The sequence below is a fragment of the Alosa sapidissima genome, chromosome 17 (genome assembly GCF_018492685.1).
Source record: "Alosa sapidissima isolate fAloSap1 chromosome 17, fAloSap1.pri, whole genome shotgun sequence".
In the NCBI taxonomy this organism is placed as follows: domain Eukaryota; kingdom Metazoa; phylum Chordata; class Actinopteri; order Clupeiformes; family Clupeidae; genus Alosa; species Alosa sapidissima.
Genome location: NC_055973.1, coordinates 1,933,572 through 1,992,338, shown reverse-complemented (window position 1 = coordinate 1,992,338; position 58,767 = coordinate 1,933,572). Strand labels below are relative to the sequence as shown.

General features: G+C 44.2%; 1 protein-coding gene and 1 long non-coding RNA gene across 3 annotated transcripts; one reads left to right on the top strand and one right to left on the bottom strand.

The window, feature by feature from the left end:
* Positions 1 to 2,346: 2,346 nt before the first annotated feature.
* Positions 2,347 to 55,305, bottom strand: ly86 (lymphocyte antigen 86). 2 transcript variants are annotated; one of them, XM_042068086.1, is made up of 5 exons: positions 55,007 to 55,305; positions 54,741 to 54,830; positions 20,181 to 20,309; positions 19,696 to 19,745; positions 2,347 to 2,424 (listed from the first exon to the last, which is right to left on the bottom strand). In XM_042068086.1, the coding sequence occupies exons 1-5, from the start codon at positions 55,125 to 55,127 to the stop codon at positions 2,389 to 2,391; spliced, it is 426 nt and encodes a 141-aa protein (XP_041924020.1). In that variant the 5' UTR covers positions 55,128 to 55,305; the 3' UTR covers positions 2,347 to 2,388. The 2 variants fall into 2 exon arrangements, with proteins under 2 accessions (XP_041924020.1, XP_041924019.1); XM_042068085.1 differs by lacking the exon at positions 2,347 to 2,424 and adding an exon at positions 9,240 to 9,605 and having other exon boundaries at positions 55,007 to 55,295.
* LOC121688472 lies at positions 25,280 to 26,556 on the top strand. Its single transcript, XR_006024592.1, has 3 exons — positions 25,280 to 25,617; positions 25,699 to 25,708; positions 26,247 to 26,556. It is a non-coding gene; the product is annotated as an uncharacterized LOC121688472 (long non-coding RNA).
* Positions 55,306 to 58,767: the final 3,462 nt, after the last annotated feature.

The window sequence follows — 58,767 nt, the reverse complement described above, 5'->3', positions numbered from 1 at the left end:
AGTGGTGATTTAAGTTACATTATGCTCAAAACACACCCATGCTTAAATAAGAAACACAAGAACAGCCCATTTAAGTCATGTACCTGGAGTCACATCAGTCACTCTGCCGTCAAACTAGCAAAACTGGAGTAGACATACCAAACGATTCAGACTATGCCATTTAGATTGTAAACAAATATGTCCTTAAAGGAATTATCCGGAGTAAAATGCACTTTAGATCCATTACGGATGATTGGGAGTACATACGTTGAGTTAACATCAAAATCATGCCATTCGGATGTGTTTTGAGAAAGTTCGATTTTACCGTTTTCAGTCAAAACTCGTTAGCCTGGAACTGACCAGGGCATGTCATTTCGCCGCTACAAAACGATATTTTTATACCTCTTCTACAGTTCCAAACAACATTACACTTATGTGGTAGTGAGTAGAGGGTCCCTAAAGCCAAACCGAAGTATCCCGAGGTCTTTATGTGGTCGGATAGAGAGTCCAGAATGAATTTCATCAAGCCAGTACCTTTCCGGAAATGTTGCTGCTGCAGCTGGCATCTTTAGGGAAAGTCCGTAGGAGTCGGTTGCATCACGTCGTTGCACGACATCACGTCACGTGACATTTCAAAATTCCAACCTGTTAGTAAGCTAGGGTTTGCTGTTGCATTCAATTTCGAAAGAAATACTGGACTATGTTTAAACGGCGACGAAATTGTGAATTTCCAGAGCGTGTTACTCCACACTCGGCAATCGACTCCTACGGACTACGGAGTTTTGACTAAAAACGGTAAAATCAAACTTTCTCCAAACACATCCGAATGACATGATTTTGATGTCAACTCAACGTATGTACTCCCAATCATCCGTAAATTGATCTAAAGTGCATTTTACTCTGGATAATTCCTTTAACTGAATCAATAGCAATATGCATCATGACATAACATAACATGCTATAGGGTCAATGGCACAATAACAGGCTTAGTCTAGGCTTACTCTGTGAAGTTTCATGCATTTCGTGCAAATACATTAATAATATATAACATTAATTACACAACGCAATCGCCATTAAAGTATAACCTTCTACCATGAAGGAAACGATTAAAACGAAAAATATACTATCACCTTCTTCTGCTTGTATTATTACTATTATTATTATTTTTAACCAAGGGTGCAAGCCTCAACTAACTTACCGTTGTACTGGCAGAACACTAGTGGATCTGCAGACAGCATTCAGATCGTCGCGTCGCGTGTTGATGACGTGTATGACTCCTCAGCTGAGTTTGTTTGTAGTATCCATGGCAACCGGATCTGATGTCTGATAACTTTTAATCTGAGATCTATTCGTCTGACTCCGTTTTTTCTGAGACCTGACTCCATTCATCTGATGCCTGATACCTGACTCTGATAACTTTTCATCTGACTCCGCTTTTTCTGACAGCGGTTTTCCTGAGACTTGACTCCTTTTCATCTGATGTCTGAGAAATGACTGTGTAATTTCTTTAACTTGACAGCGGTTTTCCTGAGACCTGATGCCTTTTCATCTGATGTCTGACAGCTGAGGATGTCCTAAAATGTACACCGTACATGTGAGCAAATGGTCACAAGAGCAAGTTTGGCTGACAAAAGGTTTGGCATGATCAAACGCTGGGGTGATGATTAAAATGAATGTTAAAATGCATACACTCTAGAATGTTAAAATACATACACTCTGGAATTTCTCACTACAGTACATCTGTATGCTACTGAGACCTTACATTTCCCCTTAGGGATCTATCTATATAATATATCTATTTATCTACATATTTTCTCATTTTGTGACCTCATTTATGTTTGAACAAATTCAACAAGTTACATGTTCTCCAAGTAAAGCTACAAGGAGATTTAAAAGATCCTTGATGTTCCAATGACTGATGATATTTGAAGCCATGTAGCTTCAAAGATTTATTTATATACTGTACATCAAAGATACAGAGATGCCGAAAATGTTGTCTTAATTTTATTGAGTTAGATCCAAGTAACAGTTTTTACAGTGTAGCCTATCGATTCAGAGAGCAGGGTAATGTACAGACTGACTAATGATGTGCAATGTAATACAAAAGGGGAAATTGAAAATAAAGTGATGGTGAGACAGTAGGCCTAATGCTAGTAATATGGAAAAATACAAACAGGTAGCCTACTACTGAGATAAGGTGCAGTGTGTGTCCCACAGATAGTGGAAAATATAAGCAGACATCGAGCACATCGTCCATTTACAGTAGGCTTATGTCCACTGCCTCATTTACTTCTTGGAATCCAATATAAACACCTGATTCAGAAGGATATTTTCGTCTTATGGCCACAACAACACATGATGGTAGTGGTTTCCGATGCTCTCCCCAAAACTTCACCTTGTAGGGCCCATTCAAGCACGATCCGGTAGGACACCAACCGAGTTTGACTGAGAAGACAGGAGAAGATAGGCTAAGTATAATGCACATAAACAGTAGCATGTTACGTTAGATAGGCATATTTGAATGGTTTCAGCAGGCACTTACTCAGGGGATAGTTGCCAATCAGGTCCACTTGGTGTTGGTGTTTCTTCCAATTAACTTTGTCACGTCGGAAAAAGAAGTCAACGACGGCCGGGTGAATCATTGCGGCAAACACATCACTTTCTGTGGCACAGCCAAGGTCTTCTAGATCTATGACCCCCCGCTACCAAGGTAACACTAGACCCAGGGGCGGAGTGGGGCACTAAAATCCACCGGGAAAATTCTGACGGCAGCGCCCCCCCCCCCCCAAACACGCACACACATCAATAACACAAACTAAATATATGTCAATTTAAAATACTAATAGGCTACGTATGGCTACATTTGTAGAAAGGAACTGGATAGCGCTAGTAATGCAATACAACAAGCAAATCAACCACAAACCAGGCACTTTCAATAAATGTGTAAGGAACTAGATATTTAAAGGGAAACTTGGCAGGATTTCCCCCTCTGCTGGAGAAATTGCACATTATGCTATTTCAAACTGTGTGAAAAGGTAATGATAAAGCACATGGATTTGTTTACAAGCTAGCGAACTGTTAGCATACAGAGGGTCCCCGTTAAAAATTGACACTTCATTCACGATAATGGTGATTCACGCAGCTGGGTGACATGTAAGTACAACTGCAGCTGCTTGGGGGCAGCATAGTCCGCTGTGGCGTTCAACGGTCGAACTGGACGGCGTATTCGACAGCAAGGGCTGTGATTGGCCGAGTTTTCAGTGCGTTTCTCTGTTTTTAGCAGCCCCTGCAACATGCTAATCCACTGTAGCCTAAGCTTTGTACATAATGTTAAACATAGTTTTGGATTCAGTGGCAAGATTTCTTGATTGTATAGTGCCTGTCTCTCAGTAATGTTTTAAAATGAGAGCTTCGTCAGCTGGCAGTAGGCTACTTTGTCGGTAGTCATGAGAAGTTCGCTTGCTAACAGAACATAAAAATGCTGCCCAGAAACCTTGTGAATAGTTCTGACACTAACGAGGTTGAAATATAGCCTTTGACTACAGCATCTCCTTAACAGTAAAGTTAACAAAATGACAGCATTCATATGACAAAGGAAAACGAATCCGGTCACTCAAGACTGTGCCGCAGCCGTGGGGCAGAAGACGCTTGGTGGCCGTCCACAACGTTATAAACTTAACCTAAATAGTCGGCTGCTGTAAGCTACAATCGGATTTTATTGTATACCCCTGTTGTCTCAATGATGATAACATCTCATTTCCGACTATATTTCAAAGTGTGCCGTTCATTTGCATTATTAACATAACATCGTATTATGTCATTTTTGGCGAAGACATGCATTCCGTTAGGGATATTGAACATATTTAACATTCTCTAACCATCGTGATTTCGAATTGGTGCAGTTGTCAGCACAAAAACTCATTTTATTCTTTTGCATTGCTCTATGCTGTTCTATGGTGCTTTCTGCCTCTTGGTTGCGCACGCATGTTTTCGTGGCGTTTCATAGAAATCCATATATAATGAGCGCATAAAACGACTTGTTGACGTTTTGGGACATTAATCTACATGTAGGCTACGTTAAGCTTTAAGGATTGTATGTCCTTAATTTATTTATATAGGCCTATTTAGGCTACTTGCGCAAACCCTGGATACTTTTATTGCCACACAACAATATTGGTGGTATTTGTTACATTAGCTTCAAAAGGCACCGCTTCAGAAAGCTGCACTGCTTGTGAAAGAAGGGGGTGGGGGAGGGGAGCTTGCAGCCAAGTGTCGGAAAAATGCATAGCCTACAACACAGAACCCGCTTCTCGCATTAGTCACTGACAGTAGACACGCTTCCAGCCTAATGACTTTCACACATTTTGAATGATTTACAGCAGGGGTCTCAAACACCCGGCCCGCGGGCCAAATCCGGCCCGCGTCCTGCCCAAATCCGGCCCGCGACGTAGGCTAATGAGCTCAATAGACACGTTAGCGCTTCCATTAGGAAACTTTCGTTGCAGACTTTCACAACTGATTGTTTAGCCTACAGTAGCCTACTGTAGGCCTACTCTACAGTAGCCTAGGCTATAGGTTATGTTCCCCCTCTCAGGCTGTACAGTAGGCCTATTGAAAGTAGACTAATGAGCTTAGACACATTAGCGCTTCCAGCCTAATGACTTTCACACATGAATGATTTACAGTAGACACATTAGCGCTCCACGCAGTGGCGTAACTAGGCCTAGTAGGTGCAGCAAGTGCAGTCGCACCAGGGCCTGTGACCTCCGTCGCTACCCCCGCAATGCAATTGCTGGAAAATTCTATACCGGTCCTTTCTGACTACCTGCGTGCCTTTGACCAGGCCAAGGCTACAGCGCAGACACTCGCAAATAAATGGGGGTTCAGAGTACATTTGAAAATGTGAAGAGTGAAGCGTCACTTTGACGAACTATCGGAAGATGAACGCTTAACCGATGCAGAGAGATACTTCAAAGTGCAGGTATTTAATGCAACTCTGGACATCATAATCAGTCAGCTCTCCCAAAGATGTGCAAGCATGCGGGAAACTTGTTATGTGTTTGAGTCTTTACGTCCTATGATCCTTCAACTCACAGGTGATGATGAACTGCTTGAAAAGGCAGTACGTTTGTCAGACCATTATAGCATGGACATTGCACCGACATTCCCAACACAACTCCTCTCATTTAGGTCTTGCTTTAAAGCAGAGATTTCACAGAAGTCATCTATTTTTCAACTTGCCAAAAGGCTGGTGGTAGATTATGACAGTGTAACATCCACATTTGGGGAAGTGTGTACTGCTCTCATGTTGTTTCTACATTGCCTATGACTGTGGCAACAGCTGAGCGATCTTTTTCCAAATGTTCAACAATTGCTGGTGTACAGGCTATAATCAATTAGCTAAATCATTTGTCCAGCTGTTTAAAAAAAATTTCGTGTCACATTCAAACGCAAAAGGTGCTTTGATATATTTTGTTTAAATGTCGGCAAGCAGGCATGCTGCGGTTGCAATGAATGAGGATAATTGGTTTTATCTGCGGTGTTATTTTTTGCATTTTGAATATGACTCGCTCCAGCACATCTACTTTTTTGCCCGGTGCTTTCTTAAAGGAGCTGCACCATCTTACAACAATTGCATCTACATTTTCATATTAGAATGTTTTGTCAAGTGTAAGCTTAAACTACCGTGATCAAATTAAGTTTCCGTGCCCCCGCTGAAAGTCTCTTATGCTCTTATCGTTACACTATCAAATCTATAAGTAACCGTGACAAATAGGGTATAAGATATATAAACTCACGCTATTGTATTATCATATATGTTTGGTAATGGCTCAGCTTTCTCTGATTGTTCTACTGACTTGGAAACTGCATCATGGAAGCAGTAAGTCAAGTCGCATCAAAAATAGTAGTGGCAGAACTCCAAAGTGACACCTTGTGGTTGTTTGTGTCAACTGCCGTTTGTGCCATTTCTGCTGAGAAAATGGGGATCGTGATTCCTGAAGGAACCCGTCCAAACTTAACGGGGACCCACTGTAAGTTTGGCAGAACTATGTGGATGTTACAAGGTAAGAAACACGATTTAAAACGAGTTTCTTGTTTCTCACTTCTCACTTCTCTTTCCGGGACGGTAGTCTCAATGTTGCAAGGTTGGTTTTCCGCCTGGGGACGCTAGGCGCAGCGGGGAAAGTCACCATTTTCACCGGAACAGGTCATTTAACCATCCAAATGATTTCTAAACGGGTTTATTAAGTTGAAATAGTTGCCAAGTTCCCCTTTAAGTGCAGTATAAAAACAGCTTTGTGTGGATGGAAATTTCAAGCATCATGCAAGGACATATCTGGGTATCATAGCACTCCAATAGTTGCCTGCATAAATTTAAAAAAGGAAGTAGGCCTAGCCTACAGACAATGCTAACCTACCCACAGGTAGGCCAATTAAATAATTGGAAAATCAGGCACTTTGAGGTTTGTAGAGAACTATTAAAGTAGGCCTATATAGGCTTACATATAGACAGTTCCAACGAGTTCCACAAACCATTTATCAGCCTGAGTGGCCCACTAATTAGTCATTAGGCTAGGCCTACATATCAACATAAGACTAGCTTGTGCTAGTTTCCGCCTAGCAATAAGGTCAATTCTTTAGCTCCGCTAACCTTTCTCTCTGCCTTCCATCCATGTAACATCAAGCAACCACGCAAATCCGCCCACTGTCAAAAATCCTGTAGTTTCCTCGAACTTGATCGCTTGTAGGGTCATGCCATTAGACGAGGGGCCGCTCATTTATCCCCCTACATTTCTGTAAATAGACTTGACCTGCAATCGGTTCATTGGATAAACCAGAAACACATCCTCCACTCTAGCCTAGGCCTACGTTAATTTAAGAACAAACAAAAATTAAATTGTCATTTTTTTTTATTTGTGACCATGAAAGTTCTGTAACGCCTGAATAAGACAAAAATGAAGGCTAGCCTACACAAAATGTTGAGTGAGATGAGTGTGCAGGGTAACCATAAATGACATATAGACAGTGAGCGAGTGGTATAAATATTGGTTGGACTTCCTACAATTCTAAGTGTAGATCACGGAGATTTTTGCCGAAAATTCATATTGAATCTATGATTTCGATGGCCGCGTACGCCTCACGGCCGCGACAAAGACTCTATGGGCCGGCCCGCACCGCGCATATTCCTCGGCCGGCCACCGGGAAAATACCCGATTGCCATTCCGCCCCTGACTAGATCCCATTCTCGACAGCACAGGCTCTCCACCAGTTGCTGTTCGCCCGTGTTCTCTCACCATCTCACTCATCTTTCCTGCCTTTTAACGATCCATAAAAGCTAGTTCCTCCTCTGTGTATTCAGGTTCAAACAAATATGGTTCTGGGTCTGCTACAAGCCAGTCGTTATAGTCATCGTCTATTAAGTCAGTCATTGCAAATAATTTCTTGGTGCTTCCTAGCACAGGTTGAAGTCAACGTCAAGTTGGTTCTATTTACGGAGGTGAATGTGTTGTGTGTGTGCCTCTCTCTCTCGTTCAGAGGGGAGGGGAGAGGGAGGCTGAGGGGTCAATCCAGCATGGATTCTAAACTCTGTGGTGGATAGGATCTACAATTAGGTGTTAATTAATATTACTATGCTAGGTCGAAGTACTCCCAAGTGCTATTGCGCCACACATTGTAGTTCTCCTGTTTATTTGCTTGGAAAATCGCCATGTTTCATGTTGTGTGACCTTACACATTTTTATCAACTACTCGTGCAACTGTATTTAAGTAGGGAAAACTTGGATGTGTTTGATTACTGCTATCTTCCTCCCTCTATGGCTACGTCTGAGCACGCTAGCAAAGCAACATGCTAACACATTCGAACTGTGGCCACACTTATACATTTTCTTTAAATAGTTAAATATATAGATATATAGACTTTACTTTATTTCTGCATTGTTGCACTGTTGGACTTACTCATTTGCACCATGACCACTATCACCATTGCACTACCACCATGACATTCACACAGAGCACCTTACCATACCTTACTATGCACAGAGAATCACAGGCTCAGTCCCTGCCTGAGTCATTGCAAGTGCCTCTGATTGATTAATCACCATTATGTGGATACTGTTTTTAGAATTGATTTAGATTAAGTGTTAGTATAATTTGTATTTTAGTATATTTAGCATATTCTTTATCTTCTACTGTCCTTATTGCTCAGTTGTGTTTTTATTATATACTTTAATTACTCTTTCTGCTGTTAAAGAATGTGTTTGTGTTGTCTGTATGCTGCTGAGACCTTGAATTTCCCCTGGGGATCAATAAAGTATCTATCTATCTAAGTAAGTTGGAGGGCGGAGCCAGGCTAGGAGATTGAGGGGAAATCTAAAAAGTAAGGGGTAAATTCAGTAGGCTTTTCTATGCACATTTCTACTTAAAAACTACTTAATTAAGGGTTTTAAGGTTAAAGTAAGGCGTTTATAAGGGGTGAAATTAAAGGGATATTCCACCATTTGGGGAAATACACTTGTTTTCCACCTCCCCTTGAGTTAAACAATTGAGTTTTACCTTTCCCCAGTTCATCCTGCCGTTCTCGGAGTCTGACAGTAACACTTTTAGCTCCAGCTCATTGAATCAGATTAGACCGTTATCTTATAGGAGAGATGCTAACGGTCTAATCTGATTCAATGAGCTGGAGCTAAAAGTGCAACTGTCAGTCTCAGAGAACGGCTGGATGAACTGGGAAAAGATAAAACTCAATGTTTAACTCAAGGGGAGGTGAAAAACGAGTGTATTTCCCCAAATGGTGGAATACCCCTTTAAGGGGTTTTGTTTCGTAGTGTACTGTACCTAAACTTGTTGACTAGGGTGTTTTTCAAAGGTTTATTAACTATTCCTGAGTCTTTTTCTGTGTTAGTCCCAATGCACTTCCTGAGCAGACAAGGTTAGCTGATTCTGTGACATCTTTTAATCTCTCCTTAAAACTCACTTGTACCGCAAAGCCTTTAAAGAGTTTATTAATATTTGTTTTGTTCAATGTGTTTGGTTTCGCCTTGTATACTTTCTAATACCTGTAGTTTGTGTTAATTAAAAAAGATTTTTCCATTATTCCATTTCCATTATTTTTGCCAATTTTTCTTTTAGACATTTTTTGTAAAGCACTTTGTAACTTAGTTTAGAAAAGCGTTCTATAAATAAAGATTAGTATTATGAATTATTATTATTATGTTAAGGTAGTTAACGTTTGCAAAAGGAGAGTGCCGCACACTCCCGAGTTACACATATAAGTCTTTAATGTGACGTTTCGGCCTGTCGGCCTTCCTCAGGTCACGTGTAAAATAACAGGTAGTACCTTGCCTTTTAAAGGGGAAGCTTAATTGCTCCCACCTGACACATAATTAGGTTACAAACAGGTGTCAATTAGTTCCTACTTAAGGTAGTTAACGTTACCACGATAGACAATAATGATTTATAACAATAGTTATAAAGTAGAATATTTTAACTAAATGTTTCACACATTATCCATGTGCTCTCCAAATTGATTACAGTCATAATCATTAATCATGAATAAGGGTTACATTTGCACATGCTATCTGGTAGCCATCTTGGTTCAAAAGCTGAATCCATATATTGAAGAGACCCTAGAAAAAGAGAAGAGATTTGGTTATTTGTTATTTTGGTCTGCATTAGACCAAACATAGCTGCATAGCAGGCAGCAATTGACGGGGTCCAGGTAGTTGAAACCTCGATACTTGTGATTTGCAGTATTTATTTAAACTGATTATTTTTGTCATTAAATGTTCAATGTGGCTCGCTTGAGTGCAAGACAAATTCAATTCGGGGCAATAAAGGTTTCATAATTTCTGTCTGTGTGAGAAGTTCATTTAATTTCTTTGGTTCATCTAGTTGCAAAGCAGGCTTTGAAGTAAAATTGAATGCAGAGTGCAGAGACTTGTGGCCATATTTGAGATCTTGCACTGAGTTTGTGTAGTATATGTGTTCTCGTGTGTGTGTGTGGTATTTGAGTCTCTGTGAGGGGTTCATTTCATTTCATTAGTTGATCTTGGCTGTAATTGGGGCTTTGAAAGTAAACTGGGTTTAAATTAACTTTGAAATTAGTTCCCTCACTAACATGCGATTTTGGATTGTAGACACTTGCATAACAACACATACTATGTCTCATGTGAACAATAATGAGTACATCAGTGAAGACCTCTCCTGGACCACCAACACTGCATCACTGGCGAGGAAAGCTCAGCGCCGCCTCTACTTACTGCGGAAACTCAGGCGAGCAAGTGCTTTCGGATTGCACAGTCACCTACTAATGACTTAGGCCCAGGCCCCTACATCGAGACCGAGTCTCCTGTTCCCAGCACAGAGTGAGCTAGGGATGGACCCGACACATCTAGCCTGTAGAACCACACAAAAGTGTTCCCTGAGGCCCAACTGGCCGCTGCACAGAGGTCCTGTACCGAAACACCTCTAAACAGGGCCCAGGATGTAGCCATGCCTCTAGTAGAGTGAGCTCTCAAGCCCTCTGGTGGCTGCGAGCCCTTGCTCCTGTAAGCCACTGTAATAGCTTCTATAATCCAGTGAGAAAGCCTCTGTCGAGACAAAGATTTCCCTCTGTGAGAGGTAGCCCATGACACAAAAAGTTGGTCATGTCTCCTAAACTCTGCTGTCCTCTATGGTGACGAAGTGCCCTGACAGGGCACAAACAGTTCAACCTTTGGTCTTCCACTGAGAAAAAAGGTGGGGGATGGAAGGCCGTCAGTTCTACAGTTTGACACCTACTGTATAGGCCGCGTCCACCACCTTAGGTACAACTGCCGGGTTGGGGCGTAGGCGCACCCTGGTGTAGTCTTGATCGAACTGTAAACACGCAGGGTGGATGGAGAGCCTGCAAATCACTCACTCTCTTTGCTGTGGTCAGCTAAGAGCAAAGCTGGATGATGACAGAGAGAGTCTAAAACCAGGGCTAAGTCCCAGCGAGGGACTAGAGGCCTGGAGACATACGGGGGTGCTGACCTGCAGGTTTGTCCCCAAAACCCACATGACAAGCTGAGATGGCCGCTAAATAGACCTTGATAGTTGAAAACGCCTTGCCTCTATCCAACAGGTCTTGCAGAAAGCAGAGGAGTTCTATCACTGAGCATTGAAAAGAAATTGTGTTCTTTCCAGCACACCACTCTTCAAAAACGCGCCATTTATGACCATATAATACACCCGTAGAGCCGGCTCGGGCACTCTGAATCGTGTCAATGACTGTCTGGGGTAGGCCTGCTGCATTTAAATTCCACCGCTCACGGGCCAGGCCCAGAGAGCCATCCTGCCTGGGTGGGGATGGTAGATTTCCCCTCTCGCCTGTGACAACAGGTCCCTCCGTATTGGGAGGGGCCACGGCTGGCCCTTCAGCAGCTGCACTATTTCTGCCACCCAATGTTTGGATGGCCAAAGTGGAGCAATTAGGATCAGTGACAGGCCTTGTTCCCTCACCCTGGCTAGAGTGGGGGAGATTAAGCTCAGGGGTGGGAATGCGTATAGTAGGGCGCTTGACCACGGGTGGGCTAATGCATCCACACCCAGCGGTGCATTTACGTCTGTTAGGGAGAAGTAAAGAGGACACTGGGCGTTTTCCTGCGAGGCGAAGAGATCTACGGTAGCTCTCCCGTACCTCCGCTCTCGGACGCGAGGATCGCGTCTTTCACCCAATGTTTGAACCACTTCAAACTGCAGCGGACGGTCTCATTCAGACTGTGCCTGAGTTTGCTAGGCCTCATGGCGTCTGCAATCTCAGTAGTGAAATGGGGACTTTTAATGATGAGGGACTTTCAACGATGGGTCTCGTCTCTCCGCTTATGCTCGCGCCGGCACCTCAGACGTTTGGCATGATAGCCCTCCGCTACTAGAGAAATCCCTCAGTTTTGAGGACGGGGATTCCTCTGGGGGGCGTGTCCACGAGAATGACGTTAACGACAGACGCTTCTCTACTAGGCTGGGGTGCGACGCTGGGGGGCAGAGCTGTGAATGGCGTCTGGTCCCCCCAGCTGAAAAAGGAACACATAAATTATTTAGAACTCCTTGCAGTGTTCTTAGCTCTGAGACACTTCAACAGAATTCTAAAGGGCCAGCATGTGTTAGTGAAAACAGACGACTCCACAGTCGTAGCCTATATCAATCGGCAAGGCGGCACCCGCTCCTTGAAACTACACAGGCTGGCAAGGAGACTAATCCTGTGGTGCAGCCCCCAGTTTCTCTCAGTCCGTGCGACACACGTAACGGGGGTCTTGAACAGGGGGGCAGATCTCATGTCACGGGGAAATCCCCTATACGGAGATTGAACACTACTTTGGAATCTATGAGGGCTTGGTCTCTCAAGTGGGCGCAAAGCAGAAAATCGTCTAAATAAGAGAGAATTCTGATGCCCTTGTTCCTTAACGGGGCTAGCGCAGCTTCCATACATTTGCTGAAACAGCGGGGCGCTAATGCTAACCCAAATGGGATAGTTAGGAACTCGTAGGCTTTGCCCTCGAAGGCGAACCTCAAAAATTTCCTGTGTGCGGGGAACACATCGATATGATAGAACACGTCTGCTGCCACGAACCAATCATGGGGGCGGATTGATTGACATAACACTTTGTGTGATAGCATCCTGAACGTGTATTTTCGTAGGTGCTTGTTTAACACACAGAGGTCCAAGATGGGCCGGAGAGCCAAGGTCCCTTTCTTTGGAATGACGAAGTACCGGGAGTAAAAGCCCTGTTTGCTCTTCTCCGGTATAGCTCTGATTGCTCGTTTGTTTAAAAAGAGATACGATCTCTTCCCTTAAAACACGAGCTGAATCCCCTTTGGCCACTGAAACTAATACTCCGTGGAACCTTGGAGGTCTCATGGCAAATTGTATCCTGTAACCTAGAGTTATCATGGCTAAAACCCACGGGCTTGTTGTGTTGTTGTGCCACTGTTCCGCTCTGGCCGAGAATGAGCCTCTCGTGACGCATATTAAGCACTTTCAGACATACGTGTAAGACCGGAGGTTCTGCCGATGTTAAACGGTGGGGCCGTATATCTGAACGACATAACCGGTCATATGGAAGTCCGAATTTACCCGGTGTTTATACTACTCCCCCCCTAGTATTTCCTCCGGACATTATGTAAATGTGCTGTGTCTGAACGAGGAGTAGAACATGCGGTTAAAATTCACACCTAGTGAGAGGGCGTGTTGGTGACGTTTCTTTCGTGCGTCCATGTGGTTAGATCTGACTTAAATGCCACTGTTATGATGGAGTGGCATAGTGCTGTCCAGAAAATCTCCGACCTGGAAAGATGCAGACATCACGGAGCTACTGTCCATGAGGGCATACAACATTTTGATAGAACACCTGAAGGGAATGTTAGAGACACGTTAGCCTACAACTGCATGGCAAGGACAAACATATTCAGAAGACTGAATCATCATAAGCAGAAGGCGCTGAAAAGGCAGTAGCCTACAGCGACGTCGTTGACGACAATAACAGGAGTATTTAATAAATTGTTAGCCAACACGGTTTTCTGTTCATTGATAGCCTTCATGACCTGCTGAGTTCGCTGATATTTGCTGAGCATATATGCCTAGAGAAAATGAAAACGAAGAAAACCCAACTTTGTTCCAAGCTCCTTACGTAAATGCGACACATGGGGAGAGGATGCTTTTGGAAAAAATAAACCATGAAAAAACAAACAACTTCACTGTTATTAATGTTAGTATTTTGTTTGTTGCTTAAAAACATTGTATGATCTTGAAGTCTTGAGTTAGCCTACTGAATTGGCTGGTAGCCTACCATAAAGTTTGTGCATGCTCTCTCTCTCCAACGCAAACCAGATTTGGGGTTCTATAGCTAATTCTGGTACATAACGTTGAAAACAGATAAATGTGTTTATTTGAAGCACACATACAAATACTGTAGGCTAGGTCAATTTCAAGTGCGCACTTACGTGACTAGCCTACTTCAAGTATTAGCCTATGCACAATAGATTTCTCTTCTTTAGCCTACATAATGCATAGGCTACAAAAAGCAGCTGTGACAGGCAGCGGCCGCATATATTCTGCGTCATATCTCGCATCTTGTGAACTCTACAAGCCCCCACCCCTCACTCGACAACCACACGGAGATTCTGTAATGTGCGTGTATGTCGTTCACACATACGTTCGTATAAGGTCTGTATTAGGTCCGCAGGTTAGCATCATATCTGAATCATCCGAAGGGTAGGACCTCCGTTTGACAAACCTCCTCATGCGTTGGTTTTCGAGGCAGGCAGAGGTTGAATGCCTCGTCCTCCTGTTTCCGGAGGGAGCTTGTCTCCCTCATTCTCTTCAGCGCCGGACCAAACAGACCCTTGGTGGGGTCATAGGCCGCATCCATGATCTCCAACTTCTGGGCATCGCTGAGGCCTGAGAGGTTCAGCCACAGGGCTCTTTCACCCGTCAAGGCCCATCACCCAGCCACAGCTCTGAACGGCACCGCGAGAGGAGGAGGAGTAAGTTGTTTACGACACAGATCTCATCCCAGAGTGCTGGGTTCAGGGACTCTGAGTCAATCTGGCCCCCCATCTCCTCCAGGATCTCAGCCTGGTAGGCTGACAGGAGTGTGACAGCATTCAGTGCGCAGACTGATTGGGCTGCATGTTTGTACATGTGCTGGAAGATGGACGCTGTCAGGCGGTCCATCTTGCTGGGCAAAGGGATGTTGGAGGAGGCGGAAATAGAGCGGCGACAAAGTGATCCTGAATTAGACAGTTTCAGCAGATGGAAGAGGACTGGAATTTTGACACTGAAATGTTGCCAATTGACCGTTCGCAAAACCCCGCCCATCGAACGCAGATGAGCCAATGGCAATCCAGTAGCTCCGTGCAGGCAGACATGGCCCGTCACCTTATGGCTCTATAGAAATGTATTGGGAGCCTTGATATTTGGGTTTTATGGGATTTTATAGTGATATTGAGTTGAGTGAGTTGAAAAGGACAGTCAAATGACATATGTGGGATTAACACAACAACGATACACAGAAAAATGCCTTTCAATCTTGATTACGTTTTCTGTAATTATGTTAAATTAGATTAAATTATCTCGTCCCAGATCTCCACTATTTTAAAGCCAAGGGTTACTCCTTAGCAAACCATAACTAAACAGTGCTCCACCACATCTGTGGATTAAGCCACACAGTCAACTCAATGTAAGTAAGATAAATAAGGATGTTAATTGTTTACAGCATTGCCAGCATTGTTGATTGTCACTTGGAGGAGACTTGTTAGCATAGTTAGCTAACCGCTGCTAATAACGTGCTAGCTTCATCACGTCAGAGAAGCATGGGGCTGTGCACAGTAGTGTAACATTTATTCACCATATAATAATAAAGTTGAAGTGGCTCTGCAATGTAGGCTATGTTTCTGGCAGCACCATGTTCCTTACATGACATGGCCCAGTGTCCTTGTAACATGCATGCATGGCCCAGTGTTCTTGTAACACACATGCATCTATCTAGCACAGCTAACGTTAATATTAATATTAAGTTTAAGTTTGTCACCCAACAAAGCTAGATATGAGTTTTATATCTAGGAACGCAACCACTAGATGGCGATGAGATTACTTTAGGGAAAGTAATCTCATCGCCATCTAGTGGTTCCGTTCCTAGAGTTTAGCGGAGTGGATGGAATTTTTTTTTTTAGAAAAAATATATCTCGGTGCACATTGGGATCTTAATTTAATGCTTTCCATATGTTAGGCACTGGGGTCACCTCTATTGCTTTAAGTGGTCATACCTTATTTTTAGGATCAGTTGAATTGTTTTGAGTTTTTGTCGTAAAAAGCCAAACCGAAGTATCCCGAGGTCTTTATGTGGTCGGATAGAGAGTCCAGAATGAATTTCATCAAGCCAGTACCTTTCCGGAAATGTTGCTGCTGCAGCTGGCATCTTTAGGGTAAAGTCCGTAGGAGTCGATTGCATCACGTTGTTGCACGACATCACGTCACGTGACATTTCAAAATTCCAACCTGTTAGTAAGCTAGGGTTTGCTGTTGCATACAACTTCATTTCAATTTCGAAAGAAATACTGGACTATGTTTAAAAAAAAAACGGCGACAAAATTGTGAATTTCCAGAGCATGTTACTCCACACTTGGCAATCGACTACTCACTACCATGTAAGTGTAATGTTGTTTGGAACTGTAGAAGAGGTATAAAAATAGCGTTTTGTAGTGGCAAAATGACATGCCCTGGTAGTTCGTTTATGAAACAAAAGGAGCAATTTCGATTTTTTTAAATAATGCAAAATAGGGTCTGACATTTTCACAGTTTCACATTTCACAGATTTATTACTGTATAGACACTGAAAAATATTTTTGGTGGATAACATTGCTGATTTGGCTTCACAATATTTTTTTTAAAATAGGTCTATGGGACTTAACATTGGAGCTGCTCTTCGATAGGAACGTAACCACTTGGGGTGCTGGTTTTCACTTTCCCTCCCTATATACAGTCTATGGTGTTGGAAATAAGATTACACTATTTTAGCAGTTGATGCAATAGAGCATCACAGTCCAGCCCACAGCCGATGCCGGAAGTAAAAATTCAATGCAATTTCTCCATTGACAATTGCGGTATAAGCCATAAAAACTTAACTGCATGTGGTAGACTTAAAACCAGCTACGGCTGTACAAAGTGATTGCATATGCTCATATAGACGCCAAAAGTTCATGGGGCACTAACCTTGTTTTGAGATAAATGTCTTTTAATCGCGATCTCTTGGATAAGTACTTCATTACCCACAATCCTGAACAATCCCACATTGATGCCTCTGATTGGTGGAAAGGCCGTTACAGTCATAGATTGAAACTTTCTCAACGAAAATTATTGACAAAGATGGCGGAGTCTTTTACTGCCTATGGCGAAAATGTTAATGTGATTAAAAGCTTTCTTTTTCTTAGTCAGGGCCAATACACAAATAGACCACTGTAAATGTTAGTTTAACACTCAAACTTTTCAGGTAGCCGACAGGCTAACCTTTAGCATTTCCGACATTGTATGTCATTACATAATGCAGCTAACATTAGCCTACATGCTGCAACACAGGTATGAAATATAGTATGTTTTAGTGAATGTCCAAAGGGGTGAAAGCCACTTTAAATCGGGTCACATTATTGACTGTTGTGTGTCCGAGAGTCAGCTTGTGGGTTTTGTAAGGGCCAGCATGAGGGACAAGACCTACAGTCTCAAGTTGTGGTGAGTTAAGCAGGGAGATTGGTAACGTGCTGCTAGATAACATTAGCTTGGCTACTGTAGCCTTCATACTGTATGATTCTTATCAATCATTAACCTAGGAATACTTCTTTGTGCATTTAATGAACATTTTGTGTAATGATTCACGCAAATTAATAAACTGAATATGGTGGTCCAAGAGCATACCATGCTCCGGTCCATGCATCAGCCCGACTGAGCAGTACAGATACAAAGCACTGCACCATGTTGCTAACGTTAACGTTAACCGCTTTCACACACACACACGATATAAAATACACAATGATAAATATAAAATTCAATATCAAAACACTACACTATTATTTACACGATTACTCCTGAAATAACTTCGATTAACTGCACATTCACTATATAAAAATCACTGTTTGGAGGAAAGGGTTTGCATGCTGTCGCTGGTGTTCAAATGGCAATATTCGCGCGGTTTCATCCTTGCTTATATTATTCAGTGAGGCGTGGTGGTTTATGGGATGAGTAGTTCCTTCGTTCGGAAATGAAAATATGTACACAGTCTTGTACCTTTGACTTTTTTTTTGGATTTTCTCTTCGTTTTTTCACTCGAAATGATATGTTGTATGCTTATGAGTTATGCCGTAGCCAAAACGTCAATGGGACAAATGAAACGTATTTTTCCAAAACGTCAATGAGACAAATGAATGGGAATCTTACTTCCGGCACCTAACCGCATTTTGGCTGTGGGCGGGACTGTGCAGCTCTATTGCACACAATGTGTTATGGTGAGCAGTGTTTTAGTATAGCCAGGTGTTCCACACATGGGAATTTTTCTACATTTCAGTGATCTGTGAGTATAGCTCACACACACACACAGGGAGCAGTTAGGGGTTAGATGCCTTGCTCAAGGGTACTTAGAAGTTAAGGGAGGGTAGAGCACATCATGTGTCCACAGAGTGTGAGTTTCTTATGTGTAGTTTCTTATGTCTCATTCCATCAAACTACAGATCCGCTACCCGATCTGGCAAACTTGCATAGTGCGGTTATAGCTGATAGAGGCTCGCGAAGCGAATGCAGAAGTGCCGTTCACCCTGTTACGAGTTGATAAACCACTAAAAACGATTTTGGAAACATTATTTTAAGGTACAAAAAACTCTTTGGTGTTGCTTAAGTGGATCAAGTTTCATGATTTGTTGACTTTTAATAAGCAACTGTCTATAGCAGTGGTCCCCAAACGTTTTCTTCCGAGGGCCAGCTTACTATGCCTGGCTGTAAGAGAGGGCCAGAGACTCAGTGTATATCAGTAACCATAACTAGCTGTGAACAACAGCAGTCTACCTTAGTTGAATATTCCATTACATTTATTCTATAGGCTATTGCAATTTAATACCATTGTTAGCTGTGTTTATATTGCCATCATGTATTAAATGATACTAATAAAAAGACTTTTGCATTCCCAAAAGTATTAGCAGGTAATCCCAAAAGTATATTTCATTAAAAATGTGTGAACTCTGAACTCTGAAAATTTAAAGTTATCAAACTATGAGAATTTGCTGAAGTGGTCTGAAATGACCACCATTTTAACTTTCACTCACCTGAACTTGTGAACATTGTATGAACATTTGAACAAATAAAAATAATTATCCCAGAAAGTCCCAGAAATATGACTTGAATATAAGTTAGTTAGTTATTAACAATTCATTGATAAACTTTTAGAATACTTTGAGCACTGATGCAGTCAGCATAGGCCTCTTACATTGTTTGCAGGTAGGACTACATTTCATTCCGTTTTTGATGGCAAACGCGAAACAGCGCCAAAAGAGTATTACATGTGTACTGTTAAGACTCGCCATAGAGAATGAATGGGGGAAATTGCGGAGGTTATAGTTTGACGATGTCGTACTCCCGTGCGGGCCGGTTGCTATATACCACAGACATGTTTTAGGGGGCCACCCAAAATGAGGTGGCGGGCCGTATCTGGCCCGCGGGCCGTAGTTTGGGGACCACTGGTCTATAGAGTCACAACTGAACACAGCCCTAGATTTAAGATGGTCTTTAAGCTGTTCTTATGCCGAATGTTGATGCCATGGCCAGAATCCGACTCTCTTGCTATTATTTACTTTATTTTTTAGGACAATCCAAGGTTGTAATCAAGTTGTAATCAATTTAGTAACTGTTTACAATCTTGAAACATGTCATTGCTGCAATTATTAGCCTAAATAATTCTTCTGGTGAAATGCTGCCCCACTTTGTTTGGAGGTAGCTAAATGTACACATATGACTGGTGCTGAAACATACACACAGCACATTTAAAGCAGTACCCTAAAACATTACATTACAAATAAATTTGTCACAATTAATTACTCTAATTTTATCGATAAACCAATATGACCATTCACCCTCTTATCATCTTGGACCCCTAATAAAAGTAATCGGTAAAAATCTAACCCCAACTCTATTGATATATATCAGTATACATGCAAACCTACCTTAAAAGGTATCGACTTGATCTTCAAAGGCCAGTCATGATTAATTAGCTCTGTAGAATAAAAATAATATATATATTTTATATATATATATATATATATATATATATATATATATATATATAAAAGTTGATAAAGCTGTGCAGCTAGTTAATCTTTAACAGAATCATTTCATTTTAAACAGAGTTTTATAGAGAAGCATGACAAATAGCATTTCTCAGAGTGTTTACTTAGTGTTAGACAATATACCACATGATGTAGGACTCAAATACCACATTTACCTAGGATACATTGCTTTTCATTGTCAAGTGTAAAACAGTGGAAGATAATATGCTGCAGTAAAGTAAGGAAGTTAAAGAATGAATGTGTTTGAGGAGTCTGATCAGTATAGCCAACATTGCAAACGTAGGGCCTTAATCATATTTGAAAGGGGTTATAGTACTTGACACATGTTGTAGCTTTTCATCACATCCATTCTAGAATCTTACCTCCCTTCTTTCGCCCACAGAAGGGAAAGCGCGGGAGGTGGTGCAAACACAGGTATTCATCATAGTGCAGAAGTTTTTGGTCACCATGAAGTAGATCCAACGACAGGTACAACTCCTCAATGGAGTGCTCTAAAGAACACAGCAATACAACAGACTTATTGTGAGGACCAAATTGTGAGCAAAACCCAGATAGTCAGCAGGCTTCCAGATATTGGACCACCACTTCTGGCCCATGCACTGTCGACCATCATTATATTTTAAACTTGCCAGAATATTAAGATAATACCATTGATTGTTTTCAAAATACGTTGAAACCCGGCTGAAAAAAACAGCTTACCAGCTTAACACTTTGAATGCCGCTCTGTTTTCGGAAGCTTTGGCCCAGAGTGTACACCTTTATGCAGATGATACAATCCTTTATGCTATTGCTCCCTCAATACAAGAGCCAATGGATACCCCCCACCTCAAGCTGGTGTGTGGTGAGCGTTCTGGCGCATAATGGCTGCCGTGCATCACCCAGGTGGGTGCTACACATTGGTGGTGGTTACTAGTGAGGTCCCCCCATCCATGTGTTGTAAAGCGACCTTGGGTACCATGAAAGGCGCTATATAAGTCGAAGGTATTATTATTATTATTATTACACACTGCATTTAATTCACTACAAATATCTTTAGTCAACTTAAAACTGGTACTAACTGGCAAAAAAAATAATACATGACTTTCACACGGGCACGATCAAATTCTGACCGCACAAAGGGGTAACCTCATATAAGTACCTTGGCATCTGGCTTAATGACAAGTACTTTTTTGATGTTCATATAGATAATCTTTTTAAAAAAATTGAGGTTTAAGTTTAAGGCCTCCGTTTAAAGAATTGCTTTCCTTTTACTGCAAGAAAAAACATTGGTCCAAAGTACCTTTTTATCCGTGTTAGACTATGGTGACTTAATATATATATGCATGACCTACAGCTAAGAATTACCAAAGCACGCAGGAAACGAGTTGAGACTGATACAAAAATATATTTATTTTCCAAATTGTCAAGTTTGTCACATAAGCAGTCTCTAGAACGAGACTAATAAAAACATTCAAAATGTATTAGTTCAATATCCGAAAATGTTCTGTATACATAGTCTTTAAAAAGCAATGATGACAGTTTGGTAGGGCACTCAACATAGGCTTCAAGTTTACAAAGAGCATCCACAAAGATCAACCAGGACGGGGTCTCCTCACAATAAATAGTGGCACACAGGACACAAAAGAAAAAAAAGAAAGGGAAATGTATGATTTACAGCACAGCAAAAAATGGCCTGAGCCAAGGTAAGGTGCACTACAAGCTGACCAAACAAAGGTGATCACAGCAAACACTGAGGAGTGAGGAGCCCTGCTTAAGATTATGACCTTCTGGGGATTAATGTAGTACTTCGGTCTGAGGGTATCACAGATACTTTAAGAGTCTGCTAAAAGCTCACAGTGTAAGTGTACTAAGTACTAGCAAATCTAATTCAACCTGTACAACCCCTAAGGCTCAGGAGTAGGCTACCAGTTTCCAGTATGGATGCACTAAATCAATGGTTAAACCCGATAGTAAATCTACTGTATGAACTAATACCGCCAGGAGCATAGACCCTATGCCCCCGTAGTAACAGTCTCCCATATGGAAATACCGTGTGAATGTACTCTTTTACTGTCTATGGTGTGGATGCAGCTCGCACTGTAACAGTTGTTAAAAAGTAGCAGTTGTTACGACTGAACTGATGTTAGTTAGTGCACAAAACGGGAGGTCATACCAGAGAATGTCTAATAAGCCTCCGGTTTCTGAACTGGTTGCAGTTCCTGTTCTGGTTCCACATGAGGGCGCTCACGAAAAGTGCAAAATGAACGGAGGTCTATAGAGCTGGATATAATTTTTTGCCCAGAAATTTGAATGTTGCATGCAAAAGAAGGGGCAGAGAAAATACACACCGCTGAGTATTATATTTTTTGAGTCACTTATTTGTTCTAAAAAGCCTTTTTAATGACGTCATTCATTAGCAGAAAGCTAGTGTGTTGTGGGCAACAACGACCCAACCTGTAAGAAATCGAAAGGACGTAAGTACTCGTTCATTCAACTTTTGACCTATAATCCATATTGATCTTGCAGAAACCATAATCCAATCTTCGATTTTTCAACGACAACCAGGTGAAAGAGACACCGTCTAGCTCCATAGACCCCCATTGTTTTTGCACTTATTCGTGATCACCCCTAGCGGAACTGCAGTAGATTGCAGGTACAATGGAGTTAAAATAGGGAGTGATCCGGCTCTCCGTAAACGGGCTCTGGTCATACCTAATAATGGACACAGCAAGGGTACGGAACCTCCAGTGTTCGTTTGGCATATCCCTTGTCCATCAAAGTTACTATGTGCCCAGTCTAAAAGCATTCGTTAGGTTAAAGGGACACCAGGCAAGCCTGATGCTTTTTCTCTACGAAACTCCCCCTCGCTCGGTCTGAAGCTCTTTTCCTTTTCTTTGCGTCTTCCGTCAAGGGTTTTCGCTGCTCCTTCGCCGGCTCTGCCATTATACACACGTTTGCAACAATCTCTAGCGTTTCGTTTGCCTGCCTCTGTGCTGTAAACTGATCCTGCTTCGGTCGGCGGGTAGGATACACCGAACTTGCAAGTGGGATATTCTTCCTACAGGCAGTATGGGCGGGCGATAGAGCCTTCATTCGCCCCGTAATGAGCCATTTAACCATATACCGACTTACGAAGATGATTAATTAACACGAAAACGTTGCCTGGTGTCCCTTTAAAGACACTTGACTACCACAGCTACAATACATTTCTATGTCTGCTCAAACATAAATAGCATACCTGTGTGAAAGCTCTAAACCACCACAGTAGTCGTCCTAAACGAGATGCTTTGCTTCGTTGCTGAACTGAGGACAAGTAGCCTATTCTTAGTGATGTGCCCAATGAAGCGAGGCTTCGGAGCTTGTGTCGAGCAGAAAGGGCCGTGCCAGATGAAGCCCCGGTTCGAGGCTTGTGTCGTTTCCATAAAAATCACGTGACTGATGACAAACGAGGCCTCAGTTTGTGAATGTGATGTCTGAAGCTTCGTTTGGGACACACACACATGTGACTGCTTCGGAATGATTCAAAGGCTTTGAATTGTGCGAACCAGGGCACCCGCTCTAGTGTCGGAATGAGTTGTGTGAAATTTGTGTTTCTATAGGGTAGCCCTGTTTTATATAGGATGCCTTCTCTGTTTGGGAATTTACATTCTTTTCTTTCCGGAAAATGTCCATAATCCATAATATCATGCACATAGAAATAAAGAAAAAATAGCCTAGGCTTAGCCTAAAGCTTTGCCATTTAGAACACTGACATTAAAACGTGTCTGTGTTGCAATCTTGTCTCAACTTCAATCATGTAATTTAAAAGCAATACAGGCTAATAATTTCTATGTAGGCCTAACAATAATGGCTGACATAATATTTTCCTTTTATTGAAAGTTTGATTCATGAAACGTAACATGTCGGGCCATATAGGGTTTGGTTTAATTAGGTGCCTGGTCGTTTCCTTTTCACTCTCGTCCATAGCGTGTTGAGGTTGATAATACTTCGTCCTGGTTCAGAAGCTAACTAGTGTCTACTGCGGTTGTTAAGTGGATGGGAGACCGATTGGATCATTGACTGGGATAACACATGATTTCACGCCTCTACCGAAACACCAATCTTCACGTGATAACGAGTGACGGGATTAAGTTCCCTAATCGTATTTTATTGTATTGAATTGAGACAAACAGAATCCAAATTGCAAACACTTTTAATGTAATGAATGAGAACATTTCGAAGCTTTGGCATTGTGTTGAACGTTGTAGCCATTCTTTTCACTAGTCTGTGGCTGCGATAATTTATGCAAACCACCAGATGTCACTGTGTTTTCCTTGTTTTCCATGTTTCGAAGCTTCGGCACATTACTCAGCGCTCGAGGCTTCATTTACCCATCACTAAGTATTCTACCAGCGACGACTCGGCAAAAGCAGAGGTGTTGCCTTTTGTTAGTGAATGACAAACGATACTTTGCCACGGACACGAGACTTTATAGTGTCCCAGTGACTTCCGTTTTACTTCCGCTACAAGGGACCTTTCTTTCAAAAAAATATGAACGGGAGTTAATGGAGAGATAACAATTATTTTTTGGTCCAGTTTGAATTGTGCCACGAATTTCACATATGATGTGTGTGAATTTAAAAGATAATTTTTCATGTCAAGAAAGTACTGTTGTTCGATAGACTTCAAAAGTTATGTTGGTTTTGTGCGAATCCGCTCAGTGGACTACATCTCTCGTCTCGAACGATGTACGTCACCAACGTAATTAATGATAAGATTATAATAATAATAATAATAATAAGCTTTATTTGTATAGCACCTTTCATACACAGAATGCAGCTCAAAGTGCTTTACATTTGAAACATGTAACACAATAATAGTCAGTCAGTCATTATCAATCACTTTTCTTCATTGCTGGGGCCGTTTATGATCCACTCAGCAACATATCAAAAATATAGAGAATAACATGTCATAAGACTGGCAGCCTTAACCCTTTACCCCCCACAAGCACACCATATGGCAACTGTGGCAAGGAAAAACTCCCATATTCCAGGAAGAAACCTTGAGCAGAACCTGACTTAATAGGGGGAGCCCATCTGCTTCTGGCTGGCTGCGCCCTCCAATAGCAGCAGATGTAGAATAATCTGAAAAAGTAGTCTACAGGATAAGATGAGTTAACTAAAAGCTTTCCTGTACAGGTATGTTTTCAGATCTTTTTAAAAAATATTTACTGAACTCGCCTGCTTGATGTACAGAGGCAGGGTGTTCCATAGTTTGGGGGCATAATGGATAAAAGCAGCTTCTCCACTTTGTTTGTGGAGCACTTTGGGTATGATTAAAAGATTAGAATTGGATGATCTAAGTTTCCTTTGTGGTTGATAAGATATTAAAAGCTCAGAGATATATGAAGGTGCTAGGCCATTCAGAGCTTTGTAAGTAATTAACATAATCTTAAAATCAATTCTATAGGAAATAGGTGTAGCCAGTTCACCTTGTTTCTGTCTTTTCCCCATGTCTCCCTGTTTTCCCTACATGTCCCACACTGGCCTGCTCCCGCTAACTAAGGGGGCGTGGTGATTAGTTACACACCGGAGTTCGTTCGCACTGATTACTGGCCGGACAGTATAAAACCACCCAGGTACGAAGAAGCGTTGTAAGCTCTGCCTGTTTAACCCCCTAGCGTGTCGGATTTAGTCATCAGGTATGTTGCAATACTCCCGTTTGCTGCCAGACTAATAACATGGTTTAATCAATGTTTGTCTTCACCTGTAGCTTCGTGGTCACCGGCTAGTCTGCTCCTGCTGCCCGTGTGTTAGACACCATCCCTTATTCATTCTACAGGTATGCACCTATGTTTGTCTTAAATCTCTCGTAGTTTATTTTCTGTTTTGAGTCGTAACACTTTCTCTTGTATGCCTGTAGCTGAACGTGGGTGAGTGCTCCCCATACGGCGCTTTATGCACTAATCGTAGTTACGAACATAGGTATGTACGATGCTTGCTTTGATGGGTAACTTTTTAGGCGGCAGTAGAAGGCTTTATGTTCAATGTCTTTTCTGTCCTGTCCAGGTAGCGCGGCCTTTTCCATCTACGCGGGGTGCATAGCGTGGGTCGTGCTGCTGTCTTGTCTGTAGTTATTTTATTTTGGTGTAGCCTAATTGTGTGCGGTTTTTCCAAGTACGTTCTGTGTTTTTTCTTTTTGTGGGCATTAATTTAGTGTCTACGTCTGCCTGTGTTTGGGTTTATTTGGCGTTTATGTCAGCCTGCATGTTGCTTGCCGCATTAGTAGAGAGGAACGGGGCATAAGTGGCATATGCTTCATCCTGGTAACTGCTTAGGTTCTGTCTGTCATTTGCGTGTGTTTGTATTTCTTTTGTCCTGGTGTGCCTGCATTATCTACCATAACGTCTGTATTGGCTGACTGTATTTTTGCCCCCCCTTGTGGTGCTGTTTTATTTGTTTGTTTGGCAGATGTGGGGCCCTCTTTGAGGGAGGCTAGTCACCTGGTGGTGGGACCCTGTAGCTGCACATTTGTGGTGTCATTGTTGCTTGCGGTGGGCTGCTGTGTCACTGGTAAGTCACTTTCTTGCAGTGTGTATGCACGTGTGATGGCTGGAACTTAGAACACACCTCCAGTTAGTCTGTCTCCCTCAGGTAAGCCCCCATCTGCTGTATCTTTTTAGCTCCAGTGGAGCCTGGCCCCACTTTAGAAATCACCTGTTCATATTGTATCATAATAAAAGAACAATAATAAATATTTTTGTACTTTCATAACCTCTGACTCGTTTCAGGTCCCCCCCCCCTTTGGTTATTTAATAAACTTATGATTTGACTGGAATTCACGTTGTCTGCTTGGTGCTTTTGGACCTGTGTCAAACCTTCCTTAGCAAATTCTCTTAAAGAAGTCCCAGGGTACTAAGCCCAGGGTGGCGTAGTCGGGCTACTGGGAGTGGCTTATAGCCTCTCTCTTTCCCTCCTTACTGCTCTGGTCACAATCTGGCGCAGTCGGCAGGATGCACAATAAAGCGTAAACGTGAATTCCATGATATATTGTTTAGGTTGTGAAACCACTTTTTGTATTGGTTGTGTTTGGTTTTTGATTGTGTGGTAGGTTAGGGTAGATAAAGACAAGACAGCAGCCGACCAGAAGACGGCGGATTGGGACCCTTCTGCAGTCTGGACCTCTGGTGGTAGCCCCCCCCTCATTTTGCTCCTGTGATTATTCTCTGCAGTAGGTTACTGTAGCAGATATGGAGGAAGAAATGCAAGAACTCAGAGACATGGTCGCTCAGCTTAAGGCTGACAATGAACGACTGCGCCAGGAGAGGGCTGCTGCAGGGGCTAACACTACTGCTTCTACCTCCACAGCCACCCCTGATGCACCAGCCCGGCTAGTGCCTCCACCTGTGATTCCGGGTCCACCAATGGAAAGACTTGTGTTTATTCCTCGAGATAAGAAATGTCCTACGTTTAGGGGCGGGTCAGGTATTAGCGTTGATGAATGGGAGGAAGAAGTGTGGGCTTGCATGAGGGCTCGTCATCTCTCTACAGTGGACCAAGCTTTCTTTATATTTGATCACTTAGAGGGGGATGCGAGGGAGGAGATTAAATATCGCCCTGCCATTGAACGGGAGGACCCAGTGAAGGTACTGTCTATATTGCATGAACTGTATGGCTGTTCCCAATCTCATGTATCCCTACAGGAGGCATTCTTTTCGAGAAAGCAGCAGGATGGAGAGGGTCTGCTGGAGTTTTCCCTGGCGCTGATGAACCTTATGGGGAAGGTTAAACAGGCTGCACCACATGCTGTAACTAACGCAGAGGTAATGTTACGCGATCAATTTATTGAGCATGTTTATGATGGTTCCCTCCGCAGAGAGCTTAAACAATTGGTGCGGCGTCAGCCCACATCTACACTGTTAGAGGTGCGCACCGAGGCTTTACGATGGGAGCGGGAGGGTACGCCTGGGGGTGCACGAGGCCGCAGTCATTCGATGCCATCCGCCTACGGTCTCCAGTATAAGGTTCAGGGGGACTCACAAACAGTGACCAATACATCTCAGGGCTCTGAGCTAGCGGAGCTTAAAGACATCCTTAAGAGTCAACAGGGACAGCTTACTCAGTTAGCTCAGAGTATCGCTCTCCTACAGGAAGGTCAGAGGCGCACTAGGCCTTTTCGTGAACATAACTTAATATGTAGGAGGTGCCAGCGCCCTGGTCATTTCGCTAGAGAGTGTAATGAGGAGCAGGTTCCTTTTCGACCCCGGTCCGCTTCTTTAGCATCCGCTATGGATGGCACTGCTAGACCCACCAGCTCCAATCCGAGGTCGGAAAACTAAAGCCCACTGAGTTGCTGAGTCACAGTTCAGATGGGGCATTTATTGACTCTGGGGTTAGCTCGATGGGGACTGGCACTGTACCTAATCTGATGTCGTCATGTCCTCACCTTGATGTGGTCATGGGGGGGATTACTGTTCCTTGTTTGTTGGATACAGGGTCTATGGTGTCCACAGTTATTGAAAGTTTTTTCTTACAACATTTTAAACCATGGGGTTGTGATCGCTTAAAGTCCTGTCATTGGCTGCAGCTCCGAGCAGCCAATGGCTTAGCGATTCCTTATGTTGGGTATCTTGAACCTGATGTCACTCTGTGTGGAAAGCTCATAACAAGATGTGGGGTGCTAGTGGTGAAGGATCCCCCGGGGGGCTCTAAGGTGCCTGGGGTGTTAGGAATGAACATCATCAGCAAAGGCTATGAGGTTTTGTTTGGCCAACATGGCTCCGCCTTGTTTGATTTGCCTACAGTGGTCCAGGCCCCGAGTCCCATTTTCCAAGCACTGCAGCAGTGTCACCATTCTGTTTCCGTTTCCATGTCCTCTATGTCTGGGGGTAAAGTAAAGCTGCGTGGGGGGCGGGCTGCTCGCATCCCAGGGGGTGTAACTAAGTTTGTCGCTTCAACATGTTCGAACCAGTACTCTGACCTCCCTGTTCTGTTCGAACCCTCAGATTCTGGCTTGCCGGAAGGGCTGTTGACCTCCCCTGCTTTAGTGCGGGTCTCCAGGGGAACAGTGTACATCCCTGTGGTTAACGTAGGGAATACTGATGTCCTGCTATACCCTCACACCATCTTAGGCACTCTGAGTTGTGTGGATGTTGTTAGTCTCCCCAAGGGGGTAGCTGAAGTTCGAGCTGTGGAAGCCACTGCCCAAATAGAAAACTGTTCAATACGGAGTCAGATTGAGTCCCTTGATTTGACTGCGCTTACAGATGCCGATGGGGAACGTGTTCGGTCTCTGCTCTTGAGCTATGAGGACATTTTCTCTGCTCATGATGGCGACCTAGGTTGCACTAGTCTCATTTCTCACGAAATTCCTGTGACCGACGAGATTCCAGTTAGGCAGCGTTACCGACGGTTGCCTCCTTCTGAGTATGATGTTGTAAAATCTCACATTAATCAGTTACTGGAAGCACAGGTCATTAGGGAGAGCTGCAGCCCCTATGCCTCACCCATCGTTCTGGTCCGGAAGAAGGACGGCAGCCCACGCTTATGTGTGGATTACCGGCAATTGAATGCCAAAACCCGTAAGGATGCCTTTCCACTTCCCAGGATCGAGGAATCTTTGGATGCATTGTCAGGTGCTTGTTTGTTTTCGACAATGGACCTGGCAAGCGGGTATAATCAGGTCCCAGTGTTGGAGAGAGATAAGCCAAAGACCGCTTTTTGCACACCCTTTGGGCTTTTTGAGTACAATCGCATGCCCTTTGGGCTGTGCAATGCTCCTAGCACGTTCCAACGGCTCATGCAAAGGATTTTCGGAGACCAACATTGCCAGTCGCTACTATTGTATCTTGACGATGTGGTAGTTTTCTCATCTAACACCTCCCAGCATATTGACCGCTTAGAAGTAGTATTGCAGAGGCTGCAGAGGGAAGGGCTGAAGGCAAAGCTAGAAAAGTGTGCCTTCTGTAGGCCAGAAGTTGCCTACTTGGGCCACGTCATCTCTGGGGCTGGTGTCTCCACTGACCCAAAGAAAATCGAGGCCGTAGCCAATTGGTGCCGCCCCAGTCAGGTGTCTGAGCTTCGTTCTTTCCTTGGCTTTGCAAGCTATTACCGCCGCTTTGTAGAGGGTTTTGCGAAGTTGGCGGCACCCCTGCATAAGCTGGTGGCGGAGCTGGCTGGAACAAAGTCTAGGAGAGGGTTGAGGCGGGACTTCACAGTGGCTTGGAGTGAGGAGTGTGAAAGAAGTTTTGAGAGCCTAAAGACCAGACTCACTTCTGCCCCTGTGTTGGCTTATGCTAACTTTTCGTTGCCCTTTATCCTGGAGGTGGATGCCAGTTATGGTGGTCTGGGGGCAGTCCTCTCCCAGGAGCAGGAGGGCAGGGTTAGGCCAATAGCATTCGCCAGCCGAGGTCTACGACCCCCAGAGAAAAACATGGTGAACTACAGCTCCATGAAACTGGAATTCTTGGCCCTCAAATGGGCCGTTACAGAGAAGTTCCGGGAATATCTGCTGGGACACAAGTGTATCATTTACACCGATAATAACCCGCTCAGCCATCTCGCCACTGCTAAGCTGGGGGCAACAGAGCAGCGGTGGGCAGCTCAGCTTGCCTTATTCGATTATGAGCTCCGATATCGCTCAGGCAAGAGCAACACAAATGCAGATGCCCTTTCCAGGCAACACTTGGAAGTGGGCCCAAGTGGGCGAGATGTGGTGGTTCCCTGGACTTCCGTACCTACTCACCTGCAGCAGGTAGTATCTTTACCACCGCCCACTCAGTTCAGCCACACTGTTATGTCTGTTTTTCCTTCTCACTCCACATCAGAGCTTTGTGCCTTGCAGATGGCGGACCCTGACATTCACCCGGTACTCAGGCTCTGGAAGCAGAAGAGGCGGCCTAATCACATGGAGCGTCGGCAACTGTCAACCTCTGCCTTAGCCCTCCTGCGCCAATGGGACCGGTTGGTCCAGGAGCATGGGTTGCTGTATCGCAAGATCTTCCGCCCAGATGGGGGAGAGGAGATTCTCCAAGTCATTCTGCCCGCCTCCCTGAGACCAGAAGTAATGACCCAGCTCCATCAAGACCACGGCCATCAAGGGGTGGAACGAACATTGGAGCTGGTTCGTCGGCGGTGCTTTTGGCCTGGCATGTCTGCGGAGGTCAAGCGATGGTGCCAAGAGTGCAGTCGCTGTCAAGTGGCCAAGGACTCTAGTCGGGGAGCTCCAACTTATATGGGTCATCTGTTAGCGTCACGCCCGAACGAGATCCTGGCGGTTGACTTCACTGTCTTAGAACCCTCGCGCAATGGGGTGGAGAACGTCTTGGTTCTTACCGATGTCTTCACCAAGTATACATTAGCAGTACCGACACGAGACCAGCGTGCTTCTACGGTGGCCCAGGTTTTGGTGAACGAGTGGCTCTTTAAGTTTGGTGTGCCAAGTCGCCTTCATTCTGACCAGGGACGCAGTTTTGAAGGTGCCCTTATCCAGCAGCTTTGCAACCTGTATGGAATTACCAAGTCCCGTACCACTCCCTATCACCCAGCTGGCAACGGGCAATGTGAGCGGTTTAACCGAACCATGCACAATTTGTTGCGCACGTTGCCAGACTCCAGGAAGAGGGACTGGGCCTCCTGTCTTCCCCAACTGGTCTTTTGTTATAACACCACACCACACCAGTCGACAGGAGAGTCCCCCTTCTTTCTTATGTTTGGTCAGGACCCTCGGTTGCCAGTTGACTTTTTGCTGGGTAGAGTACGGGAACCAGAGGTCGGTACGGTGCATGACTGGGTCCGGGAACATCAAGTCAGGCTCCAGGTTGCATTTGATGGAGCCCAGGAGCGCCTGGCCACCAATGCTGCTCGACGGAAAGGGCGCCACGACCAGCATGTGAAAGAAGACCCAATACCAGAGGGCCAGCATGTGTACCTTCGGGACCACGGGATAAGGGGACGCCACAAGATCCAGGACCTCTGGTGTTCAACTGTGTACCAGGTATTAAAAGCACCTAAAGTTGGCGGGGCTGTCTACACAATCGCACCTGTCGATGACCCAAGCAAGGTCCGGCACGTCCACCGCATCATGCTGAAGCCTCAACTTAGGATGGAGCCTCGCAATACCCCCCAAGAAGAGCAACCGCTCCAGCCACAGCCACATCCAGAAGAAGATTCTGGAGAAGGTCTGTGGGTTCAAGTGACTGAGCCCCCCCCTCCACTTGCAGGAGAGGGCCCAACTGCACCCTCTTCGGTATACCCCTCCACCACAGAGGCTGTAGTTCCTGTCCCATTCCAGGTTGACCGGGAACCATGCTCTTTGAGGCTTGGTCCTATGGATGGTAGGCGTCCTGTTCCACCTGCACAGGTGCCAGCGGACCTGCCACCTCCAGTCCTGACCCCTCCCCCTGGGTTGTCGACATCTCAAGACGAGAACAACTCTGACAGCAATGAAACTACCCTTAGGAGGACTGCCCGAGGCACGGCAGGGCAACACTCCAATGTCCACCACCTCCCCCGTGGCGTATAGAGGCAGAGTAATGTGATTGCAAGCTCTCCTTGACCTGTGTCTTGGCTAATCGGAGTTCCTCTCCGATCTTAAGCTGTTGCCCATTTTCCAGTTAGCCTGTTTATCGTCGGGGCGACGATAAAGAACAAGGGGGTAGATTGTAGCCAGTTCACCTTGTTTCTGTCTTTTCCCCATGTCTCCCTGTTTTCCCTACATGTCCCACACTGGCCTGCTCCCGCTAACTAAGGGGGCGTGGTGATTAGTTACACACCGGAGTTCGTTCGCACTGATTACTGGCCGGACAGTATAAAACCACCCAGGTACGAAGAAGCGTTGTAAGCTCTGCCTGTTTAACCCCCTAGCGTGTCGGATTTAGTCATCAGGTATGTTGCAATACTCCCGTTTGCTGCCAGACTAATAACATGGTTTAATCAATGTTTGTCTTCACCTGTAGCTTCGTGGTCACCGGCTAGTCTGCTCCTGCTGCCCGTGTGTTAGACACCATCCCTTATTCATTCTACAGGTATGCACCTATGTTTGTCTTAAATCTCTCGTAGTTTATTTTCTGTTTTGAGTCGTAACACTTTCTCTTGTATGCCTGTAGCTGAACGTGGGTGAGTGCTCCCCATACGGCGCTTTGTGCACTAATCGTAGTTACGAACATAGGTATGTACGATGCTTGCTTTGATGGGTAACTTTTTAGGCGGCAGTAGAAGGCTTTATGTTCAATGTCTTTTCTGTCCTGTCCAGGTAGCGCGGCCTTTTCCATCTACGCGGGGTGCATAGCGTGGGTCGTGCTGCTGTCTTGTCTGTAGTTATTTTATTTTGGTGTAGCCTAATTGTGTGCGGTTTTTCCAAGTACGTTCTGTGTTTTTTCTTTTTGTGGGCATTAATTTAGTGTCTACGTCTGCCTGTGTTTGGGTTTATTTGGCGTTTATGTCAGCCTGCATGTTGCTTGCCGCATTAGTAGAGAGGAACGGGGCATAAGTGGCATATGCTTCATCCTGGTAACTGCTTAGGTTCTGTCTGTCATTTGCGTGTGTTTGTATTTCTTTTGTCCTGGTGTGCCTGCATTATCTACCATAACGTCTGTATTGGCTGACTGTATTTTTGCCCCCCCTTGTGGTGCTGTTTTATTTGTTTGTTTGGCAGATGTGGGGCCCTCTTTGAGGGAGGCTAGTCACCTGGTGGTGGGACCCTGTAGCTGCACATTTGTGGTGTCATTGTTGCTTGCGGTGGGCTGCTGTGTCACTGGTAAGTCACTTTCTTGCAGTGTGTATGCACGTGTGATGGCTGGAACTTAGAACACACCTCCAGTTAGTCTGTCTCCCTCAGGTAAGCCCCCATCTGCTGTATCTTTTTAGCTCCAGTGGAGCCTGGCCCCACTTTAGAAATCACCTGTTCATATTGTATCATAATAAAAGAACAATAATAAATATTTTTGTACTTTCATAACCTCTGACTCGTTTCAGGTCCCCCCCCCCTTTGGTTATTTAATAAACTTATGATTTGACTGGAATTCACGTTGTCTGCTTGGTGCTTTTGGACCTGTGTCAAACCTTCCTTAGCAAATTCTCTTAAAGAAGTCCCAGGGTACTAAGCCCAGGGTGGCGTAGTCGGGCTACTGGGAGTGGCTTATAGCCTCTCTCTTTCCCTCCTTACTGCTCTGGTCACAATCTGGCGCAGTCGGCAGGATGCACAATAAAGCGTAAACGTGAATTCCATGATATATTGTTTAGGTTGTGAAACCACTTTTTGTATTGGTTGTGTTTGGTTTTTGATTGTGTGGTAGGTTAGGGTAGATAAAGACAAGACAGCAGCCGACCAGAAGACGGCGGATTGGGACCCTTCTGCAGTCTGGACCTCTGGTGGTAGCCCCCCCCTCATTTTGCTCCTGTGATTATTCTCTGCAGTAGGTTACTGTAGCAGATATGGAGGAAGAAATGCAAGAACTCAGAGACATGGTCGCTCAGCTTAAGGCTGACAATGAACGACTGCGCCAGGAGAGGGCTGCTGCAGGGGCTAACACTACTGCTTCTACCTCCACAGCCACCCCTGATGCACCAGCCCGGCTAGTGCCTCCACCTGTGATTCCGGGTCCACCAATGGAAAGACTTGTGTTTATTCCTCGAGATAAGAAATGTCCTACGTTTAGGGGCGGGTCAGGTATTAGCGTTGATGAATGGGAGGAAGAAGTGTGGGCTTGCATGAGGGCTCGTCATCTCTCTACAGTGGACCAAGCTTTCTTTATATTTGATCACTTAGAGGGGGATGCGAGGGAGGAGATTAAATATCGCCCTGCCATTGAACGGGAGGACCCAGTGAAGGTACTGTCTATATTGCATGAACTGTATGGCTGTTCCCAATCTCATGTATCCCTACAGGAGGCATTCTTTTCGAGAAAGCAGCAGGATGGAGAGGGTCTGCTGGAGTTTTCCCTGGCGCTGATGAACCTTATGGGGAAGGTTAAACAGGCTGCACCACATGCTGTAACTAACGCAGAGGTAATGTTACGCGATCAATTTATTGAGCATGTTTATGATGGTTCCCTCCGCAGAGAGCTTAAACAATTGGTGCGGCGTCAGCCCACATCTACACTGTTAGAGGTGCGCACCGAGGCTTTACGATGGGAGCGGGAGGGTACGCCTGGGGGTGCACGAGGCCGCAGTCATTCGATGCCATCCGCCTACGGTCTCCAGTATAAGGTTCAGGGGGACTCACAAACAGTGACCAATACATCTCAGGGCTCTGAGCTAGCGGAGCTTAAAGACATCCTTAAGAGTCAACAGGGACAGCTTACTCAGTTAGCTCAGAGTATCGCTCTCCTACAGGAAGGTCAGAGGCGCACTAGGCCTTTTCGTGAACATAACTTAATATGTAGGAGGTGCCAGCGCCCTGGTCATTTCGCTAGAGAGTGTAATGAGGAGCAGGTTCCTTTTCGACCCCGGTCCGCTTCTTTAGCATCCGCTATGGATGGCACTGCTAGACCCACCAGCTCCAATCCGAGGTCGGAAAACTAAAGCCCACTGAGTTGCTGAGTCACAGTTCAGATGGGGCATTTATTGACTCTGGGGTTAGCTCGATGGGGACTGGCACTGTACCTAATCTGATGTCGTCATGTCCTCACCTTGATGTGGTCATGGGGGGGATTACTGTTCCTTGTTTGTTGGATACAGGGTCTATGGTGTCCACAGTTATTGAAAGTTTTTTCTTACAACATTTTAAACCATGGGGTTGTGATCGCTTAAAGTCCTGTCATTGGCTGCAGCTCCGAGCAGCCAATGGCTTAGCGATTCCTTATGTTGGGTATCTTGAACCTGATGTCACTCTGTGTGGAAAGCTCATAACAAGATGTGGGGTGCTAGTGGTGAAGGATCCCCCGGGGGGCTCTAAGGTGCCTGGGGTGTTAGGAATGAACATCATCAGCAAAGGCTATGAGGTTTTGTTTGGCCAACATGGCTCCGCCTTGTTTGATTTGCCTACAGTGGTCCAGGCCCCGAGTCCCATTTTCCAAGCACTGCAGCAGTGTCACCATTCTGTTTCCGTTTCCATGTCCTCTATGTCTGGGGGTAAAGTAAAGCTGCGTGGGGGGCGGGCTGCTCGCATCCCAGGGGGTGTAACTAAGTTTGTCGCTTCAACATGTTCGAACCAGTACTCTGACCTCCCTGTTCTGTTCGAACCCTCAGATTCTGGCTTGCCGGAAGGGCTGTTGACCTCCCCTGCTTTAGTGCGGGTCTCCAGGGGAACAGTGTACATCCCTGTGGTTAACGTAGGGAATACTGATGTCCTGCTATACCCTCACACCATCTTAGGCACTCTGAGTTGTGTGGATGTTGTTAGTCTCCCCAAGGGGGTAGCTGAAGTTCGAGCTGTGGAAGCCACTGCCCAAATAGAAAACTGTTCAATACGGAGTCAGATTGAGTCCCTTGATTTGACTGCGCTTACAGATGCCGATGGGGAACGTGTTCGGTCTCTGCTCTTGAGCTATGAGGACATTTTCTCTGCTCATGATGGCGACCTAGGTTGCACTAGTCTCATTTCTCACGAAATTCCTGTGACCGACGAGATTCCAGTTAGGCAGCGTTACCGACGGTTGCCTCCTTCTGAGTATGATGTTGTAAAATCTCACATTAATCAGTTACTGGAAGCACAGGTCATTAGGGAGAGCTGCAGCCCCTATGCCTCACCCATCGTTCTGGTCCGGAAGAAGGACGGCAGCCCACGCTTATGTGTGGATTACCGGCAATTGAATGCCAAAACCCGTAAGGATGCCTTTCCACTTCCCAGGATCGAGGAATCTTTGGATGCATTGTCAGGTGCTTGTTTGTTTTCGACAATGGACCTGGCAAGCGGGTATAATCAGGTCCCAGTGTTGGAGAGAGATAAGCCAAAGACCGCTTTTTGCACACCCTTTGGGCTTTTTGAGTACAATCGCATGCCCTTTGGGCTGTGCAATGCTCCTAGCACGTTCCAACGGCTCATGCAAAGGATTTTCGGAGACCAACATTGCCAGTCGCTACTATTGTATCTTGACGATGTGGTAGTTTTCTCATCTAACACCTCCCAGCATATTGACCGCTTAGAAGTAGTATTGCAGAGGCTGCAGAGGGAAGGGCTGAAGGCAAAGCTAGAAAAGTGTGCCTTCTGTAGGCCAGAAGTTGCCTACTTGGGCCACGTCATCTCTGGGGCTGGTGTCTCCACTGACCCAAAGAAAATCGAGGCCGTAGCCAATTGGTGCCGCCCCAGTCAGGTGTCTGAGCTTCGTTCTTTCCTTGGCTTTGCAAGCTATTACCGCCGCTTTGTAGAGGGTTTTGCGAAGTTGGCGGCACCCCTGCATAAGCTGGTGGCGGAGCTGGCTGGAACAAAGTCTAGGAGAGGGTTGAGGCGGGACTTCACAGTGGCTTGGAGTGAGGAGTGTGAAAGAAGTTTTGAGAGCCTAAAGACCAGACTCACTTCTGCCCCTGTGTTGGCTTATGCTAACTTTTCGTTGCCCTTTATCCTGGAGGTGGATGCCAGTTATGGTGGTCTGGGGGCAGTCCTCTCCCAGGAGCAGGAGGGCAGGGTTAGGCCAATAGCATTCGCCAGCCGAGGTCTACGACCCCCAGAGAAAAACATGGTGAACTACAGCTCCATGAAACTGGAATTCTTGGCCCTCAAATGGGCCGTTACAGAGAAGTTCCGGGAATATCTGCTGGGACACAAGTGTATCATTTACACCGATAATAACCCGCTCAGCCATCTCGCCACTGCTAAGCTGGGGGCAACAGAGCAGCGGTGGGCAGCTCAGCTTGCCTTATTCGATTATGAGCTCCGATATCGCTCAGGCAAGAGCAACACAAATGCAGATGCCCTTTCCAGGCAACACTTGGAAGTGGGCCCAAGTGGGCGAGATGTGGTGGTTCCCTGGACTTCCGTACCTACTCACCTGCAGCAGGTAGTATCTTTACCACCGCCCACTCAGTTCAGCCACACTGTTATGTCTGTTTTTCCTTCTCACTCCACATCAGAGCTTTGTGCCTTGCAGATGGCGGACCCTGACATTCACCCGGTACTCAGGCTCTGGAAGCAGAAGAGGCGGCCTAATCACATGGAGCGTCGGCAACTGTCAACCTCTGCCTTAGCCCTCCTGCGCCAATGGGACCGGTTGGTCCAGGAGCATGGGTTGCTGTATCGCAAGATCTTCCGCCCAGATGGGGGAGAGGAGATTCTCCAAGTCATTCTGCCCGCCTCCCTGAGACCAGAAGTAATGACCCAGCTCCATCAAGACCACGGCCATCAAGGGGTGGAACGAACATTGGAGCTGGTTCGTCGGCGGTGCTTTTGGCCTGGCATGTCTGCGGAGGTCAAGCGATGGTGCCAAGAGTGCAGTCGCTGTCAAGTGGCCAAGGACTCTAGTCGGGGAGCTCCAACTTATATGGGTCATCTGTTAGCGTCACGCCCGAACGAGATCCTGGCGGTTGACTTCACTGTCTTAGAACCCTCGCGCAATGGGGTGGAGAACGTCTTGGTTCTTACCGATGTCTTCACCAAGTATACATTAGCAGTACCGACACGAGACCAGCGTGCTTCTACGGTGGCCCAGGTTTTGGTGAACGAGTGGCTCTTTAAGTTTGGTGTGCCAAGTCGCCTTCATTCTGACCAGGGACGCAGTTTTGAAGGTGCCCTTATCCAGCAGCTTTGCAACCTGTATGGAATTACCAAGTCCCGTACCACTCCCTATCACCCAGCTGGCAACGGGCAATGTGAGCGGTTTAACCGAACCATGCACAATTTGTTGCGCACGTTGCCAGACTCCAGGAAGAGGGACTGGGCCTCCTGTCTTCCCCAACTGGTCTTTTGTTATAACACCACACCACACCAGTCGACAGGAGAGTCCCCCTTCTTTCTTATGTTTGGTCAGGACCCTCGGTTGCCAGTTGACTTTTTGCTGGGTAGAGTACGGGAACCAGAGGTCGGTACGGTGCATGACTGGGTCCGGGAACATCAAGTCAGGCTCCAGGTTGCATTTGATGGAGCCCAGGAGCGCCTGGCCACCAATGCTGCTCGACGGAAAGGGCGCCACGACCAGCATGTGAAAGAAGACCCAATACCAGAGGGCCAGCATGTGTACCTTCGGGACCACGGGATAAGGGGACGCCACAAGATCCAGGACCTCTGGTGTTCAACTGTGTACCAGGTATTAAAAGCACCTAAAGTTGGCGGGGCTGTCTACACAATCGCACCTGTCGATGACCCAAGCAAGGTCCGGCACGTCCACCGCATCATGCTGAAGCCTCAACTTAGGATGGAGCCTCGCAATACCCCCCAAGAAGAGCAACCGCTCCAGCCACAGCCACATCCAGAAGAAGATTCTGGAGAAGGTCTGTGGGTTCAAGTGACTGAGCCCCCCCCTCCACTTGCAGGAGAGGGCCCAACTGCACCCTCTTCGGTATACCCCTCCACCACAGAGGCTGTAGTTCCTGTCCCATTCCAGGTTGACCGGGAACCATGCTCTTTGAGGCTTGGTCCTATGGATGGTAGGCGTCCTGTTCCACCTGCACAGGTGCCAGCGGACCTGCCACCTCCAGTCCTGACCCCTCCCCCTGGGTTGTCGACATCTCAAGACGAGAACAACTCTGACAGCAATGAAACTACCCTTAGGAGGACTGCCCGAGGCACGGCAGGGCAACACTCCAATGTCCACCACCTCCCCCGTGGCGTATAGAGGCAGAGTAATGTGATTGCAAGCTCTCCTTGACCTGTGTCTTGGCTAATCGGAGTTCCTCTCCGATCTTAAGCTGTTGCCCATTTTCCAGTTAGCCTGTTTATCGTCGGGGCGACGATAAAGAACAAGGGGGTAGATTGTAGCCAGTTCACCTTGTTTCTGTCTTTTCCCCATGTCTCCCTGTTTTCCCTACATGTCCCACACTGGCCTGCTCCCGCTAACTAAGGGGGCGTGGTGATTAGTTACACACCGGAGTTCGTTCGCACTGATTACTGGCCGGACAGTATAAAACCACCCAGGTACGAAGAAGCGTTGTAAGCTCTGCCTGTTTAACCCCCTAGCGTGTCGGATTTAGTCATCAGGTATGTTGCAATACTCCCGTTTGCTGCCAGACTAATAACATGGTTTAATCAATGTTTGTCTTCACCTGTAGCTTCGTGGTCACCGGCTAGTCTGCTCCTGCTGCCCGTGTGTTAGACACCATCCCTTATTCATTCTACAGGTATGCACCTATGTTTGTCTTAAATCTCTCGTAGTTTATTTTCTGTTTTGAGTCGTAACACTTTCTCTTGTATGCCTGTAGCTGAACGTGGGTGAGTGCTCCCCATACGGCGCTTTGTGCACTAATCGTAGTTACGAACATAGGTATGTACGATGCTTGCTTTGATGGGTAACTTTTTAGGCGGCAGTAGAAGGCTTTATGTTCAATGTCTTTTCTGTCCTGTCCAGGTAGCGCGGCCTTTTCCATCTACGCGGGGTGCATAGCGTGGGTCGTGCTGCTGTCTTGTCTGTAGTTATTTTATTTTGGTGTAGCCTAATTGTGTGCGGTTTTTCCAAGTACGTTCTGTGTTTTTTCTTTTTGTGGGCATTAATTTAGTGTCTACGTCTGCCTGTGTTTGGGTTTATTTGGCGTTTATGTCAGCCTGCATGTTGCTTGCCGCATTAGTAGAGAGGAACGGGGCATAAGTGGCATATGCTTCATCCTGGTAACTGCTTAGGTTCTGTCTGTCATTTGCGTGTGTTTGTATTTCTTTTGTCCTGGTGTGCCTGCATTATCTACCATAACGTCTGTATTGGCTGACTGTATTTTTGCCCCCCCTTGTGGTGCTGTTTTATTTGTTTGTTTGGCAGATGTGGGGCCCTCTTTGAGGGAGGCTAGTCACCTGGTGGTGGGACCCTGTAGCTGCACATTTGTGGTGTCATTGTTGCTTGCGGTGGGCTGCTGTGTCACTGGTAAGTCACTTTCTTGCAGTGTGTATGCACGTGTGATGGCTGGAACTTAGAACACACCTCCAGTTAGTCTGTCTCCCTCAGGTAAGCCCCCATCTGCTGTATCTTTTTAGCTCCAGTGGAGCCTGGCCCCACTTTAGAAATCACCTGTTCATATTGTATCATAATAAAAGAACAATAATAAATATTTTTGTACTTTCATAACCTCTGACTCGTTTCAGGTATTATTGCAGGACACTCCTCCCCCCCCCCCTTTGGTTATTTAATAAACTTATGATTTGACTGGAATTCACGTTGTCTGCTTGGTGCTTTTGGACCTGTGTCAAACCTTCCTTAGCAAATTCTCTTAAAGAAGTCCCAGGGTACTAAGCCCAGGGTGGCGTAGTCGGGCTACTGGGAGTGGCTTATAGCCTCTCTCTTTCCCTCCTTACTGCTCTGGTCACATAGGGAGCCAGTGCAGTTCAGCCAACACAGGGGTGATGTGTTCTTAGTTAAAAGTCTAGCCGCAGAGTTCTGTATGAGTGCCAATTTCTTTAGATGTTTTTTGGGAAGACCAGTGAAAAGTGCATTGCAGTAGTCTAACCTGCTAGTGATAAAGGCGTGAATTAGTCTTTTTGCATCTTGTTGGGTTAAAAAGGGCCGCACTTTGGCAATGTTTCTCAAGTGGAAATAGGCTGTCTTTACTGATATGGGGCTTAAAACTTAACTCTGCATCTAAGATGATTAGCTGTTATGCTAGTTAACGGTTGCATCTTGCTGCCTGCTATGTTCCTTAACAGTATCTAATGTACAGTCTATGGACGAATACAACTTACCTGATGTGTTTATTAATCCTCTGACTCATGGTATTTTCATCGGCAAGGAAAGCCCAATTAAGACCTGTTGCTGGTATGCTTGTACAATCTAGTGTGGCTGTGAATGAGCTAACGTCACTAGCGCGACTGATGGGTGTGTAGTCGTTGGAATTACGATCTTTCATAATGTTGTAATTCAATAGTTACGAAACAAACTGCAAATGTCTTTACATGAAAAATTGTCTTTAAAATTGACAAACATCATATGGGTAATTCAAGGCACAAGTCAACTGGGACCAGAAAATAATTTCTTTTTCGCCATAGACTGGCGTTCAAAATTTTTTGAAAGATAGGTCCCATAGGGAGGGAAAGTGAAAACCAGCGCCCCAAGTGGTTGCGTTCCTATCGAAGAGCAGCTCCAATGTTAAGTCCCATAGACCTATTTAAAAAAAAAATACTGTGAAGCCAAATCAGCGATCTTATCCACCAAAAATATTTTTCAGTGTCTATACAGTAATAATCTTCTAACTGTGAAAATGTCAGACCATATTTTGCCTTATTTAAAAAAATCGAAATGGCTCCTTTTGTTTCATAAACGAACTACAAAAAAGCCACGTGACTTTACCCTTCGACGTTACTCACGGTAGCATGGTTTGTTTATTAGCCTGGTTAGCATTGCCACTTAACACTTACTGCCAGCTCTTCATGTGAGTAGAAGCACAACACCAGTTATCCAGACATAAAGGTTATCACCACGCGGTTTACATCACCTTCCGTTATTACAAAAATATGTAAGCCAGTTAAGCAAATTGCTGTATTGATCAGTTAGAGATTAAGCGCCCAAACCTGTGACGTCACATGCAACTGTAGTTTGTTATCACCATGTTACGACAAAAACTCAAAACAATTCAACTGATCCTAAAAATAAGGTATGACCACTTGAAGCAATAGAGGTGACCCCAGTGACTAACATATGGAAGGCATTAAATTAAGATCCCAATGTGCACCGAGATATATTTTTTCTAAAAAAAATCCCATCCCCTCCGCTAAACTCTAGGAACGCAACCACTAGATGGCGATGAGATTACTTTCCCTCCCTATGGAGGCAAATGGAAGTGGCGTCACTGGGACACTCTATTCGTCCCATCAATCACCTGTCAAAGTAAAAGCCCCCCTCCCCAAATCAACAAACAGCTCCTGCTGCAGGCTACATATGCATGCCTCTCTAGGCCTCCTAAAGAAACTGGATGTTGTGTATCACTTTGCCTTGCGATTTGTAATAGGAGCACCTTCTAGAACACATCACTGCATGTTATATGAAAAGGTTCAATGGACATAATTGCATTTAAGAAGAAAAATACATATTTTAATCTTTATAGTAAAGGCCTTGCCCTTCTACATACAACACCCGTTCCTCAAACAAGCTCCTCCTACAGTCTCCAACTTCACAAACTAAACTGGGGAAATCTGCCTTTTCATCCTTTGCACCACATGCTTGGAATGAACTACAACATACACTCAACTTGGACTCCTTACCCTTCTTAAATGTTTTTTTAAAAGTATTTTAAAGCTGGCTTACACTGAACAGTGTCACTGCTTCTAGTGTTCTATTTTATTATGACCACCGTGCAGCGATACATGAGTACAGCGTCTCATCACCAGCGATATGCTAATGAGTCCCAGAATGTCCACGCCCTTTTTTAGGTGAAGGAAGTAGGCACTTTGCTACTACTGTTGACAGAACAGTAGGCTACTTCAATGAGCAGGCACCATGCCTAAAAGCTGCTGTGTTGTATTTTGCAACAACAACAACAAAAAATAAGGATTTGCAGTTTAGTATGTTGCCACAAAAAGAAAGGGAAGGGAAAAGAAGGGGTTTGTGGCTCCAGGCAATCAGAAGAGAGAATCCCGATGGGAGGCGGTCTAAATTTGTTTACATCTGCGGCAAACACTTCGTTAGCTAAAGTCAGTCAGTCATGCTAGCTAAAGTCAGTTGATGTCCGATGTTAAATATGTCTAATCTAATAACGAAGGAATGAATGAAACTTTGCAAACTACTAGGAGCTGTGATTACATGTCATAGTTCAGCTCCGAGTTAGCCTGCAACACCTAGCACTAGTGCTATCATGGTTGCACTCTGCATGTTAAATGCGCTATAAAATAGCCGGTCAGGACTTGGAAGAGAGTTTGTATAACTCGTCTGCTGGCTGGCCATAGCATTAGATCGGTATAAATAGCTATATATATGACACTTCGGTAAAGTTCAAAAATGTAATGCACTGAAATTCTCATAGACCCCCATTCAAATATTTCCAGGTGCCCGGATGTGTCAAAAAAACGGAAAGTACCCGGATTGTTGGAGCCATGTATAGCGCCACCTAGTAAAAAATTAAAAAGCAAACAATTAGGTGTTGTAATTGTAACCCAATGAATTGCCACTTCCCATTATGATGCGCAATAATTCCCTGGTAGCCCCTGGATGCGTGCACGAGACAAATGTTAAAAAACAACACGAGACAAATGTTAAAAAACAACAACAGAAAACCGTCAATCGGTAAATGAAGAAGAAGTAGCACTACGTCTGATGAGAGACGGAGAGAAAGATTGAGAAGATTTAAAATACGTACGACTTCGAAATCATAATAGATACTTGGAACAACGGACACTTAAAAACAAACATTGGAAAACAATATAAAGATCCTCTTTCCCCCGCACAAAGCTTTGGTGAGTCGGTGATTTACTATATCAGAACAACCTGCTAGACCCTATGCAGTCTGTTTTCAAGATGTTTCCAGCTAAAACAGCTATTCCCCAACAAATCCACCACAACGAAGCACCCAAGGACTGGGTGCTGAGCGCACTAGCCAGTGTCCTAAAACCCCAGAGTGCTGGTTCACTGACTAGCATGAGTCCTGTGTCAGGAGGGAGCTAAACCAAAGTCCTTTTAGGCAAGTCCCTCCACTCGGCGGCCATATACCAACGTTTTATGGGCACTCATCGGGCACAGTCTTTGGGTCGAACTGCGCGTGCGCAAGGCTTCACGACACCAATCTTGCTCCAGCGGCGAGATCACAACACATGATTGGCACGATGTCTTCACAACACACCATATGATTGGCTCAATGTATTCACATGTCGACGTTTTGCCGAGGAAGGGGTGGGATATGTGTAGATAACGGCCATATTGGCATGACAAACTAGCCCCATGCATTTCTATGGAGTATTTTTTGAGTGCTGTGTCTCCTCATTAGAAAGTCTCTGGCTAAACTCGCTATACATATTTAAATTAGCTTTATTGTCATTAACAAGACATTAAATCATTGATGCTAGGACTGGTATAACCATTTTATGGGATGCAAAATGTTAAACTATAATAAAACAAAATATATATTTTCACTATATGCCTTAAAAGAAACTTTGGCATATGCTAATTGGCCCCATCCACCTCCATTAAATTAAGCCAACAGTGGGATGTGTTGGACTGGGTTATTGCACGTGTAACGGATGCCAGCTAGCTTAGCTGTGCTTGTGGAACGTTGGTAAACCTCACTCCCTGACGCCTTAAGAGTGCTGCTGGCATGCGAGCCAGTTGCCTGGGCACAAAATCTGTGGATATGCGTTCATTTGGGAATCTGTGTATCTCAAAATCCTCTCGTGAATGATCCGCCATTTAACCTTACCAGAGCAGAGCTCAGCCCTATCTAGAGCCGTCTTGTGCTGGTGTGTTTGCACTTTACCGCGCTGGTCGGGGAAACAAATACACAAACTCGTTAGTGGGACGAGTACATAAGTAGGCCTAGTTCTAAGTTGTGTTTTAGTATTATATTTGCATTACTTTAGCTTGGGTTTTGTATTATTACCTAGAAATATGCTAACCATTCGTGCTTCAGTTCCAGACAGGTCATCATAATAAGTTATCAAAACCTTCGGGGCTAACGCCTTTCATTTCTGCTGCAGCAGGTTGTGCGCAACAGAGTAGATGGACATAAGATACAGTCTGAGGAGTTGCAGCTTTATTCAGTTACCCGCAGTTGAAACTAAACCTAAGTTTCCCTCACAAACTCTGATTTGGTGGCTATACTGTAGCTTATTCCAAGCTGAGCCGTTTATGAGCATTTAGTTCTAAATGAAAACGATTCAAACTCTCTAGCCACTCACTCGCAATTCACTGACGTCAGGTTCACTTAAAGGAGCCACACATACTGTAGGGCTAGGCTACTGTTATGTTGTTGACTGCCATACTATTGAGGACTATTATGAGTTCTGTCCATCATTTGGTTGGGCAGCCGTGGCCCACTGGTTAGCACTCTGGACTTGATACCGGAGGGTTGCCGGTTTGAGCCCCGACCAGTGGGCTGCGGCTGAAGTGTCCTTGAGCAAGGCACCTAACCCCTCACTGCTCCCCGCTGCTTTCCCCAAATCAATTTTCACAATTTTTTTTCAAGAGTAATATTATCGGTTATCGTATCGATATCGGCCACAACAAACCAATAAATATCGGTTATCGTTATCGGCCCTAAAATTCCATATCGGTGCATCTCTAGATAGGACCACACACGCATTTGCCAGGGGTTCAGCACCGCATGACATTTCAAAAGTAGACAGACAAAGCCTATGATATTTGAAGTTAAACAAAACATACCGTATTTGAGGGCGGTTTATGACGCTGCTTATCAAAGTAGGCTACGCAGCAGGTCTCTTTCAAAATGTCCTGTTACAATTGCAGCTGCTTCTGATGTTGAATATTTAGAAAGTAGCCTACATGACGACATTTTTGAGCTAGAGTCAGATTTTTGGCTTCTGGTATTAATTTGCTAATTAACTAAAGCAATACTTGAGTGATATCACACAAGGTGCACAGAAGTGAATTAAATGAAATAGGTTAACATGCTTTATTTGAACATTGCAATACCCACCCAACAAACCCAGAGAAGGCTTGGTAGATGTTTCGGATTGATGACAGCACCTTGTAACCGATTAATAGCCCAATTCTCAGTTTTGCAATAAAAGCAGTATTATCATATATCATCGATAATCGTTTACATTTTACTATAGGCTAATAACAACCACTGCCCCTCAGCTGGAGTTGCAGAGGAGTCTCAAAAGTACAGGGAGACAGAACGCGAATGACTTGAGTATGAATATCACCCTTTTTGAAAAGGGGAAAAAGACAACGAGTAAAGGGCGAGGCTATAGTTGGAGGAATTGTGTCTTGTTGCTGTAAAGGAGAACGCGAGAATGACCGCCGCTGTAGGCTCACAATTAAGAAGCATAAATCAGCCTTAAACTGCATTAAGATGTCCACACGTAATGCAGCCTCATTTTTGTCAGCAGAAGTTCGTATCAGCAAATGTGGTTTGGTAAACGGGGACACAGAAGTGAAATAGGTTAACCTGGTCTATTTGAACATTGCTGGTAATCTTAAGTGATAGGCTATTATAGCCTAGCCTACAAACCTTGCGAAGGCTTGGTAGCTTACATGTTTCGGATATATCACGTTGCGCATGATATTAATTGAATCTCATGTCGCACAATAGGCTAAATGTGGTTATCCAACAGATTCATAACTTCAGTAATTGTCATTGGCCTTTATTAATGGTGAACAAACCATACCAAACCAGAATAAAATGTTATTAGATTCGGCTACATTTCAAATCCATCTCTCCATGTTGCATTGATTGAGAATGAACAGCCCAGAGTGGAGCGCTGTCTGCTCCCTGGGGGTGTAGCCTGGGTGCTCTGCTGGTGTTTTGGAGCGCTTTGGGTTACTCTGTGCACGTTAAATGCGCTATACAAATAAAACTGACTTGACTTGACTTGTTTTGCTCATCGGTTTTGACCCATGGGCAGAAAGCTTAAGGTTTTGCAACAGTGACGCTGCACAAATAGCTCTAGGCTATATTAGATGTGGGCTACTACCGCTACACCTCCGTTTTTTGGAGGTTTTTTTTTTTTTTTTTTTTTTCATGGATGATTTTGTTTATTAAAATATATTTTGAGCCAAAAGTGGCCACTGTGCTTCCGGCGCCTATGGGTCTGTAAAAGAGCCTCTTGGGTTGTAACTTTTACAGACAGGCTTACAACTATTATTGAAGTTCTAGTCAACTCCGGTCTGAGGCTGTCAGACTTAGCAACAGTAACTAAGGGGGTGGGACTTCGTGAAAGGTCAATTCGCTACGTGCACGTAATTAAGCAGTTCTACTTCCGCGGTCTGAGTGTGCGCAGAGCCCGTCTACGGAGAGCCTTGCCACTCCGTATTAAGTCCCATTGTACCGAATTTTGGATGCAGTTCCACCAGAGTTCCACTGGGGGCGATCGCCATGAGTGCAGAATGAATGGGAGTCAATGGAGCTAGACAGCTAAATGTGTCTCTTTCACCTGATTGTCGTTGAATCTCAGATTTGATTGTAGCTTGTATAACTTCAACATGGGTTATAGGTCAAAAGTTGAATGAACGAGTACTTATGTCCTTTTGATTTCTTACAGGTTGAGGTTTGTTGCACATATCACGCTAGCATTGTGCTAATGAATGACGTCATTGACACATTTGAAAGGCTTTTTAGAACAATTAAGTGACTTTAAAAAATATAATACTCAACCAAGTGTATTTCCTTTGCCTCCCCTTTCGAATGCAATACTCAAATTACTTGAAAAAAAATTATATCCCAAGAAAAGTGGATTTTGAGGGGTACAGCTCCATAGACCTCCTTGCATTCTGCACTCGTGGACGAGCGCCCTCATGTGGAACCACAGAAGGAACTGCAACCAGTTCAGAAACCGGAAGTTTTCCGAGAGTGGCAGTTCTCCCCTTATTAGACATTCTCTTGTGTGCGCTCGACCGCTTCCGGTTGCTATAGCAGCGAGACGGCTGATTTTGATTGCGAAAGATGGCATATTTTACCCGTTGTCTACAAAGCCTCCCGAAAATCGACGTGAACAACGTCCACAGGATTGTCGACCACTGTTCACCTGCACCCGGCTGCAAGCGTGAAAAAGGGTTTAAATTGTACATATCAGGCTACATCCACAACTTTGAAGGTGAGTAGCGATAACTCAGCTGTTACAGTCAGATCAGCTGTTGACGTTACTAGCTAGCAGCCAAGTATTTTAACTCACATCAAATCATGTCAATATTACCACATACTTTATTAGTGTTATTAAATACCTTGTTATCTTGATATGATTAGCAACTAATTTTTGTGTGTGTATTTTAATTTATTTCCTCTCAGTGTCCAAGAAAGATCCAGTGACAGGAGTAGTGTGTGTGAGGGCGTTATGTCATCCGTCAATGGACAGATCAAAACCACCTCACAGTTTAAGTGTAGGATGAGTGTAGAGTTAAGATAGCGTTAAGATGGTTACCCATGTTCCTGGGTTAATCGTGTTCTTTTGGTTCTTTGCCCTAGGTTAACCATGTTCATTTGGTTGACCATGTCCCCCATTTCACTTTTCATCTTCATCAAGACGTTATGGGCTTCCAAAAATGGCAAAAGATGAAATGTGAAATTCCAATGTGTCAATTAGGGCCGTGGCACCCGAAGTTCAAATAGAAGCCACAGGCAAACCGTTTGAGATATTGACCTGAAACTTCAGATTCCTTTGTTTGGTAACATAAGGCAAGAGGTGTCATGTAAATGATACCACGATATTGGCTGTTTTCACATGGAATGACCCAAAGGTGAACCCACACCAATGTATTGCTAAATGTTAAACTAACATTCAATGAGTCAGGCCCACTTGAGGGGACATCAAACAACACAAAGGGAGACCAAGTTAATATAGATTTCAAATAAATAATTTATTAATTAAAAAAGTCAGTAAATGTAAGCCAAAACTAAATTGTGGTGTGAATCAGTATATTGTTTGTAAAAGGACAAGGAAGAAGAGGAGCTGCCAGCCATGAAGCAGTCAGATTTCTACCACGCTCTCTCCAGTCTTTGACCAGAGGTCCATTTTGGTAGTTGCCCAAGAGACAAGCTACAGTGAAAAGTTGGCTAATGCTCCCTGAAATAGACAAAGGGATTACAGTGTCTCCTTAACCCGCCTGATTAGCCTTTCAACATGAACTCGCAGCCGCGCGATTGACTGGGTCTCCAGGACATCCTGTGCTGCCATTTGTTCCTTGTTGGAGCGGAAGGCAGGCCTGTGAAGTTTTCCTGACACAAGGTTGTCCACCCTAAAGCCCTTGTCCACCATCACAGCCATGTCAGGGGACAGGAGAGGTATGATGCCCGACAATCTGAAAAGCTCACGGTCACTGATGGCGCCCCCATAGAGTGCAGAAACAAATGTCAGAGGACCATGTGGTGCCATGCCAATCATGGCCTTAAAGGTACAGTGTGATTTGTAGTGCGAGTACACCTCACTCTGTAGCACAAGTGAGGTTGGAGTTTGGCACCACAATTCTGTGCAGTCAACAATGACCTGAGTGTCTGCATATTCCTTGAACTCAGGAGGTAGGTTGGCTGTGATTTCTTCAGGTGTCATCCAGATACACACAGCTCCCAGTACACAGTAAAGAAAGTTGGCCCAGGTTGTGATGATCCTGCTGGCTGTTGCATCCGGTTGATAGATAATTTAGAAAAAGAAATAACTCATCTATGGGCAGCAACTTACCTTATTTTCCGGACTATAAGTCGCTCCTGAGTATAAGTCGCATCAGTCAAAAAATGCTTCATGAGCAGGAAAAAAACATATATAAGTCGCACCGGACTATAAGTTGCATTTATTTAGAAATGTATTTCACAAAATCCAAAACCAAAAACAGAGACTATGTAACTGGATTATTGAGGCCAAAAAGATTAATGAAGATGAAGGAGTGAAGGCAGCCAAGAGGAGGGCAGGAAGGTAATCGCAAAGCAAAAGATTCACTGAAAGAAAATGCCATGAGGTGCACCAAAATGTTACTAAAATGTGGAGAATACAATGCAACCAAGCATTTTGGGCGATGTGGAGTCACAAGCTGGCAGCAGATTAAATGCTCATGAGAGAGAAAAAGATGCAGTTTTAGACGTGACCGAAACGATAGGCCTATAGGCCCGACGTAATTGTAAAACAATTTACAAAAGATTCACTGAACAAAAATGCTGATATGATACATGAAAATGTAGCTAAAAATGTGGAGAATACAATGCAATCAAGCATTTTGGGCGATGTGGAGTCACAAGCTGGCAGCAGATTAAATGCTCACGATAGAGAAAAAGACGGTTTTAAAAGGACATGACCTAAACTGAGGCAAGCCATGGCAATTGGCCAATAGCCCCGACGGTATTTGTAAAGCAATTTACAAAAGATTCACAGAACAAAAATGCTGATGTGGTACATGAAAATGTAGCTAAAAATGTGGAGAATGCAATGCAATCAAGCATTTTGGACGATGTGGAGATACAAGCTGGCAGCAGATTAAATGCTCGAGAGAGAGAAAAAGATGGGGTTTAAATTGACGTGCAGACCGAAGCTGCAGCAAGCAGGTGATATTTAGAAATGTATTTCACAAAATCCAAGACTAAGAACAGACAGACTATGTAACTGTACACATTGAGGCCAAAAATATTGAGAATTCTACAGGGAATGTTAATGAAGAAGAAGGAGTGAATAGTGGCAAGAGGCAAGCCGAAGGCTGCTGACAAGGCCCGACGCTAATTGTAAAGCAATTTACAAAAAAAATCACTGAACTCAAATGCTGATGTGGTACATGAAAATGTAGCTAAAAATGTGGAGAATGCAATGCAATCAATGATTTTGTACGATATATTGGCACAAGCTGGCATGCAGCAGAACAATTGCTTGGCTGGCCACCTCCGAGTGAGCGAGAGAAAAAAAGATGCCCATTTAAAAGGGTCTAAATTCCAGCGCGGAATTGCGAATAAATTATTACTTAGTATTGAGCATAATAATAAAAGTCCCGCAAATCTAGCCATCATAATGCGAGAGATTCCCACACATTTTACCCTGTACCCTGTCTGACATTAATATAATAATGGAGCGGACTGAATGCGGGACTATTGAAGGACCAACTTTGACTTCAATTGAACCCCATGCAGAGACACACGCGCGCGCAGGACCACTTTGGGGTGCCTCTCTTTCGTTTCTCTCTCTCTCAGCAGGATTTGTCACCGCTGAAGTCAAATTGTAGCCTTAGGTGCTTCAACATCAACCATTATCGACAGGAAAGGAAAACAAACATTTAGCGATCAGGAACCGTCAGGAATTTTGCAAATACAGAAGCATGACCGCCTAGGCTATAACGTAGAGAACATGGATGACTTCTCTATTTGACGTTCGATTGCGGACGTGAACAGACAGCTACAGACACGGAGCGCACATTAGGCCTACTTTCACTTTCTGTGCGTATTCATTACATGAAAGATAATTAGTAGCAAAACAGCGATCAAATATTACATGGCCGTGCGTTTTGTTTTCAAATGTTTAGGAGACTCATAAATTCTCAAATTTAGGCTGCGCAAAGCACAGCACCTTTATTTGGCCATGGCTTGTATTCGAGTCAGCTATATTATAGTCCTTTTTTTCTTGCGTTTTATTGTGAGACATAGGCCTACTTTTTGTTTGGAGCGGCATGGGTAGGCTATCAAAAGCAGATGTTTAATTTGAGATTTAATTTACGTTTGGACTGTTGATTATATTGCTAAATATCGGGACTGATGACCACTGAAATCTGTGGGGTATTTAATGGCTTACTATTAAGTTTCATAGTGTCGGGAATTTCGATTGCCATCCACTTATTGCTAGATAAGGTATCCACGCTTTCATTCATTCGTGTGCTGTGCTGCAAGGGAAACCTTATTCCGTATAGCCAAAGATGTCTAAGATAGCCTAAATGTAGTTATTTTTTAAATTATGCATGATTTACTTTTTTATAAAATTCATAGGCTGATGCCTGGCAGCAAATGTAGGCAGTGTTTAAATGTAGGCTTCAGCCTCTAGCTCAGAAGGGTGCGGCATGCGACTATCTTGAGAGCAATGAGAGCAACGTGTTGGAGACTCATGGTGTAAATGACTTTTCATTGGCAACAATACCAACCAACAATATAAAATATTAAGAAGAGCTCTTTTATGAGTTAAATTGAAACAAAATTATACTGGCTTTTATTTGTCCAAATCTGAGTCCCGGCTATAAATAGAATCCCTGCCATAATTTGACGATTTAGGTATGCACGTGTGTTTCAGGCGTAGTGCAAGCACTAATCTCTGACTGAAAGTGCACAGGACTTGTGCATTTGAGAGCGCTCTCTCGCGGCTGTAGACGTAAAGTTTCACGTAGGGTTAGTTAATATAAATTAACATTTAAAAACATGTTCAATTATATATTTTTTCATATATAAGTCGCACCTGACTATAAGTCGCAGGACCAGCCAAACTATGAAAAAAAGTGTGACTTATAGTCCGGAAAATACGGTAGTTGATCTGTTCAATGTTGTTTTCTCTGCCACAGAGGCCGATGCTTCTCTTGCCACACTTGTCACACGGATCATCCTTGATGTTGCTGGTTCGATGAGCCTCCAGAATGCCATCAGGTGGTCATAAGAATGGAATCGTTTAAACAAAATACACAAAAATAACATTGTTGTAAGTCATGGTAGACTAATTTAGTTACACATGATCAATTATCTTAATTTTTAATCCGCTATCCGCTCTGGGTCTCCGCTCCCACACGCTCGCCCTCGGTGCCGGTATTTGAAAATTATTCCAGGAAAAAAAGAGAAGGAATGGCCCCTTTCTTCAACCTTCTCAATTTCCCCGGCTTGCTAACAAAACCGTTCTTCTGGAAATGCCTGCTGCAAACATGACTTGTCTTGCTTGGGGTGAAGTCGTCCCGTTGACTCTTACTGTACCATCCATTCAGCTCTCACCGACACATCCACTGGAAAGCTATGAAAGCTTATAGTACTGTTGTACCTAGACGAATTCGCACACAAGGGTACACAACAATGGAGTGTGGTCTTTTTCACGTGTTGATAGGTTAATCGCCTCTCTTTTACCCGAAATCCGCTCATATTGAAATGTTGTCTATTCAAAACTAGCGCTTCAGGAAAAGCTCCACTGCTACCTCAACACGACCTACAGGAAGTAGTCCAGCATACACTCTACACACGGAAGTTAACCGGAAGTTCTATTGTGCACGTAGGGAATTACCTGCAACTTTTTTTATTGTCAATTTTAACAAAGGAACAAGGCCTACTGGGAATGTCAAAATGTGTAATGATGATCTTACTTCCTGTCATTCATGATTGTGTTCTGGACGTGTTGTAGCTTAGTTATAATAATCAGCAATGCAATCAGCAATTAGTAAGCACGAATGCTGCTGCTGGCGTTGATGCTAGCACTGATGTTAAGTCCTACCTAAGGAGTAGGCTGGCTAGCATGGGACACAAACAATTTGAGTGAATTGGATATTGTGTAGGCGCCACCACGTATTTGCTGTTTTGCTTGATGCTTTTCTTGATGGATAATTAATTGTACTGCAGCTATCTACGATGTTGTGGAAATTCAGAGGTGGTAGCATGATTAGTCACCCACTGTGGCTCTGTCTGATCATATGGCGAATCTCCATGACATACACATGATTTTGTGTGCGCTTGCGGGTGTGTGTCTGTTGCGAGGTGGGTGTGTGTGTGTGTGTGTGTGTGTGTGTGTGTGTGTGTGTATGTCTATGTCTGTCATAGGGCCCCACCGGGAAAATTGGGCAGTCCACCCCTGGCATCAATAGTCATGAAACAATGTAGCTCAGGGGAGGCAATTCCTATATTAACTCCTAGTAAAGATGCATCCCATCACCCTTACCTGTCTCTCTTACAGATAGTGTAATAGTAGCCATATGATGTACTTTTTTCCTATTTTAATTCATGCAATGTGTTTAGATATTGTTGAAATGTTTTTAATACTAAAAGTTGATTATAAGGGCAAAGTAAGTTGCAAATCATTGTAATTGTAATTTCTTTGGTCTTTACCATGTATAGTAAGTGTGGCTGCTACCCAGCTTACATATTGCAATCAATGACATGATTCTAGCTTGTTGTCCCCTAAAACATGGCACTGAGAACTTTCTCTATTTCTCTGTATTGACGGTCCAACATATACAGTGTGCTTCTGTGCCATGTAGGGAAAAAAGGAGAATAGTGCTATCTATAGTGCACACTAAAGGGTTATTTATGTTTATTACAGTTTTGCATGGATCACAGTAGTTTAATCATTTCAGATACAAACTTTACACTTACGTAACAAAAGTGAGATTGTGCTGTTGAACTCGCTTTGGACGTGAAGATCAGTGCAAGGGTTTAAAGTGAATCCAACATCTTGGAAAGGATCTGAAAAATGATAGTGGTATTTACTAATAGAACACACAATCACAGACCAATGCACAAGTGCTTTGAAGTGTTCAAATCTGTTGCATAATATTTATTATTCTGGTAATGTGCTCAGTCTAACATGATGTCATAGCTCTGAAACCATGTACAACAAACTAATGTAGATATTTGCTCACCACAGCTGGCATAGGATAGTTGAAAATGAGGGGAAGAACAGACCACATGTTCAGGCCAATGTACCCCCTCAGCCATAGTCGTAAAGAAAAACAGAGTCAGAGACAGAAATGAAAGCTCCATAGTTTCCAGCCTACTGTACACCTTTACTGTGTACCTGACTGGATTAAAAGTTACTAAAACTACCCGATGCTCCTGATAACTACATTGAAATACAAACTTCCTCAAAAGGTGAAAACAATAGCACACATGAATAGTCACATGGCAGCGGGTTTCAGTTCCCTCATTGTCCTGGTCAACATTACCAAAGTAACAATTTGACCTTTCCCTCCTCTGTATGAAATCATACAATTACAGTGCCTTTATTGGCACCCCTAGAAAATATTTTAAATAACACATAATCAAAGCTCTTTTTTCCATTTATATTCAACTTTTTTTTAAGTTAATCAGAGTTAATTGTCTATGAACTTTCAAGCAGTAATCCATGACTTCCTGTCACTAAGGCAGAAAGAAGTTACAAGACACAAATTTTCAACATTGGAAAAACAAAGGAACATACAATTCAGATAAGCTAAAGTGTGTTGCCCTTCATAAGTTTGTGTGTGAGTGTGCGTGTGAGAGTGAGAGAGAGAGAGAATGAACAGACACATTACATGCCATCATTGTCCATGGTTCATCAGCCTGGTTGCCTGTTACTTAGACTGCAGATCCACTGTCTTAATGTATCACTTGCCAGACGACAGCAGCAGAAACATTCTATGGCTAGGATGGCTGGATCTTTACTTATTCTTTGGGTATGAGGTGCATTGTGTATTGTAAAAGTCCTGGATGGGGGGGATCCACTGATGCCCTGGACTGTCCACACAACTCTCTGCAATGTTATGCGGTTGTTCGCAGAGCAGCTCCAAAACCTGATAGAGTTGTCATGTGTTGTCAGGGTTGTGGATGTGAAATACGAAAGATAACATTAAAAGACACAATGTCTCTGACCTCAACAGAATAGAGACCGCCTCTATATGTAGTCTGCCTGCAGGAAGGGAAACATTCAGTAGATTTTGACTTCAACAACATGCCAACCGACACCTGGATGCAGTCTATTCAAAACAAGATACAAAATAATGTGTTTTTAAACTGCCACTCGAGTATAGCGAGTATAGTACGCTATGTATATATTGTCCTACTCTAACACATCACGTCATGTGTGAGTCAGAGGTCGGAAACTGGGGCTAGATTTTGCTAACAGCGTTGCCCAGTTAGGGGCTCGTCATCAGTTTTGTCGTCACGTTGTAGTTCGTTTGTAGTCCATGTGGCTTTTCATGTCCAACAGTTTTATTGTGAACTTGGAAATTTGCCGTTTTTGTCACTTGAAAGCTGCATATCTTTCTTTAACAAGCATCTTACACTATATTTTAAGCAAATACAGTTGTTTAGGGACCGTTCGTTATTTATAAACGGGGTCACCGGAGGGATTTTGAGTGCTTCAATCAAAAGTTGCATGACCCTCCCCTGCCTGCAAGAAAATTTTCAACGACCCTCCTGCAGTCTTTTCAAAATAGACATGACCCTCCCCGGCCAATCGTCAATACCTTCCGCCCACGCTATAGAGCGCTATGAAAACACATCGACTTAAACAATCGTTCTTAACTCACCCTCTGCTTTCTGATCTTACACATCACACTTCACCAAGATGGTGGCCATTTCAGTAGATTTACTCACTAACATTGTTGTGGAAACACAATAAGCATGGAAACTAAATGCACACTTCCTGCAACTGCATTAGCCTACTTGAAATAATTTACTCCTCTAGTAAGTATTCACATGAAATAAAACAATAAAACATTGAGACCATTCAACAAAGCACACTGGGTAATAACAAATTCAACACATGAACTTGTTGCTATGGACTCGTCTCTAGGCTTCCTTCCTCTAGGCTTTGGCTTCCCAAAGCTGAACATTATCCATAACTCAATTTCTCAGACGAGCGTCAATTTGGGAGCTTGCTACACTCCTTCCTTCTCAAATGACTTGAAAAGACCGTTTGCACAATTTCACAAATAATCACAGGGACCGAAAAATACCTAACATGCCAACTTTTTCCGGGTTTAGGCCTATCATTTTAACTTTTCCCCGCTGTCTTGCCGTTTTAATATTTTCCCGTAGAATATCCCATATTACTGTAATACTCTCATAACATTAGTCCTGCATTCTGGCCTGTCTCTGTGTTGTCCTGTTGTTACCCCTTGCCCTTCCAGAGAAACAAATGTATTCAAATCATCGTTTGCTTGCTTGAATGCGAACTCAGAGTGATGTTAACCTACAGTAGGCCTATTTAAGTTAACAACGTGGTTGTTGTGAGAGCACGATTCATTGGCGCTTGCAGTGTTCGGCCGTAGGCTATGTCTACGTGCGCACCTGCCAGGCTAAGAGCCAAAGAAATCCCCCTGTATATTCACTCCAAGTTGGCCTACCATAACTTACCAACTCTAGCCTACACTGTAGACCATAAACTGGCTATTTATATGACCAATGTATTTGTATTCTGTATTCTGCTTTATGAAGCAGAATTACGCACTGCTACTTGGAACGTAACACATTTTTGTTGGCAGGAGAGAGAATGACAGCGATTAACAAATTGCATTTGTTGCTGGTTACCAATAAATAGGGCCTACTATATATATTTTTTGCAAACAACAAAAACAGAAAGGATGGAGACAGCAAAGCTAGAGATGGGCAGGAACAAGGTCAATTGGTAGAAATGCTTGTCAAAACGTTAGGAGCTGGATGTGTGGATGAATGAAGCACAAGTATGCTTTATAAGCATGCACACTGTTTAAAGTTAGGCTAGGCTACACCGTAAACTACAAGTAAACCAAAGTTAGCTTTTTTAGGGCTGGATAAAGTTGACCAAATGGATATAGGCTGTTAAGCGTGAATAAAGTAGGCTACTTTGTTGCTCCAACCCTTCCAACGTTAATGGGGACGGATGTTTTCCGTATTTTGCGTGAGAAATCTCCCTTATTTTCATTGTTCAATGTTGACAGAGCTATGGAACGAAAGAGAACGTTATATGGCGACAGAAATCAACAATCAAACAAGCCACTTTGATTTTTTGCTGTTTTCATTAATACAAAAGATGGGTGACCCCCCCCCTCCTAGACAAAAAAAAATTAGGTGACCCTCCCCTCAACAAAGAATAAAAAGACATGACCCTCCCCTATTTTCCTCCGGTGACCCCGTTTATAAATAACGAACGGTCCCTTATTTAGGATTAGTGAGTGTATGTTTTAACCTTTGTTGTGGCATCCATGTTTGTCACACATTCCGACGGCAAAGCACATGAACACTCGCTGTGGGAAAAACAAAGTAATCACGTGGGCGGTCATTCCCAGGTGCCATGAATGCACCATTTGTTGGCACCTCCAACAGCATGGCGTACTAGTTAAACATGTGGACTTCAGTAGCTGGTTGCATGCCATCCCTTTAAAACAGCTTTGTCGACCAGGTCTTGGTACTTGGCTTGTTTCAGTTGGTGGGACATGGCTAGCCTCTTTCCAGAGGTGTGAGATGGGCTTGCTTGTTGTTGGGTTTGACTCGCCGCTGTTCCACCCATTTGGTGATTTCCGTGAGGACCTTGTCGTGCCTCCATCTGTACCGCCCTTCTGTCAATGCCTTTGGACAACCGGTCAGGATGTGGTTCAGTGTACAGGAGGCTGCTCCACATAGGTTGCAAGATGGATCTTTCTCTCTGTCCCACCCTAAATCT

What these genes read in the sequence shown, in the direction of transcription:
- ly86 (XM_042068085.1), bottom strand. Translation starts at nt 55,127, where the DNA reads ATGGAGCTTTCATTTCTGTCTCTGACTCTGTTTTTCTTTACGACTATG. An exon ending in ACTATCCTATGCCAGCTGTG is followed by an intron (nt 54,831 to 55,006) that starts GTGAGCAAATAT and finishes ATCATTTTTCAG; the next exon opens with ATCCTTTCCAAGATGTTGGA. An exon ending in CTGTGGGCGAAAGAAGGGAG is followed by an intron (nt 19,746 to 20,180) that starts GTAAGATTCTAG and finishes TTTATTCTACAG; the next exon opens with AGCTAATTAATCATGACTGG.